Source organism: Mesoplodon densirostris, chromosome 6, assembly GCF_025265405.1.
Source record: "Mesoplodon densirostris isolate mMesDen1 chromosome 6, mMesDen1 primary haplotype, whole genome shotgun sequence".
Classification (NCBI taxonomy): domain Eukaryota; kingdom Metazoa; phylum Chordata; class Mammalia; order Artiodactyla; family Ziphiidae; genus Mesoplodon; species Mesoplodon densirostris.
This window is the reverse complement of record NC_082666.1, coordinates 135,966,305-136,038,393: the sequence shown is the minus strand read 5'-3', so window position 1 is coordinate 136,038,393 and position 72,089 is coordinate 135,966,305.

Here is a 72,089-nt window from a genome sequence, read left to right as displayed (position 1 = left end):
AGACCAGTAGCAGCAAAGTGAGTGGATTCAGGTACGATGATTCTAAGTGAAATAAGTCACACAGAAAAAGAAACTTATCATAAGATATCACTTAGGAAGATCCTGTAAACATGGCTACACGTGAACTGAGTTAGGAAAGAGAACAGAGTCTCACATTTAGAAAACACTCTTATGCCTGCATAAAGGGGAAGGAGAGGTGGGGTGATGCATAAAACCAGAGTTTGATATAAGCACAGGGACCGTTTCAAAAACCAACTTTGGAATAGACAAGACCTACACCTTCCTCAGTGAAAGAGACTCAAAACCCCATATTTCCCACAGAGGAATATATCTGACTAGTAAGAATCTTAAAACCTATGTATTGATGTGTCTCCATAAGGGAATCAAGTGTGTCTAGAGTGGCATAAACATGGCAGCGAGAATCAGCTCAAACCCACTATAAAAAGGAATTTCAAAAGCAAAACCAAAAAACAGGGAAATTCTTTACAATTCCTTCAGGGTGTCTGAGGAAACCTGGAAAGACCCTATCTACAATGACAGCTGGATGTGGCATAAGGCTGGACACTTGGGACTGAGAGGATTGGTGAGATTGGGTGAGCAAATGCAGACCCTTTCAAGCAATAATGCATGGCCCCCAATCCATGGGTCCCAACTCTCCAGGTTCAAGGGAATATTACTACAGCTATAACATGTACAGGAAACCTAGAGAATGGACACACTGTGAATACGAAAGGTTTCTAAAACTCAACGAATAGTCCCTCTCCTGGTGCTCCAGTTTGACTTTCCAACTGCCTTACTATCAATCTCCCAACTTGGAGAGACAGGCCCTTTAACCTCCTGGTTTGCACAGGTTCCCAATTTGGCAGAGGATGGAAGGGACGAGGGAGAACCCATGAGAGAGTAGCTGTTAGGCATTTGGACGGGCACATGTCACTCTAATTTCCCGGCAGGAAGAAGAATTAACCAAAGTCTCAGCCACCCACCGGGAACCAGTATAGGACATGATCCAAAATTTTGGACTTGCGTTCAGCTCACAAAAAACGAGTTGAGAAATGGAGCTCAGGGGCACAGCAATTCACAAACTGGCAGAGTGATAAAGGACAACTATCGTCCAAAAATCTGTTGAGGGAAGTCAACGAGGCGGACTTGAAAGCGAGGCAAAATAGCAGGAAACAGATTTCAAGAGGTACGTTGGAATCGCCTGTAAAGCACAGGAAGAGGGGCACAACTTGGACAATGGTGCACTTGGCCAAAAAGGGCGTATGCGTTTTCTCCTGAATATATTCAGGAGAAAACGCATACGCCCTTTTTGGCCAAGCAAGCAAGCGGGCAATGCAAATCTGCACTACAAAGAAGTATCACTTCCCACCGGTCAAAAGGGACATCCACAAAATGTGTAAAAACCAGAAAGGCAAGACAGGCCCTGGAGAACTGGGAGCCTTGTTATGCTGATGGGCGGGATGTAAATTGCCAACTGCCTCACTGGAGGAGTGCATTGTGTTCCCTAAAACAAGTAAACAACAGAGCTACAGAGCCAAGGCCACTTCCAGTCTAGGGAATATACCTTGGGAAAACTGAAAATCAATAAGAAAGAGCCACCTCCAAATTTAGGGCTGCACTGACTACAAGAACCTCAACTTGGGTACACCTTAAATATCCCAGGAAATATAAAAATGGTTCAAAACATTGTGGTACTTACGTACGATGGAATATCCCTCAGCCATGAAATCAATGTCATAAGACCAGTAGCAGCAAAGTGAGTGGATTCAGGTACGATGATTCTAAGTGAAATAAGTCACACAGAAAAAGAAACTTATCATAAGATATCACTTATGAAGATCCTGTAAACATGGCTACACGTGAACTGAGTTAGGAAAGAGAACAGAGTCTCACATTTAGAAAAAACTCTTATGCCTGCATACAGGGGAAGGAGAGGTGGGGTGATGCATAAAACCAGAGTTTGATATAAGCACAGGGACCGTTTCAAAAACCAACTTTGGAATAGACAAGACCTACACCTTCCTCAGTGAAAGAGACTCAAAACCCCATATTTCCCACAGAGGAATATATCTGACTAGTAAGAATCTTAAAACCTATGTATTGATGTGTCTCCATAAGGGAATCAAGTGTGTCTAGAGTGGCATAAACATGGCAGCGAGAATCAGCTCAAACCCACTATAAAAAGGAATTTCAAAAGCAAAACCAAAAAACAGGGAAATTCTTTACAATTCCTTCAGGGTGTCTGAGGAAACCTGGAAAGACCCTATCTACAATGACAGCTGGATGTGGCATAAGGCTGGACACTTGGGACTGAGAGGATTGGTGAGATTGGGTGAGCAAATGCAGACCCTTTCAAGCAATAATGCATGGCCCCCATTCCATGGGTCCCAACTCTCCAGGTTCAAGGGAATATTACTACAGCTATAACATGTACAGGAAACCTAGAGAATGGACACACTGTGAATACGAAAGGTTTCTAAAACTCAACGAATAGTCCCTCTCCTGGTGCTCCAGTTTGACTTTCCAACTGCCTTACTATCAATCTCCCAACTTGGAGAGACAGGCCCTTTAACCTCCTGGTTTGCACAGGTTCCCAATTTGGCAGAGGATGGAAGGGACGAGGGAGAACCCATGAGAGAGTAGCTGTTAGGCATTTGGACGGGCACATGTCAATCTAATTTCCCGGCAGGAAGAAGAATTAACCAAAGTCTCAGCCACCCACCGGGAACCAGTATAGGACATGATCCAAAATTTTGGACTTGCGTTCAGCTCACAAAAAACGAGTTGAGAAATGGAGCTCAGGGGCACAGCAATTCACAAACTGGCAGAGTGATAAAGGACAACTATCGTCCAAAAATCTGTTGAGGGAAGTCAACGAGGCGGACTTGAAAGCGAGGCAAAATAGCAGGAAACAGATTTCAAGAGGTACCTTGGAATCGCCTGTAAAGCACAGGAAGAGGGGCACAACTTGGACAATGGTGCACTTGGCCAAAAAGGGCGTATGCGTTTTCTCCTGAATATATTCAGGAGAAAACGCATACGCCCTTTTTGGCCAAGCAAGCAAGCGGGCAATGCAAATCTGCACTACAAAGAAGTATCACTTCCCACCGGTCAAAAGGGACATCCACAAAATGTGTAAAAACCAGAAAGGCAAGACAGGCCCTGGAGAACTGGGAGCCTTGTTATGCTGATGGGCGGGATGTAAATTGCCAACTGCCTCACTGGAGGAGTGCATTGTGTTCCCTAAAACAAGTAAACAACAGAGCTACAGAGCCAAGGCCACTTCCAGTCTAGGGAATATACCTTGGGAAAACTGAAAATCAATAAGAAAGAGCCACCTCCAAATTTAGGGCTGCACTGACTACAAGAACCTCAACTTGGGTACACCTTAAATATCCCAGGAAATATAAAAATGGTTCAAAACATTGTGGTACTTACGTACGATGGAATATCCCTCAGCCATGAAATCAATGTCATAAGACCAGTAGCAGCAAAGTGAGTGGATTCAGGTACGATGATTCTAAGTGAAATAAGTCACACAGAAAAAGAAACTTATCATAAGATATCACTTATGAAGATCCTGTAAACATGGCTACACGTGAACTGAGTTAGGAAAGAGAACAGAGTCTCACATTTAGAAAACACTCTTATGCCTGCATAAAGGGGAAGGAGAGGTGGGGTGATGCATAAAACCAGAGTTTGATATAAGCACAGGGACCGTTCCAAAAACCAACTTTGGAATAGACAAGACCTACACCTTCCTCAGTGAAAGAGACTCAAAACCCCATATTTCCCACAGAGGAATATATCTGACTAGTAAGAATCTTAAATCCTATGTATTGATATGTCTCCATAAGGGAATCAAGTGTGTCTAGAGTGGCATAAACATGGCAGCGAGAATCAGCTCAAACCCACTATAAAAAGGAATTTCAAAAGCAAAACCAAAAAACAGGGAAATTCTTTACAATTCCTTCAGGGTGTCTGAGGAAACCTGGAAAGACCCTATCTACAATGACAGCTGGATGTGGCATAAGGCTGGACACTTGGGACTGAGAGGATTGGTGAGATTGGGTGAGCAAATGCAGACCCTTTCAAGCAATAATGCATGGCCCCCATTCCATGGGTCCCAACTCTCCAGGTTCAAGGGAATATTACTACAGCTATAACATGTACAGGAAACCTAGAGAATGGACACACTGTGAATACGAAAGGTTTCTAAAACTCAACGAATAGTCCCTCTCCTGGTGCTCCAGTTTGACTTTCCAACTGCCTTACTATCAATCTCCCAACTTGGAGAGACAGGCCCTTTAACCTCCTGGTTTGCACAGGTTCCCAATTTGGCAGAGGATGGAAGGGACGAGGGAGAACCCATGAGAGAGTAGCTGTTAGGCATTTGGACGGGCACATGTCACTCTAATTTCCCGGCAGGAAGAAGAATTAACCAAAGTCTCAGCCACCCACCGGGAACCAGTATAGGACATGATCCAAAATTTTGGACTTGCGTTCAGCTCACAAAAAACGAGTTGAGAAATGGAGCTCAGGGGCACAGCAATTCACAAACTGGCAGAGTGATAAAGGACAACTATCGTCCAAAAATCTGTTGAGGGAAGTCAACGAGGCGGACTTGAAAGCGAGGCAAAATAGCAGGAAACAGATTTCAAGAGGTACGTTGGAATCGCCTGTAAAGCACAGGAAGAGGGTCACAACTTGGACAATGGTGCACTTGGCCAAAAAGGGCGTATGCGTTTTCTCCTGAATATATTCAGGAGAAAACGCATACGCCCTTTTTGGCCAAGCAAGCAAGCGGGCAATGCAAATCTGCACTACAAAGAAGTATCACTTCCCACCGGTCAAAAGGGACATCCACAAAATGTGTAAAAACCAGAAAGGCAAGACAGGCCCTGGAGAACTGGGAGCCTTGTTATGCTGATGGGCGGGATGTAAATTGCCAACTGCCTCACTGGAGGAGTGCATTGTGTTCCCTAAAACAAGTAAACAACAGAGCTACAGAGCCAAGGCCACTTCCAGTCTAGGGAATATACCTGGGGAAAACTGAAAATCAATAAGAAAGAGCCACCTCCAAATTTAGGGCTGCACTGGCTACAAGAACCTCAACTTGGGTACACCTTAAATATCCCAGGAAATATAAAAATGGTTCAAAACATTGTGGTACTTACGTACGATGGAATATCCCTCAGCCATGAAATCAATGTCATAAGACCAGTAGCAGCAAAGTGAGTGGATTCAGGTACGATGATTCTAAGTGAAATAAGTCACACAGAAAAAGAAACTTATCATAAGATATCAATTATGAAGATCCTGTAAACATGGCTACACGTGAACTGAGTTAGGAAAGAGAACAGAGTCTCACATTTAGAAAACACTCTTATGCCTGCATAAAGGGGAAGGAGAGGTGGGGTGATGCATAAAACCAGAGTTTGATATAAGCACAGGGACCGTTTCAAAAACCAACTTTGGAATTGACAAGACCGACACCTTCCTCAGTGAAAGAGACTTAAAACCCCATATTTCCCGCAGAAGAATATATCTGACTAGTAAGAATCTTAAAACCTATGTATTGATATGACTCCATAAGGGAATCAAGTGTGTCTAGAGTGGCATAAACATGGCAGCGAGAATCAGCTCAAACCCACTATAAAAAGGAATTTCAAAAGCAAAACCAAAAAACAGGTAAATTCTTTACAATTCCTTCAGGGTGTCTGAGGAAACCTGGAATGACCCTATCTACAATGACAGCTGGATGTGGCATAAGGCTGGACACTTGGGACTGAGAGGATTGGTGAGATTGGTTGAGCAAATGCAGACCCTTTCAAGCAATAATGCATGGCCCCCATTCCATGGGTCCCAACTCTCCAGGTTCAAGGGAATATTACTACAGCTATAACATGTACAGGAAACCTAGAGAATGGACACACTGTGAATACGAAAGGTTTCTAAAACTCAACGAATAGTCCCTCTCCTGGTGCTCCAGTTTGACTTTCCAACTGCCTTACTATCAATCTCCCAACTTGGAGAGACAGGCCCTTTAACCTCCTGGTTTGCACAGGTTCCCAATTTGGCAGAGGATGGAAGGGACGAGGGAGAACCCATGAGAGAGTAGCTGTTAGGCATTTGGACGGGCACATGTCACTCTAATTTCCCGGCAGGAAGAAGAATTAACCAAAGTCTCAGCCACCCACCGGGAACCAGTATAGGACATGATCCAAAATTTTGGACTTGCGTTCAGCTCACAAAAAACGAGTTGAGAAATGGAGCTCAGGGGCACAGCAATTCACAAACTGGCAGAGTGATAAAGGACAACTATCGTCCAAAAATCTGTTGAGGGAAGTCAACGAGGCGGACTTGAAAGCGAGGCAAAATAGCAGGAAACAGATTTCAAGAGGTACGTTGGAATCGCCTGTAAAGCACAGGAAGAGGGGCACAACTTGGACAATGGTGCACTTGGCCAAAAAGGGCGTATGCGTTTTCTCCTGAATATATTCAGGAGAAAACGCATACGCCCTTTTTGGCCAAGCAAGCAAGCGGGCAATGCAAATCTGCACTACAAAGAAGTATCACTTCCCACCGGTCAAAAGGGACATCCACAAAATGTGTAAAAACCAGAAAGGCAAGACAGGCCCTGGAGAACTGGGAGCCTTGTTATGCTGATGGGCGGGATGTAAATTGCCAACTGCCTCACTGGAGGAGTGCATTGTGTTCCCTAAAACAAGTAAACAACAGAGCTACAGAGCCAAGGCCACTTCCAGTCTAGGGAATATACCTTGGGAAAACTGAAAATCAATAAGAAAGAGCCACCTCCAAATTTAGGGCTGCACTGACTACAAGAACCTCAACTTGGGTACACCTTAAATATCCCAGGAAATATAAAAATGGTTCAAAACATTGTGGTACTTACGTACGATGGAATATCCCTCAGCCATGAAATCAATGTCATAAGACCAGTAGCAGCAAAGTGAGTGGATTCAGGTACGATGATTCTAAGTGAAATAAGTCACACAGAAAAAGAAACTTATCATAAGATATCACTTATGAAGATCCTGTAAACATGGCTACACGTGAACTGAGTTAGGAAAGAGAACAGAGTCTCACATTTAGAAAACACTCTTATGCCTGCATAAAGGGGAAGGAGAGGTGGGGTGATGCATAAAACCAGAGTTTGATATAAGCACAGGGACCGTTCCAAAAACCAACTTTGGAATAGACAAGACCTACACCTTCCTCAGTGAAAGAGACTCAAAACCCCATATTTCCCGCAGAGGAATATATCTGACTAGTAAGAATCTTAAATCCTATGTATTGATATGTCTCCATAAGGGAATCAAGTGTGTCTAGAGTGGCATAAACATGGCAGCGAGAATCAGCTCAAACCCACTATAAAAAGGAATTTCAAAAGCAAAACCAAAAAACAGGGAAATTCTTTACAATTCCTTCAGGGTGTCTGAGGAAACCTGGAAAGACCCTATCTACAATGACAGCTGGATGTGGCATAAGGCTGGACACTTGGGACTGAGAGGATTGGTGAGATTGGGTGAGCAAATGCAGACCCTTTCAAGCAATAATGCATGGCCCCCATTCCATGGGTCCCAACTCTCCAGGTTCAAGGGAATATTACTACAGCTATAACATGTACAGGAAACCTAGAGAATGGACACACTGTGAATACGAAAGGTTTCTAAAACTCAACGAATAGTCCCTCTCCTGGTGCTCCAGTTTGACTTTCCAACTGCCTTACTATCAATCTCCCAACTTGGAGAGACAGGCCCTTTAACCTCCTGGTTTGCACAGGTTCCCAATTTGGCAGAGGATGGAAGGGACGAGGGAGAACCCATGAGAGAGTAGCTGTTAGGCATTTGGACGGGCACATGTCACTCTAATTTCCCGGCAGGAAGAAGAATTAACCAAAGTCTCAGCCACCCACCGGGAACCAGTATAGGACATGATCCAAAATTTTGGACTTGCGTTCAGCTCACAAAAAACGAGTTGAGAAATGGAGCTCAGGGGCACAGCAATTCACAAACTGGCAGAGTGATAAAGGACAACTATCGTCCAAAAATCTGTTGAGGGAAGTCAACGAGGCGGACTTGAAAGCGAGGCAAAATAGCAGGAAACAGATTTCAAGAGGTACGTTGGAATCGCCTGTAAAGCACAGGAAGAGGGTCACAACTTGGACAATGGTGCACTTGGCCAAAAAGGGCGTATGCGTTTTCTCCTGAATATATTCAGGAGAAAACGCATACGCCCTTTTTGGCCAAGCAAGCAAGCGGGCAATGCAAATCTGCACTACAAAGAAGTATCACTTCCCACCGGTCAAAAGGGACATCCACAAAATGTGTAAAAACCAGAAAGGCAAGACAGGCCCTGGAGAACTGGGAGCCTTGTTATGCTGATGGGCGGGATGTAAATTGCCAACTGCCTCACTGGAGGAGTGCATTGTGTTCCCTAAAACAAGTAAACAACAGAGCTACAGAGCCAAGGCCACTTCCAGTCTAGGGAATATACCTTGGGAAAACTGAAAATCAATAACAAAGAGCCACCTCCAAATTTAGGACTGCACTGACTACAAGAACCTCAACTTGGGTACACCTTAAATATCCCAGGAAATATAAAAATGGTTCAAAACATTGTGGTACTTACGTACGATGGAATATCCCTCAGCCATGAAATCAATGTCATAAGACCAGTAGCAGCAAAGTGAGTGGATTCAGGTACGATGATTCTAAGTGAAATAAGTCACACAGAAAAAGAAACTTATCATAAGATATCACTTAGGAAGATCCTGTAAACATGGCTACACGTGAACTGAGTTAGGAAAGAGAACAGAGTCTCACATTTAGAAAACACTCTTATGCCTGCATAAAGGGGAAGGAGAGGTGGGGTGATGCATAAAACCAGAGTTTGATATAAGCACAGGGACCGTTTCAAAAACCAACTTTGGAATTGACAAGACCGACACCTTCCTCAGTGAAAGAGACTCAAAACCCCATATTTCCCACAGAGGAATATATCTGACTAGTAAGAATCTTAAAACCTATGTATTGATATGACTCCATAAGGGAATCATGTGTGTCTAGAGTGGCATAAACATGGCAGCGAGAATCAGCTCAAACCCACTATAAAAAGGAATTTCAAAAGCAAAACCAAAAAACAGGGAAATTCTTTACAATTCCTTCAGGGTGTCTGAGGAAACCTGGAAAGACCCTATCTACAATGACAGCTGGATGTGGCATAAGGCTGGACACTTGGGACTGAGAGGATTGGTGAGATTGGGTGAGCAAATGCAGACCCTTTCAAGCAATAATGCATGGCCCCCATTCCATGGGTCCCAACTCTCCAGGTTCAAGGGAATATTACTACAGCTATAACATGTACAGGAAACCTAGAGAATGGACACACTGAGAATACGAAAGGTTTCTAAAACTCAACAAATAGTCCCTCTCCTGGTGCTCCAGTTTGACTTTCCAACTGCCTTACTATCAATCTCCCAACTTGGACAGACAGGCCCTTTAACCTCCTGGTTTGCACAGGTTCCCAATTTGGCAGAGGATGGAAGGGACGAGGGAGAACCCATGAGAGAGTAGCTGTTAGGCATTTGGACGGGCACATGTCACTCTAATTTCCCGGCAGGAAGAAGAATTAACCAAAGTCTCAGCCACCCACCGGGAACCAGTATAGGACATGATCCAAAATTTTGGACTTGCGTTCAGCTCACAAAAAACGAGTTGAGAAATGGAGCTCAGGGGCACAGCAATTCACAAACTGGCAGAGTGATAAAGGACAACTATCGTCCAAAAATCTGTTGAGGGAAGTCAACGAGGCGGACTTGAAAGTGAGGCAAAATAGCAGGAAACAGATTTCAAGAGGTAGGTTGGAATCGCCTGTAAAGCACAGGAAGAGGGGCACAACTTGGACAATGGTGCACTTGGCCAAAAAGGGCGTATGCGTTTTCTCCTGAATATATTCAGGAGAAAACGCATACGCCCTTTTTGGCCAAGCAAGCAAGCGGGCAATGCAAATCTGCACTACAAAGAAGTATCACTTCCCACCGGTCAAAAGGGACATCCACAAAATGTGTAAAAACCAGAAAGGCAAGACAGGCCCTGGAGAACAGGGAGCCTTGTTATGCTGATGGGCGGGATGTAAATTGCCAACTGCCTCACTGGAGGAGTGCATTGTGTTCCCTAAAACAAGTAAACAACAGAGCTACAGAGCCAAGGCCACTTCCAGTCTAGGGAATATACCTGGGGAAAACTGAAAATCAATAAGAAAGAGCCACCTCCAAATTTAGGGCTGCACTGGCTACAAGAACCTCAACTTGGGTACACCTTAAATATCCCAGGAAATATAAAAATGGTTCAAAACATTGTGGTACTTACGTACGATGGAATATCCCTCAGCCATGAAATCAATGTCATAAGACCAGTAGCAGCAAAGTGAGTGGATTCAGGTACGATGATTCTAAGTGAAATAAGTCACACAGAAAAAGAAACTTATCATAAGATATCACTTATGAAGATCCTGTAAACATGGCTACACGTGAACTGAGTTAGGAAAGAGAACAGAGTCTCACATTTAGAAAACACTCTTATGCCTGCATAAAGGGGAAGGAGAGGTGGGGTGATGCATAAAACCAGAGTTTGATATAAGCACAGGGACCGTTTCAAAAACCAACTTTGGAATTGACAAGACCGACACCTTCCTCAGTGAAAGAGACTCAAAACCCCATATTTCCCGCAGAAGAATATATCTGACTAGTAAGAATCTTAAAACCTATGTATTGATATGACTCCATAAGGGAATCAAGTGTGTCTAGAGTGGCATAAACATGGCAGCGAGAATCAGCTCAAACCCACTATAAAAAGGAATTTCAAAAGCAAAACCAAAAAACAGGTAAATTCTTTACAATTCCTTCAGGGTGTCTGAGGAAACCTGGAATGACCCTATCTACAATGACAGCTGGATGTGGCATAAGGCTGGACACTTGGGACTGAGAGGATTGGTGAGATTGGTTGAGCAAATGCAGACCCTTTCAAGCAATAATGCATGGCCCCCATTCCATGGGTCCCAACTCTCCAGGTTCAAGGGAATATTACTACAGCTATAACATGTACAGGAAACCTAGAGAATGGACACACTGTGAATACGAAAGGTTTCTAAAACTCAACGAATAGTCCCTCTCCTGGTGCTCCAGTTTGACTTTCCAACTGCCTTACTATCAATCTCCCAACTTGGAGAGACAGGCCCTTTAACCTCCTGGTTTGCACAGGTTCCCAATTTGCCAGAGGATGGAAGGGACGAGGGAGAACCCATGAGAGAGTAGCTGTTAGGCATTTGGACGGGCACATGTCACTCTAATTTCCCGGCAGGAAGAAGAATTAACCAAAGTCTCAGCCACCCACCGGGAACCAGTATAGGACATGATCCAAAATTTTGGACTTGCGTTCAGCTCACAAAAAACGAGTTGAGAAATGGAGCTCAGGGGCACAGCACTTCACAAACTGGCAGAGTGATAAAGGACAACTATCGTCCAAAAATCTGTTGAGGGAAGTCAACGAGGCGGACTTGAAAGTGAGGCAAAATAGCAGGAAACAGATTTCAAGAGGTACGTTGGAATCGCCTGTAAAGCACAGGAAGAGGGGCACAACTTGGACAATGGTGCACTTGGCCAAAAAGGGCGTATGCGTTTTCTCCTGAATATATTCAGGAGAAAACGCATACGCCCTTTATGGCCAAGCAAGCAAGCGGGCAATGCAAATCTGCACTACAAAGAAGTATCACTTCCCACCGGTCAAAAGGTACATCCACAAAATGTGTAAAAACCAGAAAGGCAAGACAGGCCCTGGAGAACAGGGAGCCTTGTTATGCTGATGGGCGGGATGTAAATTGCCAACTGCCTCACTGGAGGAGTGCATTGTGTTCCCTAAAACAAGTAAACAACAGAGCTACAGAGCCAAGGCCACTTCCAGTCTAGGGAATATACCTGGGGAAAACTGAAAATCAATAAGAAAGAGCCACCTCCAAATTTAGGGCTGCACTGGCTACAAGAACCTCAACTTGGGTACACCTTAAATATCCCAGGAAATATAAAAATGGTTCAAAACATTGTGGTACTTACGTACGATGGAATATCCCTCAGCCATGAAATCAATGTCATAAGACCAGTAGCAGCAAAGTGAGTGGATTCAGGTACGATGATTCTAAGTGAAATAAGTCACACAGAAAAAGAAACTTATCATAAGATATCACTTATGAAGATCCTGTAAACATGGCTACACGTGAATTGAGTTAGGAAAGAGAACAGAGTCTCACATTTAGAAAACACTCTTATGCCTGCATAAAGGGGAAGGAGAGGTGGGGTGATGCATAAAACCAGAGTTTGATATAAGCACAGGGACCGTTTCAAAAACCAACTTTGGAATTGACAAGACCGACACCTTCCTCAGTGAAAGAGACTCAAAACCCCATATTTCCCACAGAGGAATATATCTGACTAGTAAGAATCTTAAAACCTATGTATTGATATGTCTCCATAAGGGAATCAAGTGTGTCTAGAGTGGCATAAACATGGCAGCGAGAATCAGCTCAAACCCACTATAAAAAGGAATTTCAAAAGCAAAACCAAAAAACAGGGAAATTCTTTACAATTCCTTCAGGGTGTCTGAGGAAACCTGGAAAGACCCTATCTACAATGACAGCTGGATGTGGCATAAGGCTGGACACTTGGGACTGAGAGGATTGGTGAGATTGGGTGAGCAAATGCAGACCCTTTCAAGCAATAATGCATGGCCCCCATTCCATGGGTCCCAACTCTCCAGGTTCAAGGGAATATTACTACAGCTATAACATGTACAGGAAACCTAGAGAATGGACACACTGTGAATACGAAAGGTTTCTAAAACTCAACGAATAGCCCCTCTCCTGGTGCTCCAGTTTGACTTTCCAACTGCCTTACTATCAATCTCCCAACTTGGAGAGACAGGCCCTTTAACCTCCTGGTTTGCACAGGTTCCCAATTTGCCAGAGGATGGAAGGGACGAGGGAGAACCCATGAGAGAGTAGCTGTTAGGCATTTGGAATGGCACATGTCACTCTAATTTCCCGGCAGGAAGAAGAATTAACCAAAGTCTCAGCCACCCACCGGGAACCAGTATAGGACATGATCCAAAATTTTGGACTTGTGTTCAGCTCACAAAAAACGAGTTGAGAAATGGAGCTCAGGGGCACAGCAATTCACAAACTGGCAGAGTGATAAAGGACAACTATCGTCCAAAAATCTGTTGAGGGAAGTCAACGAGGCGGACTTGAAAGTGAGGCAAAATAGCAGGAAACAGATTTCAAGAGGTACCTTGGAATCGCCTGTAAAGCACAGGAAGAGGGGCACACCTTGGACAATGGTGCACTTGGCCAAAAAGGGCGTATGCGTTTTCTCCTGAATATATTCAGGAGAAAACGCATACGCCCTTTTTGGCCAAGCAAGCAAGCGGGCAATGCAAATCTGCACTACAAAGAAGTATCACTTCCCACCGGTCAAAAGGGACATCCACAAAATGTGTAAAAACCAGAAAGGCAAGACAGGCCCTGGAGAACTGGGAGCCTTGTTATGCTGATGGGCGGGATGTAAACTGCCAACTGCCTCACTGGAGGAGTGCATTGTGTTCCCTAAAACAAGTAAACAACAGAGCTACAGAGCCAAGGCCACTTCCAGTCTAGGGAATATACCTTGGGAAAACTGAAAATCAATAAGAAAGAGCCACCTCCAAATTTAGGGCTGCACTGACTACAAGAACCTCAACTTGGGTACACCTTAAATATCCCAGGAAATATAAAAATGGTTCAAAACATTGTGGTACTTACGTATGATGGAATATCCCTCAGCCATGAAATCAATGTCATAAGACCAGTAGCAGCAAAGTGAGTGGATTCAGGTACGATGATTCTAAGTGAAATAAGTCACGCAGAAAAAGAAACTTATCATAAGATATCACTTATGAAGATCCTGTAAACATGGCTACACGTGAACTGAGTTAGGAAAGAGAACAGAGTCTCACATTTAGAAAACACTCTTATGCCTGCATAAAGGGGAAGGAGAGGTGGGGTGATGCATAAAACCAGAGTTTTATATAAGCACAGGGACAGTTCCAAAAACCAACTTTGGAATAGACAAGACCTACACCTTCCTCAGTGAAAGAGACTCAAAACCCCATATTTCCCGCAGAGGAATATATCTGACTAGTAATAATCTTAAAACCTATGTATTGATATGACTCCATAAGGGAATCAAGTGTGTCTAGAGTGGCATAAACATGGCAGCGAGAATCAGCTCAAACCCACTATAAAAAGGAATTTCAAAAGCAAAACCATAAAACAGGGAAATTCTTTACAATTCCTTCAGGGTGTCTGAGGAAACCTGGAAAGACCCTATCTACAATGACAGCTGTATGTGGCATAAGGCTGGACACTTGGGACTGAGAGGATTGGTGAGATTGGGTGAGCAAATGCAGACCCTTTCAAGCAATAATGCATGGCCCCCATTCCATGGGTCCCAACTCTCCAGGTTCAAGGGAATATTACTACAGCTATAACATGTACAGGAAACCTAGAGAATGGACACACTGTGAATACGAAAGGTTTCTAAAACTCAACGAATAGTCCCTCTCCTGGTGCTCCAGTTTCACTTTCTAACTGCCTTACTATCAATCTCCCAACTTGGAGAGACAGGCCCTTTAACCTCCTGGTTTGCACAGGTTCCCAATTTGGCAGAGGATGGAAGGGACGAGGGAGAACCCATGAGAGAGTAGCTTTTAGGCATTTGGACGGGCACATGTCACTCTAATTTCCCGGCAGGAAGAAGAATTAACCAAAGTCTCAGCCACCCACCGGGAACCAGTATAGGACATGATCCAAAATTTTGGACTTGCGTTCAGCTCACAAAAAACGAGTTGAGAAATGGAGCTCAGGGGCACAGCAATTCACAAACTGGCAGAGTGATAAAGGACAACTATCATCCAAAAATCTGTTGAGGGAAGTCAACGAGGTGGACTTGAAAGTGAGGCAAAATAGCAGGAAACAGATTTCAAGAGGTACTTTGGAATCGCCTGTAAAGCACAGGAAGAGGGGCACAACTTGGACAATGGTGCACTTGGCCAAAAAGGGCGTATGCGTTTTCTCCTGAATATATTCAGGAGAAAACGCATACGCCCTTTTTGGCCAAGCAAGCAAGCGGGCAATGCAAATCTGCACTACAAAGAAGTATCACTTCCCACCGGTCAAAAGGGACATCCACAAAATGTGTAAAAACCAGAAAGGCAAGACAGGCCCTGGAGAACAGGGAGCCTTGTTATGCTGATGGGCGGGATGTAAATTGCCAAGTGCCTCACTGGAGGAGTGCATTGTGTTCCCTAAAACAAGTAAACAACAGAGCTACAGAGCCAAGGCCACTTCCAGTCTAGGGAATATACCTTGGGAAAACTGAAAATCAATAAGAAAGAGCCACCTCCAAATTTAGGGCTGCACTGACTACAAGAACCTCAACTTGGGTACACCTTAAATATCCCAGGAAATATAAAAATGGTTCAAAACATTGTGGTACTTACGTATGATGGAATATCCCTCAGCGATGAAATCAATGTCATAAGACCAGTAGCAGCAAAGTGAGTGGATTCAGGTACGATGATTCTAAGTGAAATAAGTCACACAGAAAAAGAAACTTATCATAAGATATCACTTATGAAGATCCTGTAAACATGGCTACACGTGAACTGAGTTAGGAAAGAGAACAGAGTCTCACATTTAGAAAACACTCTTATGCCTGCATAAAGGGGATGGAGAGGTCGGGTGATGCATAAAACCAGAGTTTGATATAAGCACAGGGACTGTTCCAAAAACCAACTTTGGAATAGACAAGACCTACACCTTCCTCAGTGAAAGAGACTCAAAACCCCATATTTCCCGCAGAGGAATATATCTGACTAGTAAGAATCTTAAAACCTATGTATTGATATGACTCCATAAGGGAATCAAGTGTGTCTAGAGTGGCATAAACATGGCAGCGAGAATCAGCTCAAACCCACTATAAAAAGGAATTTCAAAAGCAAAACCATAAAACAGGGAAATTCTTTACAATTCCTTCAGGGTGTCTGAGGAAACCTGGAAAGACCTTATCTACAATGACAGCTGGATGTGGCATAAGGCTGGACACTTGGGACTGAGAGGATTGGTGAGATTGGGTGAGCAAATGCAGACCCTTTCAAGCAATAATGCATGGCCCCCATTCCATGGGTCCCAACTCTCCAGGTTCAAGGGAATATTACTACAGCTATAACATGTACAGGAAACCTAGAGAATGGACACACTGTGAATACGAAAGGTTTCTAAAACTCAACGAATAGTCCCTCTCCTGGTGCTCCAGTTTGACTTTCCAACTGCCTTACTATCAATCTCCCAACTTGGAGAGACAGGCCCTTTAACCTCCTGGTTTGCACAGGTTCCCAATTTGGCAGAGGATGGAAGGGACGAGGGAGAACCCATGAGAGAGTAGCTGTTAGGCATTTGGACGGGCACATGTCACTCTAATTTCCCGGCAGGAAGAAGAATTAACCAAAGTCTCAGCCACCCACCGGGAACCAGTATAGGACATGATCCAAAATTTTGGACTTGCGTTCAGCTCACAAAAAAACGAGTTGAGAAATGGAGCTCAGGGGCACAGCAATTCACAAACTGGCAGAGTGATAAAGGACAACTATCGTCCAAAAATCTGTTGAGGGAAGTCAACGAGGCGGACTTGAAAGTGAGGCAAAATAGCAGGAAACAGATTTCAAGAGGTACCTTGGAATCACCTGTAAAGCACAGGAAGAGGGGCACAACTTGGACAATGGTGCACTTGGCCAAAAAGGGCGTATGCGTTTTCTCCTGAATATATTCAGGAGAAAACGCATACGCCCTTTTTGGCCAAGCAAGCAAGCGGGCAATGCAAATCTGCACTACAAAGAAGTATCACTTCCCACCGGTCAAAAGGGACATCCACAAAATGTGTAAAAACCAGAAAGGCAAGACAGTCCCTGGAGAACAGGGAGCCTTGTTATGCTGATGGGCGGGATGTAAATTGCCAAGTGCCTCACTGGAGGAGTGCATTGTGTTCCCTAAAACAAGTAAACAACAGAGCTACAGAGCCAAGGCCACTTCCAGTCTAGGGAATATACCTTGGGAAAACTGAAAATCAATAAGAAAGAGCCACCTCCAAATTTAGGGCTGCACTGACTACAAGAACCTCAACTTGGGTACACCTTAAATATCCCAGGAAATATAAAAATGGTTCAAAACATTGTGGTACTTACGTATGATGGAATATCCCTCAGCGATGAAATCAATGTCATAAGACCAGTAGCAGCAAAGTGAGTGGATTCAGGTACGATGATTCTAAGTGAAATAAGTCACACAGAAAAAGAAACTTATCATAAGATATCACTTATGAAGATCCTGTAAACATGGCTACACGTGAACTGAGTTAGGAAAGAGAACAGAGTCTCACATTTAGAAAACACTCTTATGCCTGCATAAAGGGGATGGAAAGGTCGGGTGATGCATAAAACCAGAGTTTGATATAAGCACAGGGACCGTTCCAAAAACCAACTTTGGAATAGACAAGACCTACACCTTCCTCAGTGAAAGAGACTCAAAACCCCATATTTCCCGCAGAGGAATATATCTGACTAGTAAGAATCTTAAAACCTATGTATTGATATGACTCCATAAGGGAATCAAGTGTGTCTAGAGTGGCATAAACATGGCAGCGAGAATCAGCTCAAACCCACTATAAAAAGGAATTTCAAAAGCAAAACCATAAAACAGGGAAATTCTTTACAATTCCTTCAGGGTGTCTGAGGAAACCTGGAAAGACCCTATCTACAATGACAGCTGGATGTGGCATAAGGCTGGACACTTGGGACTGAGAGGATTGGTGAGATTGGGTGAGCAAATGCAGACCCTTTCAAGCAATAATGCATGGCCCCCATTCCATGGGTCCCAACTCTCCAGGTTCAAGGGAATATTACTACAGCTATAACATGTACAGGAAACCTAGAGAATGGACACACTGTGAATACGAAAGGTTTCTAAAACTCAACGAATAGTCCCTCTCCTGGTGCTCCAGTTTGACTTTCCAACTGCCTTACTATCAATCTCCCAACTTGGAGAGACAGGCCCTTTAACCTCCTGGTTTGCACAGGTTCCCAATTTGGCAGAGGATGGAAGGGACGAGGGAGAACCCATGAGAGAGTAGCTGTTAGGCATTTGGACGGGCACATGTCACTCTAATTTCCCGGCAGGAAGAAGAATTAACCAAAGTCTCAGCCACCCACCGGGAACCAGTATAGGATATGATCCAAAATTTTGGACTTGCGTTCAGCTCACAAAAAACGAGTTGAGAAATGGAGCTCAGGGGCACAGCAATTCACAAACTGGCAGAGTGATAAAGGACAACTATCGTCCAAAAATCTGTTGAGGGAAGTCAACGAGGCGGACTTGAAAGCGAGGCAAAATAGCAGGAAACAGATTTCAAGAGGTACCTTGGAATCGCCTGTAAAGCACAGGAAGAGGGGCACAACTTGGACAATGGTGCACTTGGCCAAAAAGGGCGTATGCGTTTTCTCCTGAATATATTCAGGAGAAAACGCATACGCCCTTTTTGGCCAAGCAAGCAAGCGGGCAATGCAAATCTGCACTACAAAGAAGTATCACTTCCCACCGGTCAAAAGGGACATCCACAAAATGTGTAAAATCCAGAAAGGCAAGACAGGCCCTGGAGAACTGGGAGCCTTGTTATGCTGATGGGCGGGATGTAAATTGCCAACTGCCTCACTGGAGGAGTGCATTGTGTTCCCTAAAACAAGTAAACAACAGAGCTACAGAGCCAAGGCCACTTCCAGTCTAGGGAATATACCTTGGGAAAACTGAAAATCAATAAGAAAGAGCCACCTCCAAATTTAGGGCTGCACTGACTACAAGAACCTCAACTTGGGTACACCTTAAATATCCCAGGAAATATAAAAATGGTTCAAAACATTGTGGTACTTACGTATGATGGAATATCCCTCAGCCATGAAATCAATGTCATAAGACCAGTAGCAGCAAAGTGAGTGGATTCAGGTACGATGATTCTAAGTGAAATAAGTCACACAGAAAAAGAAACTTATCATAAGATATCACTTATGAAGATCCTGTAAACATGGCTACACGTGAACTGAGTTAGGAAAGAGAACAGAGTCTCACATTTAGAAAACACTCTTATGCCTGCATAAAGGGGAAGGAGAGGTGGGGTGATGCATAAAACCAGAGTTTGATATAAGCACAGGGACAGTTCCAAAAACCAACTTTGGAATAGACAAGACCTACACCTTCCTCAGTGAAAGAGACTCAAAACCCCATATTTCCCGCAGAGGAATATATCTGACTAGTAAGAATCTTAAAACCTATGTATTGATATGACTCCATAAGGGAATCAAGTGTGTCTAGAGTGGCATAAACATGGCAGCGAGAATCAGCTCAAACCCACTATAAAAAGGAATTTCAAAAGCAAAACCATAAAACAGGGAAATTCTTTACAATTCCTTCAGGGTGTCTGAGGAAACCTGGAAAGACCCTATCTACAATGACAGCTGGATGTGGCATAAGGCTGGACACTTGGGACTGAGAGGATTGGTGAGATTGGGTGAGCAAATGCAGACCCTTTCAAGCAATAATGCATGGCCCCCATTCCATGGGTCCCAACTCTCCAGGTTCAAGGGAATATTACTACAGCTATAACATGTACAGGAAACCTAGAGAATGGACACACTGTGAATACGAAAGGTTTCTAAAACTCAACGAATAGTCCCTCTCCTGGTGCTCCAGTTTGACTTTCCAACTGCCTTACTATCAATCTCCCAACTTGGAGAGACAGGCCCTTTAACCTCCTGGTTTGCACAGGTTCCCAATTTGGCAGAGGATGGAAGGGACGAGGGAGAACCCATGAGAGAGTAGCTGTTAGGCATTTGGACGGGCACATGTCACTCTAATTTCCCGGCAGGAAGAAGAATTAACCAAAGTCTCAGCCACCCACCGGGAACCAGTATAGGATATGATCCAAAATTTTGGACTTGCGTTCAGCTCACAAAAAACGAGTTGAGAAATGGAGCTCAGGGGCACAGCAATTCACAAACTGGCAGAGTGATAAAGGACAACTATCGTCCAAAATTCTGTTGAGGGAAGTCAACGAGGCGGACTTGAAAGCGAGGCAAAATAGCAGGAAACAGATTTCAAGAGGTACCTTGGAATCGCCTGTAAAGCACAGGAAGAGGGGCACAACTTGGACAATGGTGCACTTGGCCAAAAAGGGCGTATGCGTTTTCTCCTGAATATATTCAGGAGAAAACGCATACGCCCTTTTTGGCCAAGCAAGCAAGCGGGCAATGCAAATCTGCACTACAAAGAAGTATCACTTCCCACCGGTCAAAAGGGACATCCACAAAATGTGTAAAAACCAGAAAGGCAAGACAGGCCCTGGAGAACTGGGAGCCTTGTTATGCTGATGGGCGGGATGTAAATTGCCAACTGCCTCACTGGAGGAGTGCATTGTGTTCCCTAAAACAAGTAAACAACAGAGCTACAGAGCCAAGGCCACTTCCAGTCTAGGGAATATACCTTGGGAAAACTGAAAATCAATAAGAAAGAGCCACCTCCAAATTTAGGGCTGCACTGACTACAAGAACCTCAACTTGGGTACACCTTAAATATCCCAGGAAATATAAAAATGGTTCAAAACATTGTGGTACTTACGTATGATGGAATATCCCTCAGCCATGAAATCAATGTCATAAGACCAGTAGCAGCAAAGTGAGTGGATTCAGGTACGATGATTCTAAGTGAAATAAGTCACACAGAAAAAGAAACTTATCATAAGATATCACTTATGAAGATCCTGTAAACATGGCTACACGTGAACTGAGTTAGGAAAGAGAACAGAGTCTCACATTTAGAAAACACTCTTATGCCTGCATAAAGGGGAAGGAGAGGTGGGGTGATGCATAAAACCAGAGTTTGATATAAGCACAGGGACAGTTCCAAAAACCAACTTTGGAATAGACAAGACCTACACCTTCCTCAGTGAAAGAGACTCAAAACCCCATATTTCCCGCAGAGGAATATATCTGACTAGTAAGAATCTTAAAACCTATGTATTGATATGACTCCATAAGGGAATCAAGTGTGTCTAGAGTGGCATAAACATGGCAGCGAGAATCAGCTCAAACCCACTATAAAAAGGAATTTCAAAAGCAAAACCATAAAACAGGGAAATTCTTTACAATTCCTTCAGGGTGTCTGAGGAAACCTGGAAAGACCCTATCTACAATGACAGCTGGATGTGGCATAAGGCTGGACACTTGGGACTGAGAGGATTGGTGAGATTGGGTGAGCAAATGCAGACCCTTTCAAGCAATAATGCATGGCCCCCATTCCATGGGTCCCAACTCTCCAGGTTCAAGGGAATATTACTACAGCTATAACATGTACAGGAAACCTAGAGAATGGACACACTGTGAATACGAAAGGTTTCTAAAACTCAACGAATAGTCCCTCTCCTGGTGCTCCAGTTTCACTTTCTAACTGCCTTACTATCAATCTCCCAACTTGGAGAGACAGGCCCTTTAACCTCCTGGTTTGCACAGGTTCCCAATTTGGCAGAGGATGGAAGGGACGAGGGAGAACCCATGAGAGAGTAGCTGTTAGGCATTTGGACGGGCACATGTCACTCTAATTTCCCGGCAGGAAGAAGAATTAACCAAAGTCTCAGCCACCCACCGGGAACCAGTATAGGACATGATCCAAAATTTTGGACTTGCGTTCAGCTCACAAAAAACGAGTTGAGAAATGGAGCTCAGGGGCACAGCAATTCACAAACTGGCAGAGTGATAAAGGACAACTATCATCCAAAAATCTGTTGAGGGAAGTCAACGAGGTGGACTTGAAAGTGAGGCAAAATAGCAGGAAACAGATTTCAAGAGGTACGTTGGAATCGCCTGTAAACACAGGAAGAGGGGCACAACTTGGACAATGGTGCACTTGGCCAAAAAGGGCGTATGCGTTTTCTCCTGAATATATTCAGGAGAAAACGCATACGCCCTTTTTGGCCAAGCAAGCAAGCGGGCAATGCAAATCTGCACTACAAAGAAGTATCACTTCCCACCGGTCAAAAGGGACATCCACAAAATGTGTAAAAACCAGAAAGGCAAGACAGGCCCTGGAGAACAGGGAGCCTTGTTATGCTGATGGGCGGGATGTAAATTGCCAAGTGCCTCACTGGAGGAGTGCATTGTGTTCCCTAAAACAAGTAAACAACAGAGCTACAGAGCCAAGGCCACTTCCAGTCTAGGGAATATACCTTGGGAAAACTGAAAATCAATAAGAAAGAGCCACCTCCAAATTTAGGGCTGCACTGACTACAAGAACCTCAACTTGGGTACACCTTAAATATCCCAGGAAATATAAAAATGGTTCAAAACATTGTGGTACTTACGTATGATGGAATATCCCTCAGCGATGAAATCAATGTCATAAGACCAGTAGCAGCAAAGTGAGTGGATTCAGGTACGATGATTCTAAGTGAAATAAGTCACACAGAAAAAGAAACTTATCATAAGATATCACTTATGAAGATCCTGTAAACATGGCTACACGTGAACTGAGTTAGGAAAGAGAACAGAGTCTCACATTTAGAAAACACTCTTATGCCTGCATAAAGGGGATGGAGAGGTCGGGTGATGCATAAAACCAGAGTTTGATATAAGCACAGGGACTGTTCCAAAAACCAACTTTGGAATAGACAAGACCTACACCTTCCTCAGTGAAAGAGACTCAAAACCCCATATTTCCCGCAGAGGAATATATCTGACTAGTAAGAATCTTAAAACCTATGTATTGATATGACTCCATAAGGGAATCAAGTGTGTCTAGAGTGGCATAAACATGGCAGCGAGAATCAGCTCAAACCCACTATAAAAAGGAATTTCAAAAGCAAAACCATAAAACAGGGAAATTCTTTACAATTCCTTCAGGGTGTCTGAGGAAACCTGGAAAGACCTTATCTACAATGACAGCTGGATGTGGCATAAGGCTGGACACTTGGGACTGAGAGGATTGGTGAGATTGGGTGAGCAAATGCAGACCCTTTCAAGCAATAATGCATGGCCCCCATTCCATGGGTCCCAACTCTCCAGGTTCAAGGGAATATTACTACAGCTATAACATGTACAGGAAACCTAGAGAATGGACACACTGTGAATACGAAAGGTTTCTAAAACTCAACGAATAGTCCCTCTCCTGGTGCTCCAGTTTCACTTTCCAACTGCCTTACTATCAATCTCCCAACTTGGAGAGACAGGCCCTTTAACCTCCTGGTTTGCACAGGTTCCCAATTTGGCAGAGGATGGAAGGGACGAGGGAGAACCCATGAGAGAGTAGCTGTTAGGCATTTGGACGGGCACATGTCACTCTAATTTCCCGGCAGGAAGAAGAATTAACCAAAGTCTCAGCCACCCACCGGGAACCAGTATAGGACATGATCCAAAATTTTGGACTTGCGTTCAGCTCACAAAAAAACGAGTTGAGAAATGGAGCTCAGGGGCACAGCAATTCACAAACTGGCAGAGTGATAAAGGACAACTATCGTCCAAAAATCTGTTGAGGGAAGTCAACGAGGCGGACTTGAAAGTGAGGCAAAATAGCAGGAAACAGATTTCAAGAGGTACCTTGGAATCACCTGTAAAGCACAGGAAGAGGGGCACAACTTGGACAATGGTGCACTTGGCCAAAAAGGGCGTATGCGTTTTCTCCTGAATATATTCAGGAGAAAACGCATACGCCCTTTTTGGCCAAGCAAGCAAGCGGGCAATGCAAATCTGCACTACAAAGAAGTATCACTTCCCACCGGTCAAAAGGGACATCCACAAAATGTGTAAAAACCAGACAGGCAAGACAGGCCCTGGAGAACAGGGAGCCTTGTTATGCTGATGGGCGGGATGTAAATTGCCAAGTGCCTCACTGGAGGAGTGCATTGTGTTCCCTAAAACAAGTAAACAACAGAGCTACAGAGCCAAGGCCACTTCCAGTCTAGGGAATATACCTTGGGAAAACTGAAAATCAATAAGAAAGAGCCACCTCCAAATTTAGGGCTGCACTGACTACAAGAACCTCAACTTGGGTACACCTTAAATATCCCAGGAAATATAAAAATGGTTCAAAACATTGTGGTACTTACGTATGATGGAATATCCCTCAGCGATGAAATCAATGTCATAAGACCAGTAGCAGCAAAGTGAGTGGATTCAGGTACGATGATTCTAAGTGAAATAAGTCACACAGAAAAAGAAACTTATCATAAGATATCACTTATGAAGATCCTGTAAACATGGCTACACGTGAACTGAGTTAGGAAAGAGAACAGAGTCTCACATTTAGAAAACACTCTTATGCCTGCATAAAGGGGATGGAAAGGTCGGGTGATGCATAAAACCAGAGTTTGATATAAGCACAGGGACCGTTCCAAAAACCAACTTTGGAATAGACAAGACCTACACCTTCCTCAGTGAAAGAGACTCAAAACCCCATATTTCCCGCAGAGGAATATATCTGACTAGTAAGAATCTTAAAACCTATGTATTGATATGACTCCATAAGGGAATCAAGTGTGTCTAGAGTGGCATAAACATGGCAGCGAGAATCAGCTCAAACCCACTATAAAAAGGAATTTCAAAAGCAAAACCATAAAACAGGGAAATTCTTTACAATTCCTTCAGGGTGTCTGAGGAAACCTGGAAAGACCCTATCTACAATGACAGCTGGATGTGGCATAAGGCTGGACACTTGGGACTGAGAGGATTGGTGAGATTGGGTGAGCAAATGCAGACCCTTTCAAGCAATAATGCATGGCCCCCATTCCATGGGTCCCAACTCTCCAGGTTCAAGGGAATATTACTACAGCTATAACATGTACAGGAAACCTAGAGAATGGACACACTGTGAATACGAAAGGTTTCTAAAACTCAACGAATAGTCCCTCTCCTGGTGCTCCAGTTTGACTTTCCAACTGCCTTACTATCAATCTCCCAACTTGGAGAGACAGGCCCTTTAACCTCCTGGTTTGCACAGGTTCCCAATTTGGCAGAGGATGGAAGGGACGAGGGAGAACCCATGAGAGAGTAGCTGTTAGGCATTTGGACGGGCACATGTCACTCTAATTTCCCGGCAGGAAGAAGAATTAACCAAAGTCTCAGCCACCCACCGGGAACCAGTATAGGATATGATCCAAAATTTTGGACTTGCGTTCAGCTCACAAAAAACGAGTTGAGAAATGGAGCTCAGGGGCACAGCAATTCACAAACTGGCAGAGTGATAAAGGACAACTATCGTCCAAAAATCTGTTGAGGGAAGTCAACGAGGCGGACTTGAAAGCGAGGCAAAATAGCAGGAAACAGATTTCAAGAGGTACCTTGGAATCGCCTGTAAAGCACAGGAAGAGGGGCACAACTTGGACAATGGTGCACTTGGCCAAAAAGGGCGTATGCGTTTTCTCCTGAATATATTCAGGAGAAAACGCATACGCCCTTTTTGGCCAAGCAAGCAAGCGGGCAATGCAAATCTGCACTACAAAGAAGTATCACTTCCCACCGGTCAAAAGGGACATCCACAAAATGTGTAAAAACCAGAAAGGCAAGACAGGCCCTGGAGAACTGGGAGCCTTGTTATGCTGATGGGCGGGATGTAAATTGCCAACTGCCTCACTGGAGGAGTGCATTGTGTTCCCTAAAACAAGTAAACAACAGAGCTACAGAGCCAAGGCCACTTCCAGTCTAGGGAATATACCTTGGGAAAACTGAAAATCAATAAGAAAGAGCCACCTCCAAATTTAGGGCTGCACTGACTACAAGAACCTCAACTTGGGTACACCTTAAATATCCCAGGAAATATAAAAATGGTTCAAAACATTGTGGTACTTACGTATGATGGAATATCCCTCAGCCATGAAATCAATGTCATAAGACCAGTAGCAGCAAAGTGAGTGGATTCAGGTACGATGATTCTAAGTGAAATAAGTCACACAGAAAAAGAAACTTATCATAAGATATCACTTATGAAGATCCTGTAAACATGGCTACACGTGAACTGAGTTAGGAAAGAGAACAGAGTCTCACATTTAGAAAACACTCTTATGCCTGCATAAAGGGGAAGGAGAGGTGGGGTGATGCATAAAACCAGAGTTTGATATAAGCACAGGGACAGTTCCAAAAACCAACTTTGGAATAGACAAGACCTACACCTTCCTCAGTGAAAGAGACTCAAAACCCCATATTTCCCGCAGAGGAATATATCTGACTAGTAAGAATCTTAAAACCTATGTATTGATATGACTCCATAAGGGAATCAAGTGTGTCTAGAGTGGCATAAACATGGCAGCGAGAATCAGCTCAAACCCACTATAAAAAGGAATTTCAAAAGCAAAACCATAAAACAGGGAAATTCTTTACAATTCCTTCAGGGTGTCTGAGGAAACCTGGAAAGACCCTATCTACAATGACAGCTGGATGTGGCATAAGGCTGGACACTTGGGACTGAGAGGATTGGTGAGATTGGGTGAGCAAATGCAGACCCTTTCAAGCAATAATGCATGGCCCCCATTCCATGGGTCCCAACTCTCCAGGTTCAAGGGAATATTACTACAGCTATAACATGTACAGGAAACCTAGAGAATGGACACACTGTGAATACGAAAGGTTTCTAAAACTCAACGAATAGTCCCTCTCCTGGTGCTCCAGTTTCACTTTCCAACTGCCTTACTATCAATCTCCCAACTTGGAGAGACAGGCCCTTTAACCTCCTGGTTTGCACAGGTTCCCAATTTGCCAGAGGATGGAAGGGACGAGGGAGAACCCATGAGAGAGTAGCTGTTAGGCATTTGGACGGGCACATGTCACTCTAATTTCCCGGCAGGAAGAAGAATTAACCAAAGTCTCAGCCACCCACCGGGAACCAGTATAGGATATGATCCAAAATTTTGGACTTGCGTTCAGCTCACAAAAAACGAGTTGAGAAATGGAGCTCAGGGGCACAGCAATTCACAAACTGGCAGAGTGATAAAGGACAACTATCGTCCAAAAATCTGTTGAGGGAAGTCAACGAGGCGGACTTGAAAGCGAGGCAAAATAGCAGGAAACAGATTTCAAGAGGTACCTTGGAATCGCCTGTAAAGCACAGGAAGAGGGGCACAACTTGGACAATGGTGCACTTGGCCAAAAAGGGCGTATGCGTTTTCTCCTGAATATATTCAGGAGAAAACGCATACGCCCTTTTTGGCCAAGCAAGCAAGCGGGCAATGCAAATCTGCACTACAAAGAAGTATCACTTCCCACCGGTCAAAAGGGACATCCACAAAATGTGTAAAAACCAGAAAGGCAAGACAGGCCCTGGAGAACTGGGAGCCTTGTTATGCTGATGGGCGGGATGTAAATTGCCAACTGCCTCACTGGAGGAGTGCATTGTGTTCCCTAAAACAAGTAAACAACAGAGCTACAGAGCCAAGGCCACTTCCAGTCTAGGGAATATACCTTGGGAAAACTGAAAATCAATAAGAAAGAGCCACCTCCAAATTTAGGGCTGCACTGACTACAAGAACCTCAACTTGGGTACACCTTAAATATCCCAGGAAATATAAAAATGGTTCAAAACATTGTGGTACTTACGTATGATGGAATATCCCTCAGCCATGAAATCAATGTCATAAGACCAGTAGCAGCAAAGTGAGTGGATTCAGGTACGATGATTCTAAGTGAAATAAGTCACACAGAAAAAGAAACTTATCATAAGATATCACTTATGAAGATCCTGTAAACATGGCTACACGTGAACTGAGTTAGGAAAGAGAACAGAGTCTCACATTTAGAAAACACTCTTATGCCTGCATAAAGGGGAAGGAGAGGTGGGGTGATGCATAAAACCAGAGTTTGATATAAGCACAGGGACAGTTCCAAAAACCAACTTTGGAATAGACAAGACCTACACCTTCCTCAGTGAAAGAGACTCAAAACCCCATATTTCCCGCAGAGGAATATATCTGACTAGTAAGAATCTTAAAACCTATGTATTGATATGACTCCATAAGGGAATCAAGTGTGTCTAGAGTGGCATAAACATGGCAGCGAGAATCAGCTCAAACCCACTATAAAAAGGAATTTCAAAAGCAAAACCATAAAACAGGGAAATTCTTTACAATTCCTTCAGGGTGTCTGAGGAAACCTGGAAAGACCCTATCTACAATGACAGCTGGATGTGGCATAAGGCTGGACACTTGGGACTGAGAGGATTGGTGAGATTGGGTGAGCAAATGCAGACCCTTTCAAGCAATAATGCATGGCCCCCATTCCATGGGTCCCAACTCTCCAGGTTCAAGGGAATATTACTACAGCTATAACATGTACAGGAAACCTAGAGAATGGACACACTGTGAATACGAAAGGTTTCTAAAACTCAACGAATAGTCCCTCTCCTGGTGCTCCAGTTTGACTTTCCAACTGCCTTACTATCAATCTCCCAACTTGGACAGACAGGCCCTTTAACCTCCTGGTTTGCACAGGTTCCCAATTTGGCAGAGGATGGAAGGGACGAGGGAGAACCCATGAGAGAGTAGCTGTTAGGCATTTGGACGGGCACATGTCACTCTAATTTCCCGGCAGGAAGAAGAATTAACCAAAGTCTCAGCCACCCACCGGGAACCAGTATAGGATATGATCCAAAATTTTGGACTTGCGTTCAGCTCACAAAAAACGAGTTGAGAAATGGAGCTCAGGGGCACAGCAATTCACAAACTGGCAGAGTGATAAAGGACAACTATCGTCCAAAAATCTGTTGAGGGAAGTCAACGAGGCGGACTTGAAAGTGAGGCAAAATAGCAGGAAACAGATTTCAAGAGGTACCTTGGAATCGCCTGTAAAGCACAGGAAGAGGGGCACAACTTGGACAATGGTGCACTTGGCCAAAAAGGGCGTATGCGTTTTCTCCTGAATATATTCAGGAGAAAACGCATACGCCCTTTTTGGCCAAGCAAGCAAGCGGGCAATGCAAATCTGCACTACAAAGAAGTATCACTTCCCACCGGTCAAAAGGGACATCCACAAAATGTGTAAAAACCAGAAAGGCAAGACAGGCCCTGGAGAACTGGGAGCCTTGTTATGCTGATGGGCGGGATGTAAATTGCCAACTGCCTCACTGGAGGAGTGCATTGTGTTCCCTAAAACAAGTAAACAACAGAGCTACAGAGCCAAGGCCACTTCCAGTCTAGGGAATATACCTTGGGAAAACTGAAAATCAATAAGAAAGAGCCACCTCCAAATTTAGGGCTGCACTGACTACAAGAACCTCAACTTGGGTACACCTTAAATATCCCAGGAAATATAAAAATGGTTCAAAACATTGTGGTACTTACGTATGATGGAATATCCCTCAGCCATGAAATCAATGTCATAAGACCAGTAGCAGCAAAGTGAGTGGATTCAGGTACGATGATTCTAAGTGAAATAAGTCACACAGAAAAAGAAACTTATCATAAGATATCACTTATGAAGATCCTGTAAACATGGCTACACGTGAACTGAGTTAGGAAAGAGAACAGAGTCTCACATTTAGAAAACACTCTTATGCCTGCATAAAGGGGAAGGAGAGGTGGGGTGATGCATAAAACCAGAGTTTGATATAAGCACAGGGACAGTTCCAAAAACCAACTTTGGAATAGACAAGACCTACACCTTCCTCAGTGAAAGAGACTCAAAACCCCATATTTCCCGCAGAGGAATATATCTGACTAGTAAGAATCTTAAAACCTATGTATTGATATGACTCAATAAGGGAATCAAGTGTGTCTAGAGTGGCATAAACATGGCAGCGAGAATCAGCTCAAACCCACTATAAAAAGGAATTTCAAAAGCAAAACCAAAAAACAGGGAAATTCTTTACAATTCCTTCAGGGTGTCTGAGGAAACCTGGAAAGACCCTATCTACAATGACAGCTGGATGTGGCATAAGGCTGGACACTTGGGACTGAGAGGATTGGTGAGATTGGGTGAGCAAATGCAGACCATTTCAAGCAATAATGCATGGCCCCCATTCCATGGGTCCCAACTCTCCATGTTCAAGGGAATATTACTACAGCTATAACATGTACAGGAAACCTAGAGAATGGACACACTGTGAATACGAAAGGTTTCTAAAACTCAACGAATAGTCCCTCTCCTGGTGCTCCAGTTTCACTTTCCAACTGCCTTACTATCAATCTCCCAACTTGGAGAGACAGGCCCTTTAACCTCCTGGTTTGCACAGGTTCCCAATTTGGCAGAGGATGGAAGGGACGAGGGAGAACCCATGAGAGAGTAGCTGTTAGGCATTTGGACGGGCACATGTCACTCTAATTTCCCGGCAGGAAGAAGAATTAACCAAAGTCTCAGCCACCCACCGGGAACCAGTATAGGACATGATCCAAAATTTTGGACTTGCGTTCAGCTCACAAAAAACGAGTAGAGAAATGGAGCTCAGGTGCACAGCAATTCACAAACTGGCAGAGTGATAAAGGACAACTATCGTCCAAAAATCTGTTGAGGGAAGTCAATGAGGCGGACTTGAAAGCGAGGCAAAATAGCAGGAAACAGATTTCAAGAGGTACCTTGGAATCGCCTGTAAAGCACAGGAAGAGGGGCACAACTTGGACAATGGTGCAATTGGCCAAAAAGGGCGTATGCGTTTTCTCGTGAATATATTCAGGAGAAAACGCATACGCCCTTTTTGGCCAAGCAAGCAAGCGGGCAATGCAAATCTGCACTACAAAGAAGTATCACTTCCCACCGGTCAAAAGGGACATCCACAAAATGTGTAAAAACCAGAAAGGCAAGACAGGCCCTGGAGAACTGGGAGCCTTGTTATGCTGATGGGCGGGATGTAAACTGCCAACTGCCTCACTGGAGGAGTGCATTGTGTTCCCTAAAACAAGTAAACAACAGAGCTACAGAGCCAAGGCCACTTCCAGTCTAGGGAATATACCTTGGGAAAACTGAAAATCAATAAGAAAGAGCCACCTCCAAATTTAGGGCTGCACTGACTACAAGAACCTCAACTTGGGTACACCTTAAATATCCCAGGAAATATAAAAATGGTTCAAAACATTGTGGTACTTACGTACGATGGAATATCCCTCAGCCATGAAATCAATGTCATAAGACCAGTAGCAGCAAAGTGACTGCATTCAGGTACGATGATTCTAAGTGAAATAAGTCACACAGAAAAAGAAACTTATCATAAGATATCACTTATGAAGATCCTGTAAACATGGCTACACGTGAACTGAGTTAGGAAAGAGAACAGAGTCTCACATTTAGAAAACACTCTTATGCCTGAATAAAGGGGATGGAGAGGTCGGGTGATGCATAAAACCAGAGTTTGATATAAGCACAGAGACCGTTCCAAAAACCAACTTTGGAATAGACAAGACCTACACCTTCCTCAGTGAAAGAGACTCAAAACCCCATATTTCCCGCAGAGGAATATATCTGACTAGTAAGAATCTTAAAACCTATGTATTGATATGACTCCATAAGGGAATCAAGTGTGTCTAGAGTGGCATAAACATGGCAGCGAGAATCAGCTCAAACCCACTATAAAAAGGAATTTCAAAAGCAAAACCAAAAAACAGGGAAATTCTTTACAATTCCTTCAGGGTGTCTGAGGAAACCTGGAAAGACCCTATCTACAATGACAGCCGGATGTGGCATAAGGCTGGACACTTGGGACTGAGAGGATTGGTGAGATTGGGTGAGCAAATGCAGACCCTTTCAAGCAATAATGCATGGCCCCCATTCCATGGGTCCCAACTCTCCAGGTTCAAGGGAATATTACTACAGCTATAACATGTACAGGAAACCTAGAGAATGGACACACTGTGAATACGAAAGGTTTCTAAAACTCAACGAATAGTCCCTCTCCTGGTGCTCCAGTTTGACTTTCCAACTGCCTTACTATCAATCTCCCAACTTGGAGAGACAGGCCCTTTAACCTCCTGGTTTGCACAGGTTCCCAATTTGGCAGAGGATGGAAGGGACGAGGGAGAACCCATGAGAGAGTAGCTGTTAGGCATTTGGACGGGCACATGTCACTCTAATTTCCCGGCAGGAAGAAGAATTAACCAAAGTCTCAGCCACCCACCGGGAACCAGTATAGGACATGATCTAAAATTTTGGACTTGTGTTCAGCTCACAAAAAACGAGTTGAGAAATGGAGCTCAGGGGCACAGCAATTCACAAACTGGCAGAGTGATAAAGGACAACTATCGTCCAAAAATCTGTTGAGGGAAGTCAACGAGGCGGACTTGAAAGTGAGGCAAAATAGCAGGAAACAGATTTCAAGAGGTACCTTGGAATCGCCTGTAAAGCACAGGAAGAGGGGCACAACTTGGACAATGGTGCACTTGGCCAAAAAGGGCGTATGCGTTTTCTCCTGAATATATTCAGGAGAAAACGCATACGCCCTTTTTGGCCAAGCAAGCAAGCGGGCAATGCAAATCTGCACTACAAAGAAGTATCACTTCCCACCGGTCAAAAGGGACATCCACAAAATGTGTAAAAACCAGAAAGGCAAGACAGGCCCTGGAGAACTGGGAGCCTTGTTATGCTGATGGGCGGGATGTAAATTGCCAACTGCCTCACTGGAGGAGTGCATTGTGTTCCCTAAAACAAGTAAACAACAGAGCTACAGAGCCAAGGCCACTTCCAGTCTAGGGAATATACCTTGGGAAAACTGAAAATCAATAAGAAAGAGCCACCTCCAAATTTAGGGCTGCACTGACTACAAGAACCTCAACTTGGGTACACCTTAAATATCCCAGGAAATATAAAAATGGTTCAAAACATTGTGGTACTTACGTATGATGGAATATCCCTCAGCGATGAAATCAATGTCATAAGACCAGTAGCAGCAAAGTGAGTGGATTCAGGTACGATGATTCTAAGTGAAATAAGTCACACAGAAAAAGAAACTTATCATAAGATATCACTTATGAAGATCCTGTAAACATGGCTACACGTGAATTGAGTTAGGAAAGAGAACAGAGTCTCACATTTAGAAAACACTCTTATGCCTGCATAAAGGGGAAGGAGAGGTGGGGTGATGCATAAAACCAGAGTTTGATATAAGCACAGGGACCGTTTCAAACACCAACTTTGGAATTGACAAGACCGACACCTTCCTTAGTGAAAGAGACTCAAAACCACATATTTGCCACAGAGGAATATATCTGACTAGTAAGAATCTTAAAACCTATGTATTGATATGTCTCCATAAGGGAATCAAGTGTGTCTAGAGTGGCATAAACATGGCAGCGAGAATCAGCTCAAACCCACTATAAAAAGGAATTTCAAAAGCAAAACCAAAAAACAGGGAAATTCTTTACAATTCCTTCAGGGTGTCTGAGGAAACCTGGAAAGACCCTATCTACAATGACAGCTGGATGTGGCATAAGGCTGGACACTTGGGACTGAGAGGATTGGTGAGATTGGGTGAGCAAATGCAGACCCTTTAAAGCAATAATGCATGGCCCCCTTTCCATGGGTCCCAACTCTCCAGGTTCAAGGGAATATTACTACAGCTATAACATGTACAGGAAACCTAGAGAATGGACACACTGTGAATACGAAAGGTTTCTAAAACTCAACGAATAGTCCCTCTCCTGGTGCTCCAGTTTGACTTTCCAACTGCCTTACTATCAATCTCCCAACTTGGAGAGACAGGCCCTTTAACCTCCTGGTTTGCACAGGTTCCCAATTTGCCAGAGGATGGAAGGGACGAGGGAGAACCCATGAGAGAGTAGCTGTTAGGCATTTGGACGGGCACATGTCACTCTAATTTCCCGGCAGGAAGAAGAATTAACCAAAGTCTCAGCCACCCACCGGGAACCAGTATAGGACATGATCCAAAATTTTGGACTTGTGTTCAGCTCACAAAAAAACGAGTTGAGAAATGGAGCTCAGGGGCACAGCAATTCACAAACTGGCAGAGTGATAAAGGACAACTATCGTCCAAAAATCTGTTGAGGGAAGTCATCGAGGCGGACTTGAAAGTGAGGCAAAATAGCAGGAAACAGATTTCAAGAGGTATCTTGGAATCGCCTGTAAAGCACAGGAAGAGGGGCACAACTTGGACAATGGTGCACTTGGCCAAAAAGGGCGTATGCGTTTTCTCCTGAATATATTCAGGAGAAAACGCATACGCCCTTTTTGGCCAAGCAAGCAAGCGGGCAATGCAAATCTGCACTACAAAGAAGTATCACTTCCCACCGGTCAAAAGGGACATCCACAAAATGTGTAAAAACCAGAAAGGCAAGACAGGCCCTGGAGAACTGGGAGCCTTGTTATGCTGATGGGCGGGATGTAAACTGCCAACTGCCTCACTGGAGGAGTGCATTGTGTTCCCTAAAACAAGTAAACAACAGAGCTACAGAGCCAAGGCCACTTCCAGTCTAGGGAATATACCTTGGGAAAACTGAAAATCAATAAGAAAGAGCCACCTCCAAATTTAGGGCTGCACTGACTACAAGAACCTCAACTTGGGTACACCTTAAATATCCCAGGAAATATAAAAATGGTTCAAAACATTGTGGTACTTACGTATGATGGAATATCCCTCAGCCATGAAATCAATGTCATAAGACCAGTAGCAGCAAAGTGAGTGGATTCAGGTACGATGATTCTAAGTGAAATAAGTCACGCAGAAAAAGAAACTTATCATAAGATATCACTTATGAAGATCCTGTAAACATGGCTACACGTGAACTGAGTTAGGAAAGAGAACAGAGTCTCACATTTAGAAAACACTCTTATGCCTGCATAAAGGGGAAGGAGAGGTGGGGTGATGCATAAAACCAGAGTTTGATATAAGCACAGGGACAGTTCCAAAAACCAACTTTGGAATAGACAAGACCTACACCTTCCTCAGTGAAAGAGACTCAAAACCCCATATTTCCCGCAGAGGAATATATCTGACTAGTAATAATCTTAAAACCTATGTATTGATATGACTCCATAAGGGAATCAAGTGTGTCTAGAGTGGCATAAACATGGCAGCGAGAATCAGCTCAAACCCACTATAAAAAGGAATTTCAAAAGCAAAACCAAAAAACAGGGAAATTCTTTACAATTCCTTCAGGGTGTCTGAGGAATCCTGGAAAGACCCTATCTACAATGACAGCTGGATGTGGCATAAGGCTGGACACTTGGGACTGAGAGGATTGGTGAGATTGGGTGAGCAAATGCAGACCCTTTCAAGCAATAATGCATGGCCCCCATTCCATGGGTCCCAACTCTCGAGCTTGAAGGGAATATTAATACAGCAAGAACTGGTACAGGAAACCTAGAGAATGGACACACTGTGAATATGAAATGTTTCTAAATCTCAACGAATAGTCCCTCTCCTGGTGCTCTGGTTTGACTTTCCAACTGCTTTACTATCAATCTCCAAACTTGGAGACACAGCGCCATTTACCTCCTGGTTCGAACAGGTTGCCAATTTGGCAAAGGATGAAAGGGAAGAGGGAGAACCAATGAGAGAGTAGCTGTTAGGCATTTGGACGGGCACATGTCACTCTAATTTCCCGGTAGGAAGAAGAATTAACCAAAGTCTCAGCCACCCACCGGGAACCAGTATAGGTCCTGAACCAAAATTTTGGGCTTGCGTTCAGCTCACTAAAAACGAGTTGAAAAATGGAGCTCAGGGGCACAGCAATTCACAAACTGGCAGAGTAATAAAGCACAACTATCGTCCAAAAATCTGTTGAGGGAAGGCAACGAGGCGGACTTGAATGCGAGGCAGAATAGCAGGAAACAGATTTAAAGAGGTACGTTGGAATCGCCTGTAAAGCACAGGAAGAGGGGCACAAGTTCGACAATGATGCACTTGGCCAAAAAGGGCGTATGCGTTTTTTCCTGAATATATTCAGGAGAAAACGCATACGCCCTTTTTGGCCAAGCAAGCAAACGGGCAATGCAAATCTGCACTACAAAGAAGTTTCACTTCCCACCGGTCAAAAGGGACATCCACAAAATGTGTAAAAACCAGAAAGGCAAGACAGGCCCTGGAGAACAGGGAGCCTTGTTATGCTGATGGGCGGGATGTAAACTGCCAACTGCCTCACTGAAGGAGTGCATTGTGTTCCCTAAAACAAGTAAACAACAGAGCTACAGAGCCAAGGCCACTTCCAGTCTAGGGAATATACCTGGGGAAAACTGAAAATCAATAAGAAAGAGCCACCTCCGAATTTAGGGCTGCACTGACTACAAGAACCTCAACTTGGGTACACCTTAAATATCCCAGGAAATATAAAAATGGTTCAAAACATTGTGGTACTTACGTACGATGGAATATCCCTCAGCCATGAAATCAATGTCATAAGACCAGTAGCAGCAAAGTGAGTGGATTCAGGTACGATGATTCTAAGTGAAATAAGTCACACAGAAAAAGAAACTTATCATAAGATATCACTTATGAAGATCCTGTAAACATGGCTACACGTGAACTGAGTTAGGAAAGAGAACAGAGTCTCACATTTAGAAAACACTCTTATGCCTGCATAAAGGGGAAGGAGAGGTGGGGTGATGCATAAAACCAGAGTTTGATATAAGCACAGGGACCGTTTCAAAAACCAACTTTGGAATAGACAAGACCTACACCTTCCTCAGTGAAAGAGACTCAAAACCCCATATTTCCCGCAGAGGAATATATCTGACTAGTAAGAATCTTAAAACCTATGTATTGATATGACTCCATAAGGGAATCAAGTGTGTCTAGAGTGGCATAAACATGGCAGCGAGAATCAGCTCAAACCCACTATAAAAAGGAATTTCAAAAGCAAAACCATAAAACAGGGAAATTCTTTACAATTCCTTCAGGGTGTCTGAGGAAACCTGGAAAGACCCTATCTACAATGACAGCTGGATGTGGCATAAGGCTGGACACTTGGGACTGAGAGGATTGGTGAGATTGGGTGAGCAAATGCAGACCCTTTCAAGCAATAATGCATGGCCCCCATTCCATGGGTCCCAACTCTCCAGGTTCAAGGGAATATTACTACAGCTATAACATGTACAGGAAACCTAGAGAATGGACACACTGTGAATACGAAAGGTTTCTAAAACTCAACGAATAGTCCCTCTCCTGGTGCTCCAGTTTGACTTTCCAACTGCCTTACTATCAATCTCCCAACTTGGAGAGACAGGCCCTTTAACCTCCTGGTTTGCACAGGTTCCCAATTTGCCAGAGGATGGAAGGGACGAGGGAGAACCCATGAGAGAGTAGCTGTTAGGCATTTGGACTGGCACATGTCACTCTAATTTCCCGGCAGGAAGAAGAATTAACCAAAGTCTCAGCCACCCACCGGGAACCAGTATAGGATATGATCCAAAATTTTGGACTTGCGTTCAGCTCACAAAAAACGAGTTGAGAAATGGAGCTCAGGGGCACAGCAATTCACAAACTGGCAGAGTGATAAAGGACAACTATCGTCCAAAAATCTGTTGAGGGAAGTCAACGAGGCGGACTTGAAAGTGAGGCAAAATAGCAGGAAACAGATTTCAAGAGGTACCTTGGAATCGCCTGTAAAGCACAGGAAGAGGGGCACAACTTGGACAATGGTGCACTTGGCCAAAAAGGGCGTATGCGTTTTCTCCTGAATATATTCAGGAGAAAACGCATACGCCCTTTTTGGCCAAGCAAGCAAGCGGGCAATGCAAATCTGCACTACAAAGAAGTATCACTTCCCACCGGTCAAAAGGGACATCCACAAAATGTGTAAAAACCAGAAAGGCAAGACAGGCCCTGGAGAACTGGGAGCCTTGTTATGCTGATGGGCGGGATGTAAATTGCCAACTGCCTCACTGGAGGAGTGCATTGTGTTCCCTAAAACAAGTAAACAACAGAGCTACAGAGCCAAGGCCACTTCCAGTCTAGGGAATATACCTTGGGAAAACTGAAAATCAATAAGAAAGAGCCACCTCCAAATTTAGGGCTGAACTGACTACAAGTACCTCAACTTGGGTACACCTTAAATATCCCAGGAAATATAAAAATGGTTCAAAACATTGTGGTACTTACGTATGATGGAATATGCCTCAGCCATGAAATCAATGTCATAAGACCAGTAGCAGCAAAGTGAGTGGATTCAGGTACGATGATTCTAAGTGAAATAAGTCACACAGAAAAAGAAACTTATCATAAGATATCACTTATGAAGATCCTGTAAACATGGCTACACGTGAACTGAGTTAGGAAAGAGAACAGAGTCTCACATTTAGAAAACACTCTTATGCCTGCATAAAGGGGAAGGAGAGGTGGGGTGATGCATAAAACCAGAGTTTGATATAAGCACAGGGACAGTTCCAAAAACCAACTTTGGAATAGACAAGACCTACACCTTCCTCAGTGAAAGAGACTCAAAACCCCATATTTCCCGCAGAGGAATATATCTGACTAGTAATAATCTTAAAACCTATGTATTGATATGACTCAATAAGGGAATCAAGTGTGTCTATAGTGGCATAAACATGGCAGCGAGAATCAGCTCAAACCCACTATAAAAAGGAATTTCAAAAGCAAAACCAAAAAACAGGGAAATTCTTTACAATTCCTTCAGGGTGTCTGAGGAAACCTGGAAAGACCCTATCTACAATGACAGCTGGATGTGGCATAAGGCTGGACACTTGGGACTGAGAGGATTGGTGAGATTGGGTGAGCAAATGCAGACCATTTCAAGCAATAATGCATGGCCCCCATTCCATGGGTCCCAACTCTCCATGTTCAAGGGAATATTACTACAGCTATAACATGTACAGGAAACCTAGAGAATGGACACACTGTGAATACGAAAGGTTTCTAAAACTCAACGAATAGTCCCTCTCCTGGTGCTCCAGTTTCACTTTCCAACTGCCTTACTATCAATCTCCCAACTTGGAGAGACAGGCCCTTTAACCTCCTGGTTTGCACAGGTTCCCAATTTGGCAGAGGATGGAAGGGACGAGGGAGAACCCATGAGAGAGTAGCTGTTAGGCATTTGGACGGGCACATGTCACTCTAATTTCCCGGCAGGAAGAAGAATTAACCAAAGTCTCAGCCACCCACCGGGAACCAGTATAGGACATGATCCAAAATTTTGGACTTGCGTTCAGCTCACAAAAAACGAGTAGAGAAATGGAGCTCAGGGGCACAACAATTCACAAACTGGCAGAGTGATAAAGGACAACTATCGTCCAAAAATCTGTTGAGGGAAGTCAATGAGGCGGACTTGAAAGCGAGGCAAAATAGCAGGAAACAGATTTCAAGAGGTACCTTGGAATCGCCTGTAAAGCACAGGAAGAGGGGCACAACTTGGACAATGGTGCAATTGGCCAAAAAGGGCGTATGCGTTTTCTCGTGAATATATTCAGGAGAAAACGCATACGCCCTTTTTGGCCAAGCAAGCAAGCGGGCAATGGAAATCTGCACTACAAAGAAGTATCACTTCCCACCGGTCAAAAGGGACATCCACAAAATGTGTAAAAACCAGAAAGGCAAGACAGGCCCTGGAGAACTGGGAGCCTTGTTATGCTGATGGGCGGGATGTAAACTGCCAACTGCCTCACTGGAGGAGTGCATTGTGTTCCCTAAAACAAGTAAACAACAGAGCTACAGAGCCAAGGCCACTTCCAGTCTAGGGAATATACCTTGGGAAAACTGAAAATCAATAAGAAAGAGCCACCTCCAAATTTAGGGCTGCACTGACTACAAGAACCTCAACTTGGGTACACCTTAAATATCCCAGGAAATATAAAAATGGTTCAAAACATTGTGGTACTTACGTACGATGGAATATCCCTCAGCCATGAAATCAATGTCATAAGACCAGTAGCAGCAAAGTGAGTGGATTCAGGTACGATGATTCTAAGTGAAATAAGTCACACAGAAAAAGAAACTTATCATAAGATATCACTTATGAAGATCCTGTAAACATGGCTACACGTGAACTGAGTTAGGAAAGAGAACAGAGTCTCACATTTAGAAAACACTCTTATGCCTGAATAAAGGGGATGGAGAGGTCGGGTGATGCATAACCAGAGTTTGATATAAGCACAGAGACCGTTCCAAAAACCAACTTTGGAATAGACAAGACCTACACCTTCCTCAGTGAAAGAGACTCAAAACCCCATATTTCCCGCAGAGGAATATATCTGACTAGTAAGAATCTTAAAACCTATGTATTGATATGACTCCATAAGGGAATCAAGTGTGTCTAGAGTGGCATAAACATGGCAGCGAGAATCAGCTCAAACCCACTATAAAAAGGAATTTCAAAAGCAAAACCAAAAAACAGGGAAATTCTTTACAATTCCTTCAGGGTGTCTGAGGAAACCTGGAAAGACCCTATCTACAATGACAGCTGGATGTGGCATAAGGCTGGACACTTGGGACTGAGAGGATTGGTGAGATTGGGTGAGCAAATGCAGACCCTTTCAAGCAATAATGCATGGCCCCCATTCCATGGGTCCCAACTCTCCAGGTTCAAGGGAATATTACTACAGCTATAACATGTACAGGAAACCTAGAGAATGTACACACTGTGAATACGAAAGGTTTCTAAAACTCAATGAATAGTCCCTCTCCTGGTGCTCCAGTTTGACTTTCCAACTGCCTTACTATCAATCTCCCAACTTGGAGAGACAGGCCCTTTAACCTCCTGGTTTGCACAGGTTCCCAATTTGCCAGAGGATGGAAGGGACAAGGGAGAACCCATGAGAGAGTAGCTGTTAGGCATTTGGACTGGCACATGTCACTCTAATTTCCCGGCAGGAAGAAGAATTAACCAAAGTCTCAGCCACCCACCGGGAACCAGTATAGGACATGATCTAAAATTTTGGACTTGTGTTCAGCTCACAAAAAACGAGTTGAGAAATGGAGCTCAGGGGCACAGCAATTCACAAACTGGCAGAGTGATAAAGGACAACTATCGTCCAAAAATCTGTTGAGGGAAGTCAACGAGGCGGACTTGAAAGTGAGGCAAAATAGCAGGAAACAGATTTCAAGAGGTACCTTGGAATCGCCTGTAAAGCACAGGAAGAGGGGCACAACTTGGACAATGGTGCACTTGGCCAAAAAGGGCGTATGCGTTTTCTCCTGAATATATTCAGGAGAAAACGCATACGCCCTTTTTGGCCAAGCAAGCAAGCGGGCAATGCAAATCTGCACTACAAAGAAGTATCACGGGCCTCCCTGGTGGCGCAGTGTTTGGGAGTCCGCCTGCCGATGCAGGGGACGCGGGTTCGTGCCCCGATCCCGGAGGATCCCACGTGCCGCGGAGCGGCTGGGCCCGCGAGCCATGGCCGCGGGGCCTGTGTGTCCGGAGCCTGTGCTCTGCAACGGGAGAGGCCACAGCAGTGAGAGGCCCGCGTACAGCAAAAAAAAAAAAAAAAAAAAAAAAAGAAGTATCACTTCCCACCGGTCAAAAGGGACATCCACAAAATGTGTAAAAACCAGAAAGGCAAGACAGGCCCTGGAGAACTGGGAGCCTTGTTATGCTGATGGGCGGGATGTAAATTGCCAACTGCCTCACTGGAGGAGTGCATTGTGTTCCCTAAAACAAGTAAACAACAGAGCTACAGAGCCAAGGCCACTTCCAGTCTAGGGAATATACCTTGGGAAAACTGAAAATCAATAAGAAAGAACCACCTCCAAATTTAGGGCTGCACTGACTACAAGAACCTCAACTTGGGTACACCTTAAATATCCCAGGAAATATAAAAATGGTTCAAAACATTGTGGTACTTACGTATGATGGAATATCCCTCAGCGATGAAATCAATGTCATAAGACCAGTAGCAGCAAAGTGAGTGGATTCAGGTACGATGATTCTAAGTGAAATAAGTCACACAGAAAAAGAAACTTATCATAAGATATCACTTATGAAGATCCTGTAAACATGGCTAAACGTGAATTGAGTTAGGAAAGAGAACAGAGTCTCACATTTAGAAAACACTCTTATGCCTGCATAAAGGGGAAGGAGAGGTGGGGTGATGCATAAAACCAGAGTTTGATATAAGCACAGGGACCGTTTCAAACACCAACTTTGGAATTGACAAGACCGACACCTTCCTTAGTGAAAGAGACTCAAAACCACATATTTGCCACAGAGGAATATATCTGACTAGTAAGAATCTTAAAACCTATGTATTGATATGTCTCCATAAGGGAATCAAGTGTGTCTAGAGTGGCATAAACATGGCAGCGAGAATCAGCTCAAACCCACTATAAAAAGGAATTTCAAAAGCAAAACCAAAAAACAGGGAAATTCTTTACAATTCCTTCAGGGTGTCTGAGGAAACCTGGAAAGACCCTATCTACAATGACAGCTGGATGTGGCATAAGGCTGGACACTTGGGACTGAGAGGATTGGTGAGATTGGGTGAGCAAATGCAGACCCTTTAAAGCAATAATGCATGGCCCCCTTTCCATGGGTCCCAACTCTCCAGGTTCAAGGGAATATTACTACAGCTATAACATGTACAGGAAACCTAGAGAATGGACACACTGTGAATACGAAAGGTTTCTAAAACTCAACGAATAGTCCCTCTCCTGGTGCTCCAGTTTGACTTTCCAACTGCCTTACTATCAATCTCCCAACTTGGAGAGACAGGCCCTTTAACCTCCTGGTTTGCACAGGTTCCCAATTTGGCAGAGGATGGAAGGGACGAGGGAGAACCCATGAGAGAGTAGCTGTTAGGCATTTGGACGGGCACATGTCACTCTAATTTCCCGGCAGGAAGAAGAATTAACCAAAGTCTCAGCCACCCACCGGGAACCAGTATAGGACATGATCCAAAATTTTGGACTTGTGTTCAGCTCACAAAAAACGAGTTGAGAAATGGAGCTCAGGGGCACAGCAATTCACAAACTGGCAGAGTGATAAAGGACAACTATCGTCCAAAAATCTGTTGAGGGAAGTCAACGAGGCGGACTTGAAAGTGAGGCAAAATAGCAGGAAACAGATTTCAAGAGGTATCTTGGAATCGCCTGTAAAGCACAGGAAGAGGGGCACAACTTGGACAATGGTGCACTTGGCCAAAAAGGGCGTATGCGTTTTCTCCTGAATATATTCAGGAGAAAACGCATACGCCCTTTTTGGCCAAGCAAGCAAGCGGGCAATGCAAATCTGCACTACAAAGAAGTATCACTTCCCACCGGTCAAAAGGGACATCCACAAAATGTGTAAAAACCAGAAAGGCAAGACAGGCCCTGGAGAACTGGGAGCCTTGTTATGCTGATGGGCGGGATGTAAACTGCCAACTGCCTCACTGGAGGAGTGCATTGTGTTCCCTAAAACAAGTAAACAACAGAGCTACAGAGCCAAGGCCACTTCCAGTCTAGGGAATATACCTTGGGAAAACTGAAAATCAATAAGAAAGAGCCACCTCCAAATTTAGGGCTGCACTGACTACAAGAACCTCAACTTGGGTACACCTTAAATATCCCAGGAAATATAAAAATGGTTCAAAACATTGTGGTACTTACGTATGATGGAATATCCCTCAGCGATGAAATCAATGTCATAAGACCAGTAGCAGCAAAGTGAGTGGATTCAGGTACGATGATTCTAAGTGAAATAAGTCACGCAGAAAAAGAAACTTATCATAAGATATCACTTATGAAGATCCTGTAAACATGGCTACACGTGAACTGAGTTAGGAAAGAGAACAGAGTCTCACATTTAGAAAACACTCTTATGCCTGCATAAAGGGGAAGGAGAGGTGGGGTGATGCATAAAACCAGAGTTTGATATAAGCACAGGGACAGTTCCAAAAACCAACTTTGGAATAGACAAGACCTACACCTTCCTCAGTGAAAGAGACTCAAAACCCCATATTTCCCGCAGAGGAATATATCTGACTAGTAATAATCTTAAAACCTATGTATTGATATGACTCCATAAGGGAATCAAGTGTGTCTAGAGTGGCATAAACATGGCAGCGAGAATCAGCTCAAACCCACTATAAAAAGGAATTTCAAAAGCAAAACCAAAAAACAGGGAAATTCTTTACAATTCCTTCAGGGTGTCTGAGGAATCCTGGAAAGACCCTATCTACAATGACAGCTGGATGTGGCATAAGGCTGGACACTTGGGACTGAGAGGATTGGTGAGATTGGGTGAGCAAATGCAGACCCTTTCAAGCAATAATGCATGGCCCCCATTCCATGGGTCCCAACTCTCGAGCTTGAAGGGAATATTAATACAGCAAGAACTGGTACAGGAAACCTAGAGAATGGACACACTGTGAATATGAAATGTTTCTAAATCTCAACGAATAGTCCCTCTCCTGGTGCTCTGGTTTGACTTTCCAACTGCTTTACTATCAATCTCCAAACTTGGAGACACAGCGCCATTTACCTCCTGGTTCGAACAGGTTGCCAATTTGGCAAAGGATGAAAGGGAAGAGGGAGAACCAATGAGAGAGTAGCTGTTAGGCATTTGGACGGGCACATGTCACTCTAATTTCCCGGTAGGAAGAAGAATTAACCAAAGTCTCAGCCACCCACCGGGAACCAGTATAGGTCCTGAACCAAAATTTTGGGCTTGCGTTCAGCTCACTAAAAACGAGTTGAAAAATGGAGCTCAGGGGCACAGCAATTCACAAACTGGCAGAGTAATAAAGCACAACTATCGTCCAAAAATCTGTTGAGGGAAGGCAACGAGGCGGACTTGAATGCGAGGCAGAATAGCAGGAAACAGATTTAAAGAGGTACGTTGGAATCGCCTGTAAAGCACAGGAAGAGGGGCACAAGTTCGACAATGATGCACTTGGCCAAAAAGGGCGTATGCGTTTTTTCCTGAATATATTCAGGAGAAAACGCATACGCCCTTTTTGGCCAAGCAAGCAAACGGGCAATGCAAATCTGCACTACAAAGAAGTTTCACTTCCCACCGGTCAAAAGGGACATCCACAAAATGTGTAAAAACCAGAAAGGCAAGACAGGCCCTGGAGAACAGGGAGCCTTGTTATGCTGATGGGCGGGATGTAAACTGCCAACTGCCTCACTGGAGGAGTGCATTGTGTTCCCTAAAACAAGTAAACAACAGAGCTACAGAGCCAAGGCCACTTCCAGTCTAGGGAATATACCTGGGGAAAACTGAAAATCAATAAGAAAGAGCCACCTCCGAATTTAGGGCTGCACTGACTACAAGAACCTCAACTTGGGTACACCTTAAATATCCCAGGAAATATAAAAATGGTTCAAAACATTGTGGTACTTACGTACGATGGAATATCCCTCAGCCATGAAATCAATGTCATAAGACCAGTAGCAGCAAAGTGAGTGGATTCAGGTACGATGATTCTAAGTGAAATAAGTCACACAGAAAAAGAAACTTATCATAAGATATCACTTATGAAGATCCTGTAAACATGGCTACACGTGAACTGAGTTAGGAAAGAGAACAGAGTCTCACATTTAGAAAACACTCTTATGCCTGCATAAAGGGGAAGGAGAGGTGGGGTGATGCATAAAACCAGAGTTTGATATAAGCACAGGGACCGTTTCAAAAACCAACTTTGGAATATACAAGACCTACACCTTCCTCAGTGAAAGAGACTCAAAACCCCATATTTCCCACAGAGGAATATATCTGACTAGTAAGAATCTTAAAACCTATGTATTGATATGTCTCCATAAGGGAATCAAGTGTGTCTAGAGTGGCATAAACATGGCAGCGAGAATCAGCTCAAACCCACTATAAAAAGGAATTTCAAAAGCAAAACCAAAAAACAGGGAAATTCTTTACAATTCCTTCAGGGTGTCTGAGGAAACCTGGAAAGACCCTATCTACAATGACAGCTGTATGTGGCATAAGGCTGGACACTTGGGACTGAGAGGATTGGTGAGATTGGGTGAGCAAATGCAGACCCTTTCAAGCAATAATGCATGGCCCCCATTCCATGGGTCCCAACTCTCCACGTTCAAGGGAATATTACTACAGCTATAACATGTACAGGAAACCTAGAGAATGGACACACTGTGAATACGAAAGGTTTCTAAAACTCAACGAATAGTCCCTCTCCTGGTGCTCCAGTTTGACTTTCCAACTGCCTTACTATCAATCTCCCAACTTGGACAGACAGGCCCTTTAACCTCCTGGTTTGCACAGGTTCCCAATTTGGCAGAGGATGGAAGGGACGAGGGAGAACCCATGAGAGAGTAGCTGTTAGGCATTTGGACGGGCACATGTCACTCTAATTTCCCGGCAGGAAGAAGAATTAACCAAAGTCTCAGCCACCCACCGGGAACCAGTATAGGACATGATCCAAAATTTTGGACTTGCGTTCAGCTCACAAAAAACGAGTTGAGAAATGGAGCTCAGGGGCACAGCAATTCACAAACTGGCAGAGTGATAAAGGACAACTATCGTCCAAAAATCTGTTGAGGGAAGTCAACGAGGCGGACTTGAAAGCGAGGCAAAATAGCAGGAAACAGATTTCAAGAGGTACCTTGGAATCGCCTGTAAAGCACAGGAAGAGGGGCACAACTTGGACAATGGTGCACTTGGCCAAAAAGGGCGTATGCGTTTTCTCCTGAATATATTCAGGAGAAAACGCATACGCCCTTTTTGGCCAAGCAAGCAAGCGGGCAATGCAAATCTGCACTACAAAGAAGTATCACTTCCCACCGGTCAAAAGGGACATCCACAAAATGTGTAAAAACCAGAAAGGCAAGACAGGCCCTGGAGAACTGGGAGCCTTGTTATGCTGATGGGCGGGATGTAAATTGCCAACTGCCTCACTGGAGGAGTGCATTGTGTTCCCTAAAACAAGTAAACAACAGAGCTACAGAGCCAAGGCCACTTCCAGTCTAAGGAATATACCTTGGGAAAACTGAAAATCAATAAGAAAGAGCCACCTCCAAGTTTAGGGCTGCACTGACTACAAGAACCTCAACTTGGGTACACCTTAAATATCCCAGGAAATATAAAAATGGTTCAAAACATTGTGGTACTTACGTACGATGGAATATCCCTCAGCCATGAAATCAATGTCATAAGACCAGTAGCAGCAAAGTGAGTGGATTCAGGTACGATGATTCTAAGTGAAATAAGTCACACAGAAAAAAGAAACTTATCATAAGATATCACTTAGGAAGATCCTGTAAACATGGCTACACGTGAACTGAGTTAGGAAAGAGAACAGAGTCTCACATGTAGAAAACACTCTTATGCCTGCATAAAGGGGAATGAGAGGTGGGGTGATGCATAAAACCAGAGTTTGATATAAGCACAGGGACCGCTTCAAAAACCAACTTTGGAATAGACAAGACCTACACCTTCCTCAGTGAAAGAGACTCAAAACCCCATATTTCCCGCAGAGGAATATATCTAACTAGTAAGAATCTTAAAACCTATGTATTGATATGTCTCCATAAGGGAATCAAGTGTGTCTAGAGTGGCATAAACATGGCAGCGAGAATCAGCTCAAACCCACTATAAAAAGGAATTTCAAAAGCAAAACCAAAAAACAGGGAAATTCTTTACAATTCCTTCAGGGTGTCTGAGGAAACCTGGAAAGACCCTATCTACAATGACAGCTGTATGTGGCATAAGGCTGGACACTTGGGACTGAGAGGATTGGTGAGATTGGGTGAGCAAATGCAGACCCTTTCAAGCAATAATGCATGGCCCCCATTCCATGGGTCCCAACTCTCCAGGTTCAAGGGAATATTACTACAGCTATAACATGTACAGGAAACCTAGAGAATGGACACACTGTGAATACGAAAGGTTTCTAAAACTCAACGAATAGTCCCTCTCCTGGTGCTCCAGTTTGACTTTCCAACTGCCTTACTATCAATCTCCCAACTTGGACAGACAGGCCCTTTAACCTCCTGGTTTGCACAGGTTCCCAATTTGGCAGAGGATGGAAGGGACGAGGGAGAACCCATGAGAGAGTAGCTGTTAGGCATTTGGACGGGCACATGTCACTCTAATTTCCCGGCAGGAAGAAGAATTAACCAAAGTCTCAGCCACCCACCGGGAACCAGTATAGGACATGATCCAAAATTTTGGACTTGCGTTCAGCTCACAAAAAACGAGTTGATCAATGGAGTTCAGGGGCACAGCAATTCACAAACTGGCAGAGTGATAAAGGACAACTATCGTCCAAAAATCTGTTGAGGGAAGTCAACGAGGCGGACTTGAAAGCGAGGCAAAATAGCAGGAAACAGATTTCAAGAGGTACCTTGGAATCGCCTGTAAAGCACAGGAAGAGGGGCACAACTTGGACAATGGTGCACTTGGCCAAAAAGGGCGTATGCGTTTTCTCGTGAATATATTCAGGAGAAAACGCATACGCCCTTTTTGGCCAAGCAAGCAAGCGGGCAATGCAAATCTGCATTACAAAGAAGTATCACTTCCCACCGGTCAAAAGGGACATCCACAAAATGTGTAAAAACCAGAAAGGCAAGACAGGCCCTGGAGAACTGGGAGCCTTGTTATGCTGATGGGCGGGATGTAAACTGCCAACTGCCTCACTGGAGGAGTGCATTGTGTTCCCTAAAACAAGTAAACAACAGAACTACAGAGCCAAGGCCACTTCCAGTCTAGGGAATATACCTTGGGAAAACTGAAAATCAATAAGAAAGAGCCACCTCCAAGTTTAGGGCTGCACTGACTACAAGAACCTCAACTTGGGTACACCTTAAATATCCCAGGAAATATAAAAATGGTTCAAAACATTGTGGTACTTACGTACGATGGAATATCCCTCAGCCATGAAATCAATGTCATAAGACCAGTAGCAGCAAAGTGAGTGGATTCAGGTACGATGATTCTAAGTGAAATAAGTCACACAGAAAAAAGAAACTTATCATAAGATATCACTTAGGAAGATCCTGTAAACATGGCTACACGTGAACTGAGTTAGGAAAGAGAACAGAGTCTCACATGTAGAAAACACTCTTATGCCTGCATAAAGGGGAATGAGAGGTGGGGTGATGCATAAAACCAGAGTTTGATATAAGCACAGGGACCGCTTCAAAAACCAACTTTGGAATAGACAAGACCTACACCTTCCTCAGTGAAAGAGACTCAAAACCCCATATTTCCCGCAGAGGAATATATCTAACTAGTAAGAATCTTAAAACCTATGTATTGATATGTCTCCATAAGGGAATCAAGTGTATCTAGAGTGGCATAAACATGGCAGCGAGAATCAGCTCAAACCCAGTATAAAAAGGAATTTCAAAAGCAAAACCAAAAAATAGGGAAATTCTTTACAACTCCTTCAGGGTGTCTGAGGAAACCTGGAAAGACCCTATCTACAATGACAGCTGTATGTGGCATAAGGCTGGACACTTGGGACTGAGAGGATTGGTGAGATTGGGTGAGCAAATGCAGACCCTTTCAAGCAATAATGCATGGCCCCCATTCCATGGGTCCCAACTCTCCAGGTTCAAGGGAATATTACTACAGCTATAACATGTACAGGAAACCTAGAGAATGGACACACTGTGAATACGAAAGGTTTCTAAAACTCAACGAATAGTCCCTCTCCTGGTGCTCCAGTTTGACTTTCCAACTGCCTTACTATCAATCTCCCAACTTGGAGAGACAGGCCCTTTAACCTCCTGGTTTGCACAGGTTCCCAATTTGGCAGAGGATGGAAGGGACGAGGGAGAACCCATGAGAGAGTAGCTGTTAGGCATTTGGACGGGCACATGTCACTCTAATTTCCCGGCAGGAAGAAGAATTAACCAAAGTCTCAGCCACCCACCGGGAACCAGTATAGGACATGATCCAAAATTTTGGACTTGTGTTCAGCTCACAAAAAACGAGTTGAGAAATGGAGCTCAGGGGCACAGCAATTCACAAACTGGCAGAGTGATAAAGGACAACTATCGTCCAAAAATCTGTTGAGGGAAGTCAACGAGGCGGACTTGAAAGTGAGGCAAAATAGCAGGAAACAGATTTCAAGAGGTATCTTGGAATCGCCTGTAAAGCACAGGAAGAGGGGCACAACTTGGACAATGGTGCACTTGGCCAAAAAGGGCGTATGCGTTTTCTCCTGAATATATTCAGGAGAAAACGCATACGCCCTTTTTGGCCAAGCAAGCAAGCGGGCAATGCAAATCTGCACTACAAAGAAGTATCACTTCCCACCGGTCAAAAGGGACATCCACAAAATGTGTAAAAACCAGAAAGGCAAGACAGGCCCTGGAGAACTGGGAGCCTTGTTATGCTGATGGGCGGGATGTAAACTGCCAACTGCCTCACTGGAGGAGTGCATTGTGTTCCCTAAAACAAGTAAACAACAGAGCTACAGAGCCAAGGCCACTTCCAGTCTAGGGAATATACCTTGGGAAAACTGAAAATCAATAAGAAAGAGCCACCTCCAAATTTAGGGCTGCACTGACTACAAGAACCTCAACTTGGGTACACCTTAAATATCCCAGGAAATATAAAAATGGTTCAAAACATTGTGGTACTTACGTATGATGGAATATCCCTCAGCGATGAAATCAATGTCATAAGACCAGTAGCAGCAAAGTGAGTGGATTCAGGTACGATGATTCTAAGTGAAATAAGTCACGCAGAAAAAGAAACTTATCATAAGATATCACTTATGAAGATCCTGTAAACATGGCTACACGTGAACTGAGTTAGGAAAGAGAACAGAGTCTCACATTTAGAAAACACTCTTATGCCTGCATAAAGGGGAAGGAGAGGTGGGGTGATGCATAAAACCAGAGTTTGATATAAGCACAGGGACAGTTCCAAAAACCAACTTTGGAATAGACAAGACCTACACCTTCCTCAGTGAAAGAGACTCAAAACCCCATATTTCCCGCAGAGGAATATATCTGACTAGTAATAATCTTAAAACCTATGTATTGATATGACTCCATAAGGGAATCAAGTGTGTCTAGAGTGGCATAAACATGGCAGCGAGAATCAGCTCAAACCCACTATAAAAAGGAATTTCAAAAGCAAAACCAAAAAACAGGGAAATTCTTTACAATTCCTTCAGGGTGTCTGAGGAATCCTGGAAAGACCCTATCTACAATGACAGCTGGATGTGGCATAAGGCTGGACACTTGGGACTGAGAGGATTGGTGAGATTGGGTGAGCAAATGCAGACCCTTTCAAGCAATAATGCATGGCCCCCATTCCATGGGTCCCAACTCTCGAGCTTGAAGGGAATATTAATACAGCAAGAACTGGTACAGGAAACCTAGAGAATGGACACACTGTGAATATGAAATGTTTCTAAATCTCAACGAATAGTCCCTCTCCTGGTGCTCTGGTTTGACTTTCCAACTGCTTTACTATCAATCTCCAAACTTGGAGACACAGCGCCATTTACCTCCTGGTTCGAACAGGTTGCCAATTTGGCAAAGGATGAAAGGGAAGAGGGAGAACCAATGAGAGAGTAGCTGTTAGGCATTTGGACGGGCACATGTCACTCTAATTTCCCGGTAGGAAGAAGAATTAACCAAAGTCTCAGCCACCCACCGGGAACCAGTATAGGTCCTGAACCAAAATTTTGGGCTTGCGTTCAGCTCACTAAAAACGAGTTGAAAAATGGAGCTCAGGGGCACAGCAATTCACAAACTGGCAGAGTAATAAAGCACAACTATCGTCCAAAAATCTGTTGAGGGAAGGCAACGAGGCGGACTTGAATGCGAGGCAGAATAGCAGGAAACAGATTTAAAGAGGTACGTTGGAATCGCCTGTAAAGCACAGGAAGAGGGGCACAAGTTCGACAATGATGCACTTGGCCAAAAAGGGCGTATGCGTTTTTTCCTGAATATATTCAGGAGAAAACGCATACGCCCTTTTTGGCCAAGCAAGCAAACGGGCAATGCAAATCTGCACTACAAAGAAGTTTCACTTCCCACCGGTCAAAAGGGACATCCACAAAATGTGTAAAAACCAGAAAGGCAAGACAGGCCCTGGAGAACAGGGAGCCTTGTTATGCTGATGGGCGGGATGTAAACTGCCAACTGCCTCACTGGAGGAGTGCATTGTGTTCCCTAAAACAAGTAAACAACAGAGCTACAGAGCCAAGGCCACTTCCAGTCTAGGGAATATACCTGGGGAAAACTGAAAATCAATAAGAAAGAGCCACCTCCGAATTTAGGGCTGCACTGACTACAAGAACCTCAACTTGGGTACACCTTAAATATCCCAGGAAATATAAAAATGGTTCAAAACATTGTGGTACTTACGTACGATGGAATATCCCTCAGCCATGAAATCAATGTCATAAGACCAGTAGCAGCAAAGTGAGTGGATTCAGGTACGATGATTCTAAGTGAAATAAGTCACACAGAAAAAGAAACTTATCATAAGATATCACTTATGAAGATCCTGTAAACATGGCTACACGTGAACTGAGTTAGGAAAGAGAACAGAGTCTCACATTTAGAAAACACTCTTATGCCTGCATAAAGGGGAAGGAGAGGTGGGGTGATGCATAAAACCAGAGTTTGATATAAGCACAGGGACCGTTTCAAAAACCAACTTTGGAATAGACAAGACCTACACCTTCCTCAGTGAAAGAGACTCAAAACCCCATATTTCCCACAGAGGAATATATCTGACTAGTAAGAATCTTAAAACCTATGTATTGATATGTCTCCATAAGGGAATCAAGTGTGTCTAGAGTGGCATAAACATGGCAGCGAGAATCAGCTCAAACCCACTATAAAAAGGAATTTCAAAAGCAAAACCAAAAAACAGGGAAATTCTTTACAATTCCTTCAGGGTGTCTGAGGAAACCTGGAAAGACCCTATCTACAATGACAGCTGTATGTGGCATAAGGCTGGACACTTGGGACTGAGAGGATTGGTGAGATTGGGTGAGCAAATGCAGACCCTTTCAAGCAATAATGCATGGCCCCCATTCCATGGGTCCCAACTCTCCACGTTCAAGGGAATATTACTACAGCTATAACATGTACAGGAAACCTAGAGAATGGACACACTGTGAATACGAAAGGTTTCTAAAACTCAACGAATAGTCCCTCTCCTGGTGCTCCAGTTTGACTTTCCAACTGCCTTACTATCAATCTCCCAACTTGGACAGACAGGCCCTTTAACCTCCTGGTTTGCACAGGTTCCCAATTTGGCAGAGGATGGAAGGGACGAGGGAGAACCCATGAGAGAGTAGCTGTTAGGCATTTGGACGGGCACATGTCACTCTAATTTCCCGGCAGGAAGAAGAATTAACCAAAGTCTCAGCCACCCACCGGGAACCAGTATAGGACATGATCCAAAATTTTGGACTTGCGTTCAGCTCACAAAAAACGAGTTGAGAAATGGAGCTCAGGGGCACAGCAATTCACAAACTGGCAGAGTGATAAAGGACAACTATCGTCCAAAAATCTGTTGAGGGAAGTCAACGAGGCGGACTTGAAAGCGAGGCAAAATAGCAGGAAACAGATTTCAAGAGGTACCTTGGAATCGCCTGTAAAGCACAGGAAGAGGGGCACAACTTGGACAATGGTGCACTTGGCCAAAAAGGGCGTATGCGTTTTCTCCTGAATATATTCAGGAGAAAACGCATACGCCCTTTTTGGCCAAGCAAGCAAGCGGGCAATGCAAATCTGCACTACAAAGAAGTATCACTTCCCACCGGTCAAAAGGGACATCCACAAAATGTGTAAAAACCAGAAAGGCAAGACAGGCCCTGGAGAACTGGGAGCCTTGTTATGCTGATGGGCGGGATGTAAATTGCCAACTGCCTCACTGGAGGAGTGCATTGTGTTCCCTAAAACAAGTAAACAACAGAGCTACAGAGCCAAGGCCACTTCCAGTCTAGGGAATATACCTTGGGAAAACTGAAAATCAATAAGAAAGAGCCACCTCCAAGTTTAGGGCTGCACTGACTACAAGAACCTCAACTTGGGTACACCTTAAATATCCCAGGAAATATAAAAATGGTTCAAAACATTGTGGTACTTACGTACGATGGAATATCCCTCAGCCATGAAATCAATGTCATAAGACCAGTAGCAGCAAAGTGAGTGGATTCAGGTACGATGATTCTAAGTGAAATAAGTCACACAGAAAAAAGAAACTTATCATAAGATATCACTTAGGAAGATCCTGTAAACATGGCTACACGTGAACTGAGTTAGGAAAGAGAACAGAGTCTCACATGTAGAAAACACTCTTATGCCTGCATAAAGGGGAATGAGAGGTGGGGTGATGCATAAAACCAGAGTTTGATATAAGCACAGGGACCGCTTCAAAAACCAACTTTGGAATAGACAAGACCTACACCTTCCTCAGTGAAAGAGACTCAAAACCCCATATTTCCCGCAGAGGAATATATCTAACTAGTAAGAATCTTAAAACCTATGTATTGATATGTCTCCATAAGGGAATCAAGTGTGTCTAGAGTGGCATAAACATGGCAGCGAGAATCAGCTCAAACCCACTATAAAAAGGAATTTCAAAAGCAAAACCAAAAAACAGGGAAATTCTTTACAATTCCTTCAGGGTGTCTGAGGAAACCTGGAAAGACCCTATCTACAATGACAGCTGTATGTGGCATAAGGCTGGACACTTGGGACTGAGAGGATTGGTGAGATTGGGTGAGCAAATGCAGACCCTTTCAAGCAATAATGCATGGCCCCCATTCCATGGGTCCCAACTCTCCAGGTTCAAGGGAATATTACTACAGCTATAACATGTACAGGAAACCTAGAGAATGGACACACTGTGAATACGAAAGGTTTCTAAAACTCAACGAATAGTCCCTCTCCTGGTGCTCCAGTTTGACTTTCCAACTGCCTTACTATCAATCTCCCAACTTGGACAGACAGGCCCTTTAACCTCCTGGTTTGCACAGGTTCCCAATTTGGCAGAGGATGGAAGGGACGAGGGAGAACCCATGAGAGAGTAGCTGTTAGGCATTTGGACGGGCACATGTCACTCTAATTTCCCGGCAGGAAGAAGAATTAACCAAAGTCTCAGCCACCCACCGGGAACCAGTATAGGACATGATCCAAAATTTTGGACTTGCGTTCAGCTCACAAAAAACGAGTTGATCAATGGAGTTCAGGGGCACAGCAATTCACAAACTGGCAGAGTGATAAAGGACAACTATCGTCCAAAAATCTGTTGAGGGAAGTCAACGAGGCGGACTTGAAAGCGAGGCAAAATAGCAGGAAACAGATTTCAAGAGGTACCTTGGAATCGCCTGTAAAGCACAGGAAGAGGGGCACAACTTGGACAATGGTGCACTTGGCCAAAAAGGGCGTATGCGTTTTCTCGTGAATATATTCAGGAGAAAACGCATACGCCCTTTTTGGCCAAGCAAGCAAGCGGGCAATGCAAATCTGCATTACAAAGAAGTATCACTTCCCACCGGTCAAAAGGGACATCCACAAAATGTGTAAAAACCAGAAAGGCAAGACAGGCCCTGGAGAACTGGGAGCCTTGTTATGCTGATGGGCGGGATGTAAACTGCCAACTGCCTCACTGGAGGAGTGCATTGTGTTCCCTAAAACAAGTAAACAACAGAACTACAGAGCCAAGGCCACTTCCAGTCTAGGGAATATACCTTGGGAAAACTGAAAATCAATAAGAAAGAGCCACCTCCAAGTTTAGGGCTGCACTGACTACAAGAACCTCAACTTGGGTACACCTTAAATATCCCAGGAAATATAAAAATGGTTCAAAACATTGTGGTACTTACGTACGATGGAATATCCCTCAGCCATGAAATCAATGTCATAAGACCAGTAGCAGCAAAGTGAGTGGATTCAGGTACGATGATTCTAAGTGAAATAAGTCACACAGAAAAAAGAAACTTATCATAAGATATCACTTAGGAAGATCCTGTAAACATGGCTACACGTGAACTGAGTTAGGAAAGAGAACAGAGTCTCACATGTAGAAAACACTCTTATGCCTGCATAAAGGGGAATGAGAGGTGGGGTGATGCATAAAACCAGAGTTTGATATAAGCACAGGGACCGCTTCAAAAACCAACTTTGGAATAGACAAGACCTACACCTTCCTCAGTGAAAGAGACTCAAAACCCCATATTTCCCGCAGAGGAATATATCTAACTAGTAAGAATCTTAAAACCTATGTATTGATATGTCTCCATAAGGGAATCAAGTGTATCTAGAGTGGCATAAACATGGCAGCGAGAATCAGCTCAAACCCAGTATAAAAAGGAATTTCAAAAGCAAAACCAAAAAATAGGGAAATTCTTTACAATTCCTTCAGGGTGTCTGAGGAAACCTGGAAAGACCCTATCTACAATGACAGCTGTATGTGGCATAAGGCTGGACACTTGGGACTGAGAGGATTGGTGAGATTGGGTGAGCAAATGCAGACCCTTTCAAGCAATAATGCATGGCCCCCATTCCATGGGTCCCAACTCTCCAGGTTCAAGGGAATATTACTACAGCTATAACATGTACAGGAAACCTAGAGAATGGACACACTGTGAATACGAAAGGTTTCTAAAACTCAACGAATAGTCCCTCTCCTGGTGCTCCAGTTTCACTTTCTAACTGCCTTACTATCAATCTCCCAACTTGGAGAGACAGGCCCTTTAGCCTCCTGGTTTGCACAGGTTCCCAATTTGGCAGAGGATGGAAGGGACGAGGGAGAACCCATGAGAGAGTAGCTGTTAGGCATTTGGACGGGCACATGTCACTCTAATTTCCCGGCAGGAAGAAGAATTAACCAAAGTCTCAGCCACCCACCGGGAACCAGTATAGGACATGATCCAAAATTTTGGACTTGCGTTCAGCTCACAAAAAACGAGTTGAGAAATGGAGCTCAGGGGCACAGCAATTCACAAACTGGCAGAGTGATAAAGGACAACTATCGTCCAAAAATCTGTTGAGGGAAGTCAACGAGGCGGACTTGAAAGCGAGGCAAAATAGCAGGAAACAGATTTCAAGAGGTACCTTGGAATCGCCTGTAAAGCACAGGAAGAGGGGCACAACTTGGACAATGGTGCACTTGGCCAAAAAGGGCGTATGCGTTTTCTCCTGAATATATTCAGGAGAAAACGCATACGCCCTTTTTGGCCAAGCAAGCAAGCGGGCAATGCAAATCTGCACTACAAAGAAGTATCACTTCCCACCGGTCAAAAGGGACATCCACAAAATGTGTAAAAACCAGAAAGGCAAGACAGGCCCTGGAGAACTGGGAGCCTTGTTATGCTGATGGGCGGGATGTAAATTGCCAACTGCCTCACTGGAGGAGTGCATTGTGTTCCCTAAAACAAGTAAACAACAGAGCTACAGAGCCAAGGCCACTTCCAGTCTAGGGAATATACCTTGGGAAAACTGAAAATCAATAAGAAAGAGCCACCTCCAAGTTTAGGGCTGCACTGACTACAAGAACCTCAACTTGGGTACACCTTAAATATCCCAGGAAATATAAAAATGGTTCAAAACATTGTGGTACTTACGTACGATGGAATATCCCTCAGCCATGAAATCAATGTCATAAGACCAGTAGCAGCAAAGTGAGTGGATTCAGGTACGATGATTCTAAGTGAAATAAGTCACACAGAAAAAAGAAACTTATCATAAGATATCACTTAGGAAGATCCTGTAAACATGGCTACACGTGAACTGAGTTAGGAAAGAGAACAGAGTCTCACATTTAGAAAACACTCTTATGCCTGCATAAAGGGGAATGAGAGGTGGGGTGATGCATAAAACCAGAGTTTGATATAAGCACAGGGACCGCTTCAAAAACCAACTTTGGAATAGACAAGACCTACACCTTCCTCAGTGAAAGAGACTCAAAACCCCATATTTCCCGCAGAGGAATATATCTAACTAGTAAGAATCTTAAAACCTATGTATTGATATGTCTCCATAAGGGAATCAAGTGTGTCTAGAGTGGCATAAACATGGCAGCGAGAATCAGCTCAAACCCACTATAAAAAGGAATTTCAAAAGCAAAACCAAAAAACAGGGAAATTCTTTACAATTCCTTCAGGGTGTCTGAGGAAACCTGGAAAGACCCTATCTACAATGACAGCTGTATGTGGCATAAGGCTGGACACTTGGGACTGAGAGGATTGGTGAGATTGGGTGAGCAAATGCAGACCCTTTCAAGCAATAATGCATGGCCCCCATTCCATGGGTCCCAACTCTCCACGTTCAAGGGAATATTACTACAGCTATAACATGTACAGGAAACCTAGAGAATGGACACACTGTGAATACGAAAGGTTTCTAAAACTCAACGAATAGTCCCTCTCCTGGTGCTCCAGTTTGACTTTCCAACTGCCTTACTATCAATCTCCCAACTTGGACAGACAGGCCCTTTAACCTCCTGGTTTGCACAGGTTCCCAATTTGGCAGAGGATGGAAGGGACGAGGGAGAACCCATGAGAGAGTAGCTGTTAGGCATTTGGACGGGCACATGTCACTCTAATTTCCCGGCAGGAAGAAGAATTAACCAAAGTCTCAGCCACCCACCGGGAACCAGTATAGGACATGATCCAAAATTTTGGACTTGCGTTCAGCTCACAAAAAACGAGTTGATCAATGGAGTTCAGGGGCACAGCAATTCACAAACTGGCAGAGTGATAAAGGACAACTATCGTCCAAAAATCTGTTGAGGGAAGTCAACGAGGCGGACTTGAAAGCGAGGCAAAATAGCAGGAAACAGATTTCAAGAGGTACGTTGGAATCGCCTGTAAAGCACAGGAAGAGGGGCACAACTTGGACAATGGTGCACTTGGCCAAAAAGGGCGTATGCGTTTTCTCCTGAATATATTCAGGAGAAAACGCATACGCCCTTTTTGGCCAAGCAAGCAAGCGGGCAATGCAAATCTGCACTACAAAGAAGTATCACTTCCCACCGGTCAAAAGGGACATCCACAAAATGTGTAAAAACCAGAAAGGCAAGACAGGCCCTGGAGAACAGGGAGCCTTGTTATGCTGATGGGCGGGATGTAAATTGCCAAGTGCCTCACTGGAGGAGTGCTTTGTGTTCCCTAAAACAAGTAAACAACAGAGCTACAGAGCCAAGGCCACTTCCAGTCTAGGGAATATACCTTGGGAAAACTGAAAATCAATAAGAAAGAGCCACCTCCAAATTTAGGGCTGCACAGACTACAAGAACCTCAACTTGGGTACACCTTAAATATCCCAGGAAATATAAAAATGTTTCAAAACATTGTGGTACTTACGTACGATGGAATATCCCTCAGCCATGAAATCAATGTCATAAGACCAGTAGCAGCAAAGTGAGTGGATTCAGGTACGATGATTCTAAGTGAAATAAGTCACACAGAAAAAGAAACTTCTCATAAGATATCACTTATGAAGATCCTGTAAACATGGCTACACGTGAACTGAGTTAGGAAAGAGAACAGAGTCTCACATTTAGAAAACACTCTTATGCCTGCATAAAGGGGAATGAGAGGTGGGGTGATGCATAAAACCAGAGTTTGATATAAGCACAGGGACCGTTTCAAAAACCAACTTTGGAATAGACAAGACCTACACCTTCCTCAGTGAAAGAGACTCAAAACCCCATATTTCCCGCAGAGGAATATATCTGACTAGTAAGAATCTTAAAACCTATGTATTGATATGTCTCCATAAGGGAATCAAGTGTGTCTAGAGTGGCATAAACATGGCAGCGAGAATCAGCTCAAACCCACTATAAAAAGGAATTTCAAAAGCAAAACCAAAAAACAGGGAAATTCTTTACAATTCCTTCAGGGTGTCTGAGGAAACCTGGAAAGACCCTATCTAAAATGACAGCTGTATGTGGCATAAGGCTGGACACTTGGGACTGAGAGGATTGGTGAGATTGGGTGAGCAAATGCAGACCCTTTCAAGCAATAATGCATGGCCCCCATTCCGTGGGTCCCAACTCTCCAGGTTCAAGGGAATATTACTACAGCTATAACATGTACAGGAAACCTAGAGAATGGACACACTGTGAATACGAAAGGTTTCTAAAACTCAACGAATAGTCCCTCTCCTGGTGCTCCAGTTTGACTTTCCAACTGCCTTACTATCAATCTCCCAACTTGGACAGACAGGCCCTTTAACCTCCTGGTTTGCACAGGTTCCCAATTTGGCAGAGGATGGAAGGGACGAGGGAGAACCCATGAGAGAGTAGCTGTTAGGCATTTGGACGGGCACATGTCACTCTAATTTCCCGGCAGGAAGAAGAATTAACCAAAGTCTCAGCCACCCACCGGGAACCAGTATAGGACATGATCCAAAATTTTGGACTTGCGTTCAGCTCACAAAAAACGAGTTGAGAAATGGAGCTCAGGGGCACAGCAATTCACAAACTGGCACAGTGATAAAGGACAACTATCATCCAAAAATCTGTTGAGGGAAGTCAACGAGGCGGACTTGAAAGCGAGGCAAAATAGCAGGAAACAGATTTCAAGAGGTACCTTGGAATCGCCTGTAAAGCACAGGAAGAGGGGCACAACTTGGACAATGATGCACTTGGCCAAAAAGGGCGTATGCGTTTTCTCCTGAATATATTCAGGAGAAAACGCATACGCCCTTTTTGGCCAAGCAAGCAAGCGGGCAATGCAAATCTGCACTACAAAGAAGTATCACTTCCCACCGGTCAAAAGGGACATCCACAAAATGTGTAAAAACCAGAAAGGCAAGACAGGCTCTGGAGAACTGGGAGCCTTGTTATGCTGATGGGTGGGATGTAAATTGCCAACTGCCTCACTGGAGGAGTGCATTGTGTTCCCTAAAACAAGTAAACAACAGAGCTACAGAGCCAAGGCCACTTCCAGTCTAGGGAATATACCTTGGGAAAACTGAAAATCAATAAGAAAGGGCCACCTCCAAATTTAGGGCTGCACTGACTACAAGAACCTCAACTTGGGTACACCTTAAATATCCCAGGAAATATAAAAATGGTTCAAAACATTGTGGTACTTACGTACGATGGAATATCCCTCAGCCATGAAATCAATGTCATAAGACCAGTAGCAGCAAAGTGAGTGGATTCAGGTACGATGATTCTAAGTGAAATAAGTCACACAGAAAAAGAAACTTATCATAAGATATCACTTATGAAGATCCTGTAAACATGGCTACACGTGAACTGAGTTAGGAAAGAGAACAGAGTCTCACATTTAGAAAACACTCTTATGCCTGCATAAAGGGGAAGGAGAGGTGGGGTGATGCATAAAACCAGAGTTTGATATAAGCACAGGGACCGTTTCAAAAACCAACGTTGGAATAGACAAGACCTACACCTTCCTCAGTGAAAGAGACTCAAAACCCCATATTTCCCACAGAGGAATATATCTGACTAGTAAGAATCTTAAAACCTATGTATTGATATGTGTCCATAAGGGAATCAAGTGTGTCTAGAGTGGCATAAACATGGCAGCGAGAATCAGCTCAAACCCACTATAAAAAGGAATTTCAAAAGCAAAACCAAAAAACAGGGAAATTCTTTACAATTCCTTCAGGGTGTCGGAGGAAACGTGGAAAGACCCTATCTACAATGACAGCTGGATGTGGCATAAGGCTGGACACTTGGGACTGAGAGGATTGGAGAGATTGGGTGAGCAAATGCAGACCCTTTCAAGCAATAATGCATGGCCCCCATTCCATGGGTCCAAACTCTCCAGGTTCAAGGGAATATTACTACAGCTATAACATGTATACGAAACCTGGAGAATGGACACACTGTGAATACGAAAGGTTTCTAAAACTCAACGAATAGTCCCTCTCCTGGTGCTCCAGTTTGACTTTCCAACTGCCTTACTATCAATCTCCCAACTTGGAGAGACAGGCCCTTTAACCTCCTGGTTTGCACAGGTTCCCAATTTGGCAGAGGATGGAAGGGACGAGGGAGAACCCATGAGAGAGTAGCTGTTAGGCATTTGGACGGGCACATGTCACTCTAATTTCCCGGCAGGAAGAAGAATTAACCAAAGTCTCAGCCACCCACCGGGAACCAGTATAGGACATGATCCAAAATTTTGGACTTGCGTTCAGCTCACAAAAAACGAGTTGAGAAATGGAGCTCAGGGGCACAGCAATTCACAAACTGGCAGAGTGATAAAGGACAACTATCGTCCAAAAATCTGTTGAGGGAAGTCAACGAGGCGGACTTGAAAGCGAGGCAAAATAGCAGGAAACAGATTTCAAGAGGTACCTTGGAATCGCCTGTAAAGCACAGGAAGAGGGGCACAACTTGGACAATGGTGCACTTGGCCAAAAAGGGCGTATGCGTTTTCTCCTGAATATATTCAGGAGAAAACGCATACGCCCTTTTTGGCCAAGCAAGCAAGCGGGCAATGCAAATCTGCACTACAAAGAAGTATCACTTCCCACCGGTCAAAAGGGACATCCACAAAATGTGTAAAAACCAGAAAGGCAAGACAGGCCCTGGAGAACTGGGAGCCTTGTTATGCTGATGGGCGGGATGTAAATTGCCAACTGCCTCACTGGAGGAGTGCATTGTGTTCCCTAAAACAAGTAAACAACAGAGCTACAGAGCCAAGGCCACTTCCAGTCTAGGGAATATACCTTGGGAAAACTGAAAATCAATAAGAAAGAGCCACCTCCAAATTTAGGGCTGCACTGACTACAAGAACCTCAACTTGGGTACACCTTAAATATCCCAGGAAATATAAAAATGGTTCAAAACATTGTGGTACTTACGTACGATGGAATATCCCTCAGCCATGAAATCAATGTCATAAGACCAGTAGCAGCAAAGTGAGTGGATTCAGGTACGATGATTCTAAGTGAAATAAGTCACACAGAAAAAGAAACTTATCATAAGATATCACTTATGAAGATCCTGTAAACATGGCTACACGTGAACTGAGTTAGGAAAGAGAACAGAGTCTCACATTTAGAAAACACTCTTATGCCTGCATAAAGGGGAAGGAGAGGTGGGGTGATGCATAAAACCAGAGTTTGATATAAGCACAGGGACCGTTTCAAAAACCAACTTTGGAATAGACAAGACCTACACCTTCCTCAGTGAAAGAGACTCAAAACCCCATATTTCCGGCAGAGGAATATATCTGACTAGTAAGAATCTTAAAAACTATGTATTGATATGACTCCATAAGGGAATCAAGTGTGTCTAGAGTGGCATAAACATGGCAGCGAGAATCAGCTCAAACCCACTATAAAAAGGAATTTCAAAAGCAAAACCAAAAAACAGGGAAATTCTTTACAATTCCTTCAGGGTGTCTGAGGAAACCTGGAAAGACCCTATCTACAATGACAGCTGGATGTGGCATAAGGCTGGACACTTGGGACTGAGAGGATTGGTGAGATTGGGTGAGCAAATGCAGACCCTTTCAAGCAATAATGCATGGCCCCCATTCCATGGGTCCCAACTCTCCAGGTTCAAGGGAATATTACTACAGCTATAACATGTACAGGAAACCTAGAGAATGGACACACTGTGAATACGAAAGGTTTCTAAAACTCAACGAATAGTCCCTCTCCTGGTGCTCCAGTTTGACTTTCCAACTGCCTTACTATCAATCTCCCAACTTGGACAGACAGGCCCTTTAACCTCCTGGTTTGCACAGGTTCCCAATTTGGCAGAGGATGGAAGGGACGAGGGAGAACCCATGAGAGAGTAGCTGTTAGGCATTTGGACGGGCACATGTCACTCTAATTTCCCGGCAGGAAGAAGAATTAACCAAAGTCTCAGCCACCCACGGGGAACCAGTATAGGACATGATCCAAAATTTTGGACTTGCGTTCAGCTCACAAAAAACGAGTTGAGAAATGGAGCTCAGGGGCACAGCAATTCACAAACTGGCAGAGTGATAAGGGACAACTATCGTCCAAAAATCTGTTGAGGGAAGTCAACGAGGCGGACTTGAAAGCGAGGCAAAATAGCAGGAAACAGATTTCAAGAGGTACCTTGGAATCGCCTGTAAAGCACAGGAAGAGGGGCACAACTTGGACAATGGTGCACTTGGCCAAAAAGGGCGTATGCGTTTTCTCCTGAATATATTCAGGAGAAAACGCATACGCCCTTTTTGGCCAAGCAAGCAAGCGGGCAATGCAAATCTGCACTACAAAGAAGTATCACTTCCCACCGGTCAAAAGGGACATCCACAAAAAGTGTAAAAACCAGAAAGGCAAGACAGGCCCTGGAGAACTGGGAGCCTTGTTATGCTGATGGGCGGGATGTAAATTGCCAACTGCCTCACTGGAGGAGTGCATTGTGTTCCCTAAAACAAGTAAACAACAGAGCTACAGAGCCAAGGCCACTTCCAGTCTAGGGAATATACCTTGGGAAAACTGAAAATCAATAAGAAAGAGCCACCTCCAAATTTAGGGCTGCACTGACTACAAGAACCTCAACTTGGGTACACCTTAAATATCCCAGGAAATATAAAAATGGTTCAAAACATTGTGGTACTTACGTACGATGGAATATCCCTCAGCCATGAAATCAATGTCATAAGACCAGTAGCAGCAAAGTGAGTGGATTCAGGTACGATGATTCTAAGTGAAATAAGTCACACAGAAAAAGAAACTTATCATAAGATATCACTTATGAAGATCCTGTAAACATGGCTACACGTGAACTGAGTTAGGAAAAAGAACAGAGTCTCACATTTAGAAAACACTCTTATGCCTGCATAAAGGGGAAGGAGAGGTGGGGTGATGCATAAAACCAGAGTTTGATATAAGCACAGGGACCGTTCCAAAAACCAACTTTGGAATAGACAAGACCTACACCTTCCTCAGTGAAAGAGACTCAAAACCCCATATTTCCCGCAGAGGAATATATCTGACTAGTAAGAATCTTAAAACCTATGTATTGATATGACTCCATAAGGGAATCAAGTGTGTCTAGAGTGGCATAAACATGGCAGCGAGAATCAGCTCAAACCCACTATAAAAAGGAATTTCAAAAGCAAAACCAGAAAACAGGGAAATTCTTTACAATTCCTTCAGGGTGTCTGAGGAAACCTGGAAAGACCCTATCTACAATGACAGCTGGATGTGGCATAAGGCTGGACACTTGGGACTGAGAGGATTGGTGAGATTGGGTGAGCAAATGCAGACCCTTTCAAGCAATAATGCATGGCCCCCATTCCATGGGTCCCAACTCTCCAGGTTCAAGGGAATATTACTACAGCTATAACATGTACAGGAAACCTAGAGAATAGACACACTGTGAATACGAAAGGTTTCTAAAACTCAACGAATAGTCCCTCTCCTGGTGCTCCAGTTTGACTTTCCAACTGCCTTACTATCAATCTCCCAACTTGGAGAGACAGGCCCTTTAACCTCCTGGTTTGCACAGGTTCCCAATTTGGCAGAGGATGGAAGGGACGAGGGAGAACCCATGAGAGAGTAGCTGTTAGGCATTTGGACGGGCACATGTCACTCTAATTTCCCGGCAGGAAGAAGAATTAACCAAAGTCTCAGCCACCCACCGGGAACCAGTATAGGACATGATCCAAAATTTTGGACTTGCGTTCAGCTCACAAAAAACGAGTTGAGAAATGGAGCTCAGGGGCACAGCAATTCACAAACTGGCAGAGTGATAAAGGACAACTATCGTCCAAAAATCTGTTGAGGGAAGTCAACGAGGCGGACTTGAAAGCGAGGCAAAATAGCAGGAAACAGATTTCAAGAGGTACCTTGGAATCGCCTGTAAAGCACAGGAAGAGGGGCACAACTTGGACAATGGTGCACTTGGCCAAAAAGGGCGTATGCGTTTTCTCCTGAATATATTCAGGAGAAAACGCATACGCCCTTTTTGGCCAAGCAAGCAAGCGGGCAATGCAAATCTGCACTACAAAGAAGTATCACTTCCCACCGGTCAAAAGGGACATCCACAAAATGTGTAAAAACCAGAAAGGCAAGACAGGCCCTGGAGAACAGGGAGCCTTGTTATGCTGATGGGCGGGATGTAAATTGCCAACTGCCTCACTGGAGGAGTGCATTGTGTTCCCTAAAACAAGTAAACAACAGAGCTACAGAGCCAAGGCCCCTTCCAGTCTAGGGAATATACGTTGGGAAAACTGAAAATCAATAAGAAAGGGCCACCTCCAAATTTAGGGCTGCACTGACTACAAGAACCTCAACTTGGGTACACCTTAAATATCCCAGGAAATATAAAAATGGTTCAAAACATTGTGGTACTTACGTACGATGGAATATCCCTCAGCCATGAAATCAATGTCATAAGACCAGTAGCAGCAAAGTGAGTGGATTCAGGTACGATGATTCTAAGTGAAATAAGTCACACAGAAAAAGAAACTTATCATAAGATATCACTTATGAAGATCCTGTAAACATGGCTACACGTGAACTGAGTTAGGAAAGAGAACAGAGTCTCACATTTAGAAAACACTCTTATGCCTGCATAAAGGGGAAGGAGAGGTGGGGTGATGCATAAAACCAGAGTTTGATATAAGCACAGGGACCGTTTCAAAAACCAACTTTGGAATAGACAAGACCTACACCTTCCTCAGTGAAAGAGACTCAAAACCCCATATTTCCCACAGAGGAATATATCTGACTAGTAAGAATCTTAAAACCTATGTATTGATATGTCTCCATAAGGGAATCAATTGTGTCTAGAGTGGAATAAACATGGCAGCGAGAATCAGCTCAAACCCACTATAAAAAGGAATTTCAAAAGCAAAACCAAAAAACAGGGAAATTCTTTACAATTCCTTCAGGGTGTCTGAGGAAACCTGGAAAGACCCTATCTACAATGACAGCTGGATGTGGCATAAGGCTGGACACTTGGGACTGAGAGGATTGGTGAGATTGGGTGAGCAAATGCAGACCCTTTCAAGCAATAATGCATGGCCCCCATTCCATGGGTCCCAACTCTCCATGTTCAAGGGAATATTACTACAGCTATAACATGTACAGGAAACCTAGAGAATGGACACACTGTGAATACGAAAGGTTTCTAAAACTCAACGAATAGTCCCTCTCCTGGTGCTCCAGTTTGACTTTCCAACTGCCTTACTATCAATCTCCCAACTTGGAGAGACAGGCCCTTTAACCTCCTGGTTTGCACAGGTTCCCAATTTGGCAGAGGATGGAAGGGACGAGGGAGAACCCATGAGAGAGTAGCTGCTAGGCATTTGGACGGGCACATGTCACTCTAATTTCCCGGCAGGAAGAAGAATTAACCAAAGTCTCAGCCACCCACCGGGAACCAGTATAGGACATGATCCAAAATTTTGGACTTGCGTTCAGCTCACAAAAAACGAGTTGAGAAATGGAGCTCAGGGGCACAGCAATTCACAAACTGGCAGAGTGATAAAGGACAACTATCGTCCAAAAATCTGTTGAGGGAAGTCAACGAGGCGGACTTGAAAGCGAGGCAAAATAGCAGGAAACAGATTTCAAGAGGTACCTTGGAATCGCCTGTAAAGCACAGGAAGAGGGGCACAACTTGGACAATGGTGCACTTGGCCAAAAAGGGCGTATGCGTTTTCTCCTGAATATATTCAGGAGAAAACGCATACGCCCTTTTTGGCCAAGCAAGCAAGCGGGCAATGCAAATCTGCACTACAAAGAAGTATCACTTCCCACCGGTCAAAAGGGACATCCACAAAATGTGTAAAAACCAGAAAGGCAAGACAGGCCCTGGAGAACTGGGAGCCTTGTTATGCTGATGGGCGGGATGTAAATTGCCAACTGCCTCACTGGAGGAGTGAATTGTGTTCCCTAAAACAAGTAAACAACAGAGCTACAGAGCCAAGGCCACTTCCAGTCTAGGGAATATACCTTGGGAAAACTGAAAATCAATAAGAAAGAGCCACCTCCAAATTTAGGGCTGCACTGACTACAAGAACCTCAACTTGGGTACACCTTAAATATCCCAGGAAATATAAAAATGGTTCAAAACATTGTGGTACTTACGTACGATGGAATATCCCTCAGCCATGAAATCAATGTCATAAGACCAGTAGCAGCAAAGTGATTGGATTCAGGTACGATGATTCTAAGTGAAATAAGTCACACAGAAAAAGAAACTTATCATAAGATATCACTTATGAAGATCCTGTAAACATGGCTACACGTGAACTGAGTTAGGAAAGAGAACAGAGTCTCACATTTAGAAAACACTCTTATGCCTGCATAAAGGGGAAGGAGAGGTGGGGTGATGCATAAAACCAGAGTTTGATATAAGCACAGGGACCGTTTCAAAAACCAACTTTGGAATAGACAACACCTACACCTTCCTCAGTGAAAGAGACTCAAAACCCCATATTTCCCACAGAGGAATATATCTGACTAGTAAGAATCTTAAAACCTATGTATTGATGTGTCTCCATAAGGGAATCAAGTGTGTCTAGAGTGGCATAAACATGGCAGCGAGAATCAGCTCAAACCCACTATAAAAAGGAATTTCAAAAGCAAAACCAAAAAACAGGGAAATTCTTTACAATTCCTTCAGGGTGTCTGAGGAAACCTGGAAAGACCCTATCTACAATGACAGCTGGATGTGGCATAAGGCTGGACACTTGGGACTGAGAGGATTGGTGAGATTGGGTGAGCAAATGCAGACCCTTTCAAGCAATAATGCATGGCCCCCATTCCATGGGTCCCAACTCTCCAGGTTCAAGGGAATATTACTACAGCTATAACATGTACAGGAAACCTAGAGAATGGACACACTGTGAATACGAAAGGTTTCTAAAACTCAACGAATAGTCCCTCTCCTGGTGCTCCAGTTTGACTTTCCAACTGCCTTACTATCAATCTCCCAACTTGGAGAGACAGGCCCTTTAACCTCCTGGTTTGCACAGGTTCCCAATTTGGCAGAGGATGGAAGGGACGAGGGAGAACCCATGAGAGAGTAGCTGTTAGGCATTTGGACGGGCACATGTCACTCTAATTTCCCGGCAGGAAGAAGAATTAACCAAAGTCTCAGCCACCCACCGGGAACCAGTATAGGACATGATCCAAAATTTTGGACTTGCGTTCAGCTCACAAAAAACGAGTTGAGAAATGGAGCTCAGGGGCACAGCAATTCACAAACTGGCAGAGTGATAAAGGACAACTATCGTCCAAAAATCTGTTGAGGGAAGTCAACGAGGCGGACTTGAAAGCGAGGCAAAATAGCAGGAAACAGATTTCAAGAGGTACCTTGGAATCGCCTGTAAAGCACAGGAAGAGGGGCACAACTTGGACAATGGTGCACTTGGCCAAAAAGGGCGTATGCGTTTTCTCCTGAATATATTCAGGAGAAAACGCATACGCCCTTTTTGGCCAAGCAAGCAAGCGGGCAATGCAAATCTGCACTACAAAGAAGTATCACTTCCCACCGGTCAAAAGGGACATCCACAAAATGTGTAAAAACCAGAAAGGCAAGACAGGCCCTGGAGAACTGGGAGCCTTGTTATGCTGATGGGCGGGATGTAAATTGCCAACTGCCTCACTGGAGGAGATGCATTGTGTTCACTAAAACAAGTAAACAACAGAGCTACAGAGCCAAGGCCACTTCCAGTCTAGGGAATATACCTTGGGAAAACTGAAAATCAATAAGAAAGAGCCACCTCCAAATTTAGGGCTGCACTGTCTACAAGAACCTCAACTTGGGTACACCTTAAATATCCCAGGAAATATAAAAATGGTTCAAAACATTGTGGTACTTACGTACGATGGAATATCCCTCAGCCATGAAATCAATGTCATAAGACCAGTAGCAGCAAAGTGAGTGGATTCAGGTACGATGATTCTAAGTGAAATAAGTCACACAGAAAAAGAAACTTATCATAAGATATCACTTATGAAGATCCTGTAAACATGGCTACACGTGAACTGAGTTAGGAAAGAGAACAGAGTCTCACATTTAGAAAACACTCTTATGCCTGCATAAAGGGGAAGGAGAGGTGGGGTGATGCATAAAACCAGAGTTTGATATAAGCACAAGGACCGTTTCAAAAACCAACTTTGGAATAGACAAGACCTACACCTTCCTCAGTGAAAGAGACTCAAAACCCCATATTTCCCACAGAGGAATATATCTGACTAGTAAGAATCTTAAAACCTATGTATTGATATGTCTCCATAAGGGAATCAAGTGTGTCTAGAGTGGCATAAACATGGCAGCGAGTATCAGCTCAAACCCACTATAAAAAGGAATTTCAAAAGCAAAACCAAAAAACAGGGAAATTCTTTACAATTCCTTCAGGGTGTCTGAGGAAACCTGGAAAGACCCTATCTACAATGACAGCTGGATGTGGCATAAGGCTGGACACTTGGGACTGAGAGGATTGGTGAGATTGGGTGAGCAAATGCAGACCCTTTCAAGCAATAATGCATGGCCCCCATTCCATGGGTCCCAACTCTTCAGGTTCAAGGGAATATTACTACAGCTATAACATGTACAGGAAACCTAGAGAATGGACACACTGTGAATACGAAAGGTTTCTAAAACTCAACGAATAGTCCCTCTCCTGGTGCTCCAGTTTGACTTTCCAACTGCCTTACTATCAATCTCCCAACTTGGACAGACAGGCCCTTTAACCTCCTGGTTTGCACAGGTTCCCAATTTGGCAGAGGATGGAAGGGACGAGGGAGAACCCATGAGAGAGTAGCTGTTAGGCATTTGGACGGGCACATGTCACTCTAATTTCCCGGCAGGAAGAAGAATTAACCAAAGTCTCAGCCACCCACCGGGAACCAGTATAGGACATGATCCAAAATTTTGGACTTGCGTTCAGCTCACAAAAAACGAGTTGAGAAATGGAGCTCAGGGGCACAGCAATTCACAAACTGGCAGAGTGATAAAGGACAACTATCGTCCAAAAATCTGTTGAGGGAAGTAAACGAGGCGGACTTGAAAGCGAGGCAAAATAGCAGGAAACAGATTTCAAGAGGTACCTTGGAATCGCCTGTAAAGCACAGGAAGAGGGGCACAACTTGGACAATGGTGCACTTGGCCAAAAAGGGCGTATGCGTTTTCTCCTGAATATATTCAGGAGAAAACGCATACGCCCTTTTTGGCCAAGCAAGCAAGCGGGCAATGCAAATCTGCACTACAAAGAAGTATAACTTCCCACCGGTCAAAAGGGACATCCACAAAATGTGTAAAAACCAGAAAGGCAAGACAGGCCCTGGAGAACTGGGAGCCTTGTTATGCTGATGGGCGGGATGTAAATTGCCAACTGCCTCACTGGAGGAGTACATTGTGTTCCCTAAAACAAGTAAACAACAGAGCTACAGAGCCAAGGCCACTTCCAGTCTAGGGAATATACCTTGGGAAAACTGAAAATCAATAAGAAAGAGCCACCTCCAAATTTAGGGCTGCACTGACTACAAGAACCTCAACTTGGGTACACCTTAAATATCCCAGGAAATATAAAAATGGTTCAAAACATTGTGGTACTTACGTACGATGGAATATCCCTCAGCCATGAAATCAATGTCATAAGACCAGTAGCAGCAAAGTGAGTGGATTCAGGTACGATGATTCTAAGTGAAATAAGTCACACAGAAAAAGAAACTTATCATAAGATATCACTTATGAAGATCCTGTAAACATGGCTACACGTGAACTGAGTTAGGAAAGAGAACAGAGTCTCACATTTAGAAAACACTCTTATGCCTGCATAAAGGGGAAGGAGAGGTGGGGTGATGCATAAAACCAGAGTTTGATATAAGCACAGGGACCGTTTCAAAAACCAACTTTGGAATAGACAAGACCTACACCTTCCTCAGTGAAAGAGACTCAAAACCCCATATTTCCCACAGAGGAATATATCTGACTAGTAAGAATCTTAAAACCTATGTATTGATATGTCTCCATAAGGGAATCAAGTGTGCCTAGAGTGGCATAAACATGGCAGCGAGTATCAGCTCAAACCCACTATAAAAAGGAATTTCAAAAGCAAAACCAAAAAACAGGGAAATTCTTTACAATTCCTTCAGGGTGTCTGAGGAAACCTGGAAAGACCCTATCTACAATGACAGCTGGATGTGGCATAAGG